Genomic DNA, 72089 nt, shown 5'->3' on the forward strand with positions numbered 1-72089 from the left:
CAAGAAGTAATAATCAAGTGTTTTTAATACATGTATTCAGTTACTCCCCAACCCTGGCAACCAATCAACACCACATTAAACTATCTGTAATGTCATGAATCAAATCAATTCTCTTCAGTTGCCACTTTGTGAACTTTCAGCGTTTCAAATGGAGGCAGAGGCGGCTCAATCCATCATAATGGATCCTGTCCCACATTCCCAATGAATCAAGTCCTTGCTTGTGTCCCAAATAACACCCTATTCCCTACATAGTGCACTACTTTTGACCAGAGCCCTATGGGCTGTGGTCAAAAGACACAGACCCTCTTGGCATAGACCATGACTGAAGCCCATATGTCATTGGACTGTCAACACTCCTATAAATAGATAGATAGATAAGAGAGAGCGAAGCTCCTTTCTTCAGTGATTTCATCAGCTGCAGATGATCCATCACGTGGATCAGACCTGTTCTGGAAACGCTGGTGGTGCCTGGATGATGATGAGTGATGAGTCATGTTTTGGTATTTTTGAGGGAATAATAACAGCAAAAATCTTAGTTGCGTTGTTTTGTTTTTGGATGCTGTAAAATCATTGTATTGTGCACAAGGCATTTTCTATCCACAACAAGACCTTTCACTATCCTTTGGACCTTTTGATGATTTAATCCGATCCTAATGATCTTTCTTCTACTCACTGGAGTATCTGTGATAAAGATAAATACGGACGCCATTATAAAAGACCAGCAGGAGAAAGTTGAACGATCCTCTTGGATCATGTTTGTAAACAAGTGCTGCCACCTTCTGACATAATGAGCTTATGCCTCTGCCTCAAATAGCAGCCCATTCCCTATATAGTGCACTCCTTCAAAAGTAGTGCACTAACAAGGGAATAGGGTGCCATATGGGATGAAGATAATGACTTATCCTATTAAACTAATAACCAACAAACCTACTCACAATTACCATTGTCCACTGAAGCACTGGTGTGTTTCTCTCTTGAGAAAATAATAAGTAATTATTGTCTGTAATGGAGGTTTGAACCTGACTCAATGATTTGCATCACCAGCTGCTACTCTGGGTAAACAGGCTGGCAATCCTACCCCAGTGACTTCTAGTGAAGTGTGTTGTGATCAGAGAGAGCAGCTGTAATGCTGCACTTAACAGATCTATCCATCTCTCTCCTTCCATCCCTCCATTTTTCACTCTTGGTCCCTTGATCTGACAAAATCCATCTCTCGCCCTGTCTCTCTGTCTCTCTGCCAGATCAAGGGACAGAGTCTCTTAACCTCGGTCCATCTCCCTCCTCTCATTCACCACTTTAACATTTGGAGAGTTTGGGACTGACGGTCTATCTGCATTTTTGTCAAAATGTAGTTATTGATGTAGCCTTGTTCTGTTCAATGTTCTCTACCTATATAGTACTCTAAATACCAAAATTAATGTTGTTAAGTTCAAAAGAATACTAGATAAAAATTGCTGACACCATTCAAGCCAACGATGGTTCGGAATTCGAAAGAAAATTCTCAGAATCATCTTTTTGCAGATAGAGCCTTTATAAAACCAGCAGTGACATCGAACAGCGGACAGATACTGTACTGTGTCCTGATAGAACCTTATAGAACCAGCAGCGACATGGAACAGCAGACAGATACTGTACTGTGTCCTGATAGAACCTTATAGAACCAGCAGCGACATGGAACAGCAGACAGATACTGTACTGTGTCCTGATAGAACCAGCAGCGACATGGGACAGCAGACAGATACTGTGTCCTGATTCTCCTCTCTGTATTCATGTGATTCAAATGCGACATGGAAAAACACTGAAGAAACCAACCATAACAGATTATGTTTAACAACCGCTGATCAAACTCCTGGCAAATGTAAGACTCTGTGACAATGTTAGACTCACGTCCCATACATTCATGTTTCACTTATCAGACATTGAGCCAACAGAAATGTACTACTTAGTCTGTATCATACCATACTTAAACAATAGACGAGAGTGACACACACAGGCGCACGCACAGACAGACAGACAGACAGACAGACAGAAAGAGAAAGAAAGACAAGGACTCTCCATTTCATGAAGCTTTATCCCACAGCTCCCCCATGACAGGAGGCCTAGGCAGCCAGGCTCATATACATTTACACACTGCTCTGCTACCTCCCCTAGTTCAATAACTCAATTATTCAAGACAAAAAGAACCAACACACACTTTGTTCAACTTAAGATAACAATAGCAATAGAATAACAACGATGATGATGATGATAATAATAATTACAACCATAGTCAAATATTGTATATTTCCAGGTCTTACAATTCTCAAAAATTCCTAATATTACACTGTCAGTCGTTTTAAGGTGCACCATAACCTCTGCATGTGACATTTTCAATAAAGCTCAACACATGTTGCACTATAACACACCGTGAAGAAGACAGACATCATTCTTTGCTTTTTTTGTTGTTCATTTTTCAACTAGTATTTCTTCGCAGAGTTTTCTTCCTCCTTCTCAACCTCTGCGGCATTAGATATATGTTTTTTGTGATTTAAAAGCAGTCCATAGTTTTTTTGTTTGGCACACTTTTTATTTATAAGCTGTTGTGTCGTGTGGCACCAATGGATTGGATCGACCGGTGGTGTAAGGCCTGGTGTCTCAGAGGACTTCTGGAGGGAGACGAAAGGGGGGGAGAGCGAGAGAGAGCGAATCATTCATTTGTGCTTCAATTGGGATTATGAGCTATATTCTACAGTACATAATGGCCTACTGTGTATGAATCCTTGAGGACATAATATAAGATGTAATTGGTCCTATTGCTTTCTTTGTTTGTTTTGCTTGGTTTAGGCTGTCTTCCATACTGGCTGTGGGTTCTTGACATGATGATTGGGGACTCGCTTCCCAACCCAAGGGGCCTGCCCAAACAGGACTGGGACCCTATCCCATATATGGCATGTTGCCCAAGCTCACTGAGGCTGAGACCCAGGCTTGGGGATAGTGGTAGAGGTTTGGAGCCCCCTCTCTGCATACTGTAGTAATAGTTCTAGTCTAATTATGCTGTAATTAGCCTGCCTTTCATTCTGCCTTTAAGTTCTAGTTAATTACAGCATAATTAGACCTGCCTTTCAGGCTGCCTTTAAATTATAGCTAATTACAGGATAATTAGACCTACATTGTAGTCATTTAGCAGACACTCTTATCCAGAGCGACTTAGTTAGTGCATTCATCTTAAGATAGCTAGGTGGGACAACCACATATCACAGGCATATAAAGTACATTTTTCCTCAAGTCAGTGCTAGAAGGGGGGGGTTGAGGCCTGCCTTTAAGGTTGCCTTTATGTTCTAGCTATTTACAGCTAGAACTGTGCTGAGCTATACACATGCTGGTATTTTGGTTATAGAGCAATGGATTGCTTACAGTGATAAAACACTTTATTTGTAATGTTGAAATAAGCATTTTGATCATAAGGCATGTATGTAGGAATTAATCCTGACCTGCATAGCTACCTGCAGCATGCTGAGGCTTCATTGGACCTGTTTTCATGAGGAAGGGCTCCAGGATTGGGTCACTGACTATGTCACTCCCCAGTTGCCCCGGCCCACCTTTGGTGCTCCCGCTGTGATTGGGCATCTGAATGATCTGCTCAAAGTCAGCAGCCTCGCCATTGGCTGAGAGACCGTTCTGGTGCTTGGCTGGCTGGACACCGTTCAGCACAGGGGCAGACTCTGCTGCACTCTGCTGGCTCTCAGGAGCTGCAGAAAAAAAGTTACAAGTTGACTGGCTTCTTTTTTTTCACATGTTGGATAGTCAGCACAGTGACACTCTACAAATGTAATGGATATAATTTACTCATGAACAAATACTGTACATAGCCCTTCACAGGCTGCGTTTTCAAGGATGGAGGGAGAACAAAGTGATGTTGCAAGTTACATTGCAGCCAACTTACCTTTACTTCTGTCCGTAGTGTCCTTGCCATTGGCCTGTGCTGGGGAATTGGAATCCTTCGTCAGTGTAGGCTAGAAGAACATAAAATGGCACATGGTTGCCATGCATCAACCAAGGGTGCTACACATTGGTGGTGCTTTGAGCATCTGGAAGAACACTATATAAATGCAATCAAATCAACGTAGGTCTATAAGAAAATGTATACACTCTACTGTAAGTGGCTCTGGTTAAGAGCGTCTGCTAAATGATTAAAATGTAAATGTATTAAGGTCTATAAAGCACTATATAAACGTAATGTATTATTATTATTATAAGGGTTTTAATATGAAGCATAGGCCTTGCACTACTCACCTTTTCTCCAGCATCACGACTCACCCTACTCCAGCATCACGACTTACCTTTTTCTCCACCATCACGACTCACCTTTTTCTCCAGCATCACGACTCACCTTTTTATCCAGCATCACGACTCACCTTTTCTCCAGCATCACTACTCTTACGTGTCCTCTTCATGATCTCCTCAAGGCGCTGTGAAATTCAACCGCAGAGGCAGATTAAGTCATCATAATTTCATTTCTTACAACTAATGTATTGTATTTCAACAGATTCTATATAGACCAAGATATTTTCCTTGTAAGGATACATGATAGTTATTTTGATACACACTAAAAACTACAGACACGTTTGACTTCTCCACTTTGCTTCCCCCTCCATCCCTCTGTCTCATCCCTCCATCCTTCTCTACCTTCTTTCTCTCCAGGCGCGCCTGTTCCTCCTTCTGGAAGTGCTTCTCTCTCTCCAAGCGCTGACGCTCCGCCTCCTCACGAGCTCTGACATCAGCCTCTTCCCTCTGACACAGACAGGGGAAAACAACATGATCAATAGATTATCAATAGTATGATTGAATAGGCCTACTATATGTGCTGTTATTATGATAACAAGGAAATTTCTTGACAAAGAAATGGAACCATGTCCATCTTGATTAACGAAAAATAGAATTAGGATACATTCTCTCAAGGTTATTTGTTCGAATTGGCAAAATGATACATTTTACATCTTGGGAATTGATTAATAAATAAATTCCCTAACCACTAGGTGGCAGTATAAGTCTACACTGCAACAGGCGCTGTACGGCAGGGCTTGATGTCTCAAATAATAATAACCTTACATGGCTCACAGGGTAGTTAGATTTTTTTAAACATTTATTTAACTAAGCAAGTCAGTTAAGAACAAATTCTTATTTACAATGACAGCCTAGGAACAGTGGGTTAACTACCTTGTTCAGGGGCAGAACGACAGATTTTTACCTTGTCAGGTCGGAGATTTGATCTAGCAACCTTTTGCTTACTGGCCCAACGCTCTAACTACTAGGCTACCTGCCGCCCCTTTATTACTGAGTAATCAGTAATAAACAGATTTTGTGAATGGAGGGATGAAAACCAAGCTATGATATGTCAGAATCACATCTGTCATTAATTAGACCAACCGAGGGGATTTTTAAAAATGTATTTATTTTTATTATTTTACCTCTTATTTAACTAGGCAAGTCAGTTAAGAACAAATTATTATTTTCAATGACGGCCTAGGAACAGTGGGTTAACTGCCTTGTTCAGGGGCAGAACGACATATTTTTACTTTGTCAGCTCTGGGATAAGATCTTGCAACCTTTCGGTTACAAGTCCAACGCTCTAACCTTGGTCGGATATACCGCAGGCAGCAAGGAAGTAAATGACAACATCAATAACATGTTATGCTTCACAAATAGTGGAAAAAACTAAACTACCTACTGTTGAAGTCGGAAGTTTACATGCACTTAGGTTGGAGTCATTAACTTGTTTTTCAACCACTCCACAAATGTATTGTTAACAAACTATAGTTTTGGCAAGTCGGTTAGGACATCTACTTTGTGCATGACAAGTAATTTTTTCAACAATTGTTTGCAGACAGATTATTTCACTTATAATACACTATCACAATTCCAGTGGGTCAGAAGTTTACATACACTAAGTTGACTGTGCCTTTTTAAACAGCTTGGAAAATTCCAGAACATGATGTCATGGCTTTAGAAGCTTCTGGGAGGCTAATTGATATCTTTTGAGTCTGTCGGAGGTTTACCTGTGGATGTATTTCAAGGCCTACCTTTAAACTCAGTGCCTCTTTGCTTGACATCATGGGAAAATCAAAAGAAATCAGACAACAATTCTATACTTCCACAAGTCTGCTTCATCCTTGGGAGCAATTTCCAAACGCCTGAATGTACCACGTGCATCTGTACAAACAATAGTACGCAAGTATAAACACCATGGGACCACGCAGCCATCATACCGCTCAGGAAGGAGACGCGTTCTGTCTCCTAGAAATGAACGTACTTTGGTACGAAAAGTGCAAATAAATCCCAGAACAACAGCAAAGGACCTTGTGAAGATGCTGGAGGAAACGGGTACAAAAGTCTCTATATCCACAGTAAAACGAGTCCTATATCGACATAACCTGAAAGGCCGCTCAGCAAGGAAGAAGCCACTGCTCCAAAACTGCCATTAAAAAAATCCAGACTACGGTTTGCAACTGCACATGGGGACAAAGATTGTACTTTTTGGAGAAATATCCTCTGGTCTGATGAAACAAAAATAGAACTGTTTGGCCATAATGACCATTGTTATGTTTGGAGGGAAAAGGGTGAGGCTTGCAAGCCAAAGAACACCATCCCAACCGTGAATAACGGGAGTGGCAGCATCATGTTGTGGGGGTGATTTTCTGCAGGAGTGACTGGTGCACTTCACAAAATAGATGGCATCCTGAGGCAGGAAAATTATGTGGATATATTGAAACATCTCAAGACATCAGTCAGGAAGTTAAAGCTTGGTCGCAAATGGGTCTTCCAAATGGACAATGACCCCAAGCATACTTCCAAAGTTGTGGCAAAATGGCTTAAGGACAACAAAGTCAGGGTATTGGAGTGACCATCACAAAGCCCTGACCTCAATCCTATAGAAAATTTGTTTGCAGAACTGAAAAAGAGTGTGCGAGCAAGGAGGCCTACAAACCTGACTCAGTTACACCAGCTCTGTCAGGAGGAATGGGCCAAAATGCACCCACCTTATTGTGGGAAGCTTGTGGAAGGCTACCTGAAATGTTTGACCCAAGTTAAACAATTTAAAGGCAATGCTACCAAATACTAATTGAGTGTATGTAAACTTCTGACCCACTGCGAATGTGATGAAAGAAATAAAAACTGAAATAAATAATTCTCTACTATTATTCTGACATTTCACATTCTTAAAATAAAGTGGTGATCCTAACTGACCTAAGACAGGGAATTTTTACTAGGATTAAATGTCAGGAATTGTGAAAAACTGAGTTTAAATGTGTTTGGCTAAGGTGTATGTAAACTTCCGACTTCAACTGTATGTTTGCTATGGCATTTCAATGTTCAAAGTTGCCTGGAATATAAAACCTGCTTAGTCATGGTTCATGAGAGAGCTTAAACTACTGTCTGATGCCTGACTATCTTGACACACTGCTGTCAGCTCACTGCAGATGGCTGGCAGTGTTAGACAAATGGCAAACTGGGCTTCCCTAGGGGGAGAAGGGACTCGAGTGTGTGTGAATGCTACAAGCATGGGTAATGGGTAAACTGTCGCTCCCTATCCCGTCAGCTCACTGCAGTGCGCAGACAGAGGGAGGACAGAGCTGTCACTATCTCACAGTCACTACGGCCCTCTCAGCTCCACTAAATGCTGGGCCAACACTATTATGAAGGTCAACAGCTGGCATCTGCCTAGACTGGGCATGGAGGCTGTTACATGCTGATGGTACACCTCACAGTAACACACATTCCCTCCCATACCTAGACGTGCTTAGATGATAGGGCTTCAGAGGATAGGTTTCAGAGTTGGAAATTGGACGATTCAGTTTATGTATTTTAATAAGCTGAGAATCCTTTTATTTGTGGTTATCAGGTGGCTGGCCTGATAAGATGTGGACTATGCAGAAACCAACGTTGAAGGCTGCCTGTGTCACATCTTCTATGTCAAGACTCCGTTACCCATAATGCTGCTCTCACCTGTTTCTGCAGGCGTTCATTCTGCTCCTGTTCAGCCCTGGCTCTCTCCCGCACCACCTCCTCCTCCTCCAGACGCTGCGCCTCGTCTCTCAGACGCTGGTCCTCTGCCATGAGGTGCGCCTCTTCCTCCCTGCGCCTCCTCTCCTCCGCCTCCCGAGCCATGCCCTCCTCACGAGCAATCCTGCATGGGGAGCACGCTCCGTTAGGTCTGCACATGCTAAGATACGCTCATACTGGACAGTATTCTCATATCAACACACACAATGGTTCATGCCAATGCTACACACTTATATTCGTCGCCAGACCCACTTGCTCCAGGTCATCTATAAGTCTATGCTAGGTAAAGCTCCGCCTACTCTCAGCTCATTGGTCACGATAACAACACCCACCCGTAGCACGCGCTCCAGCAGGTATATCTCACTGGTCATCCCCAAAGCCAACACGCGCTTTGGCCGCCTTTCCTTCCAGTTCTCTGCTGCCAATGACTGGAACGAATTGCAAAAATCGCTGAAGCTGGAGACTTATTTCCCTCACTAACTTTAAACAGCAGCTATCTGAGCAGCTAACCGATCGCTGCAGCTGTACATAGCCCATCTGTAAATAGCCCACCCAATCTACCTACCTCATCCCCATATGGTTTTTATTAACTTTTCTGCTCTTTTGCACACCAGTATTTCTACTTGCACATCATCATCTGCTCATCAATCACTCCAGTGTCAGTTTTCTAAACTGTAATTACTTCGCTGCCATGGCCTATTTATTGCCTTACCTCCTCACGCCATTTGCACACACTGTATATAGACTTTATTTTTTTCTATTGTGTTATTGACTGTACGCTTGTTTATTCTATGTATAACTGTGTTGTTGTTTGTGTCGCACTGCTTTGCTTTATCTTGGCCAGGTCGCAGAACTTGTTCTCAACTAGCTTACCTGGTTAAATAAAGGTGAAAGATTTTTTTTTTTTTTTACTTGTCTTGTACATTCAGTAAACCCTTCACGTCTATAGACAGACATATAAATACACTCCAGTCTATAATACTTAATCATTAAACAGTGCTATAATATTAACACAATGACATGTTTAATCAACTCCAGACAGTTTTAGACTGACCTTAACCTCTGCTCCTGCTCAAGGCGCTCCTGCTCCTCTCTCTCCCGTTGCTCTCTGGCCTGTCTGCGTTTCTCAGCCAGCACTCGTGCTGCTTCCTCTGGGTCGTTGGTGCCGGCTGAGTGCCTAGAAGCTGGAGTAGATGATGTAGCCGGGGAAGCTGAGGCAGCCATGGCAATTGGGGCAGTTGGGGTAGCCAGCTCAAGGGTTGAGGCAGGAGTGGAGGTGACCACTGTGACTGGTGCACTCAGAGATGGGGGTGTCACCGGCGCCGAAGACACCATAATGGCAGGAACATTACTGGCGCCTGTAAGAGCAAGAGGGACAGGAGAGGCCTCTGTTTCAGATAAGAAGCCACATGATAGACCATGACCCTGGAAAATGCTTCAGGGCTCATCTGAAGTAAACATCATAAAGTCTAAACAATCTGCGTGTTTTCTCCAGGCAGAGAAGAAAGACTAAGTAGCAGCTGAAGAGAAACATGAGACCCACCTGATCTTGGACAGTGGGACCGCAGTAATAATGTATGGCCTTTACGGTAGAGTAACTCTGGATAATAAAAGATACATGAACTCCAGAGAAACAAATAGATCATGGAATGTCAGAATATACAGTATGTGCTTGTGCTGAAGGCCACACTCAGCCACAGGAGGTTGGTGGCACCTTAATTGTGGAGAACGGGCTCTTTGTAATGACGAACAGAATAAGTGGAATGGTATCAAATACATCAAACATGGTTTCCAGGTGTCCGTTACAGTCATTTATTATGAGCAGTCCTTCCCTCAGCAGCCTCCACTCAAGGTGTGCGCTCCAGTAACACTACTGGTGTGGCTGTAGGCCAAAACATTTAAAAGACACCCTGGCGCTTGGATACAGTAACTATGGTGAACACACTTACTCTTTGTCTCAGGAGTGTCTGGCTGATGGGGCTCGCTGGTTGTTTCCACGGTGACAGCGGCGACCGGCTGGGGCTGTACCCTGGCAGGTGTCTGGGCTCGTTTGGGGCGGGTTTTGGTGCCCGAGGGGGTCTTCTTGTCTGTGGAGGGGTTCTTGGGGGCCATTGGAGGGCAGGGGGACAACGGTCTGCTTTTGGGCGCCGCAGGCGACGGAGGTCTGTTTTTCAGTTTGGGGGTACTGCTGCAGGAAGGGAGAAAGGAGAGGCAAAGATGGAAAAAGGAATGGAAAAGAGAGGGGAGTGTAAAAAAAAAACAGCAGTAGAAATCATAATATCTGTAGTTTTCCTTTGACAGGTTGCAGGTTATTTCATTGAATATTTCAACATCACTCATCAACTCTGTAGTCTAGAACGAGGTCAGAAAAAGTATTATTGAGAATGACTGAATCTCTATGTAAACGTTCAACGCTCAATAACGCTGCCATGGTCCCATGGCCCTGTTGTAGTCAGACGTGAGATGAGACCATGGCTAATTCCCAAATAGCACCCTATTCCCTATGTATTGCACTACACGGGCTTTGGACAAAAGTAGTGCACTATATAGAGAATAGGGTGCCACTTGGGACGTAACCCATGGTTCTTCTCGGTTTCCCAGCGCTGAGCAGCACCAGCATCACTCAGGGAAACCCCATTCTGTCTGAGTGCTGCTGCCTCCCTCCTGCTCCTGGTCTTGGCAGACAGAACCCTCAGCTGAATGGTGTCCAGCAGCTCTTTGGGCCCAGTTAAAACAGTCTGGACCATCTGTCAGTGAGACAGACCATTTAATCTGGCCCGGGGCTGAACCTCGATCCCTCTGCTCAGCACTAAGCTAACCCGATGCGGATCTCTCCTCACAAACACTCTATTAGCATCTAATACATAAAGGTCAAATACAAGATGGCTGTCTTGTCTTGGTCAATGATTATAGAGAGAGATAATGTAACAGAGAGGAAAATAAAACAGTTTGACAGTATATATAAACCGTAGATCAATACCTTTTTTTAACAAACAAATAGGATTTCTAACTTGAAAGGCTGACACTATAAGGAAGACAGAGTATTCTACTATATGGACATGTGGTATAGGACAGTTTAGAGTAGTTGTACTGTTAAGTCTAAGACAGATTCTGGGCTCTGATCTGGGTCTGATCTGTATCTAACAACACCTTGACGCTGGCCTGGATCTGGTGGTGGTCGAGGTCGTTGTTGGGGTCTTCTTCTTCTTCAGCACGATCTCTTTGGAAAGAGCATTCTTCTCTTTTTCGTTCTCCCTCTCCTTGTCTTTCTTCTCTTTCTTTTTCTTATCCAACTTTGAGAAACAGAGAGAAAGGGGTGACCAGTTAGTGCTAATGACATGGTGTTGGGAGACCGGAGGAGGGTAGAATACATTTAACTACACATCAGTGTGTGTGTGTGAGGATGTAAGCTAACCGGCGTTGAGCTCCGTCGGCGTTGGCGCTGTGTGATATCAGGCGTGCTGGCGGACACTCCTCCCCTCCAGCGCTCGGAGGGGTTCCGGTGAGGGTGGTGGTGGGAGCAGGCGTCCAGGGGGCTGGCTGAGGCTGAACGGGAGCAGTGGTGAGAGTCTGAGTACAACACAGAGATGAAGAGAAACAGGCTGGATGGACTAGGTCAGGTCGAGACTCCTATTACAGTTATGATAATGATAGGCCACTTAGGCCAGCTACTGAGAACGTAATGGTGGCAGATACAACCATTCAGGGTGGCTGTCTGGCAATATTAGGTTCTGCAGGATTTAACCACTGTTTGTGGCTGAGGTGAGTTTACTTCCTATGGCTGAAATAAGGCATGAAATCATGATACTGTAACTAGTGGGAGTATGGTGCATATCATACATGCTGTATGTTTTTCTCTGAAAGAGAAGGAAAACACTAGAATGCCCAAGCTTCAACCCTGTAATTGTAAGTTAGCAACAAACAAAAGGAAAGAAGGTACATTTCCTGTAATGTTAAGTTCTATAATGAAAGTAGAGTAAAGGGTCCTAGAGAGGGGTGACTCACGGAGGTCCCGGGAGTCGCTGGGGTTGAGCAGGGTCACAGCGCTGCGGCTGCGGGCCAAAAAGGACAGGGTGGGAGTCATGAGCCTCTCCACGATGCGGCTCTCCCACGGGCTTAGACGCAGACTGCGAGCTGGGAGACACAAGAGGGTGCTGTTAGTACCTGGGTGCTCTTAACCCCCCCCCCCCACACACACACACACACACACACACACTGCAGACTCCCCTAAACCAGACACTGCACCACCACCAGGTTCAGCCACTGTTCCTCAGTCACTCACTGCCGACACTGCAGCACAGCTTTTCATTCCCCAACACAAACAGGCCTCTGTCTGACCACACTCTCTCTAACTGCACCAACCTCACTCTGACCACACAGAGACAGTCACAGACTTCTCTCCAGTTGTACATTATATGATGGGAAGAAATCCGGAGTTGTTTCACCTACAGTTACATGTCATTAATACAACTTTACCAATCATACATATTAACAAACCGACTCAACTGCTTCATTTTGAAAATGTTACTTCTTTCTAGATGACTTACCATTACAAAACACACCACCCAAAAGCCATGGCTATTTAGTAGGCCATGCAAAGGCAGGTTAAAGTTTCTGATCAATTCAGCATTGTAAACTGGGTGTTTCGAGACCTGAATGCTGATTTGGCTGACAGCCATGGTATATCAGACCGTATACTACGGGTATGGCAAAACATTTATTTTTACTGCTCTAATTACGTTGGTAACCAGTTTATAATAGCAATAAGGCACCTCGGGGGTTTGTGATATATGGTCAATATACCATGGCTTTGCGTCGTGTCCCCCCCCCCCCCTCCCCCCCCCGGGCCTTATTGCTTAATTATAGCCTACACTACCCGGATGCTACGAGTAAGGCTCACTCTTATGTCATTAGGTCAGTATCATATGTTTGTCTGTCATATGATGTTAAGTGTTACATTAGTGTCAGAAGATGAAGACTGATCCATATGAAGTTCAACAACAGGAGGATGTGTTTGATGCATTGTGATGGGCTGTTACACAGACATTGGTTGGCACCCAATTCCCTATATAGGGCATTCGTTTTGACCAGGGCCCATAGGGCTCTGGATAAAAATTGTGCACTACATGGGGAATAGGGTGGCATTTGGGATGCAGAATTTTGACAAACACTCTCAAGAACAATCATAACTGGAACAAATGTAATGTCAGAGCAAATGTGTTTTGAACATTGTAAGAGCATGAAATCATTTGTCCCTAAAACTACACCAATATAAGAAATGAAGAACATTTCAAACACAGCATATAAGACAAAAAAACACAGAACTGGCGTTGTAGTGAAAGAACCAGACTGGTGGATTTGTTAGAGGCCTCTGAGAGTTCTGTGTGGAGGGGAATTTGGAGGAGAAATGAAACTTTTTGAAGATGAGTTGAAATAGGGACACTGTGCAATGCAGCGTTGCGTAATACTGTAACATACATAATACAGTACCTCCCGTTCCTCTCAAACTGGGGTAACCAGTCTGACCCTCCCCCTGAGTCTACTGGTGTCTCGTAAACTTCTTTCTAAGTAATTGGCAATTATCTGACTACAGAGTTTCAGCATCTTCAATGGGCCATTCATAGTATCTCACAATAGAATATTTACATGGGCTTCTCAAGTTCAACCCCATCACAAGGACAATTTGACAGTGGAATGTCCACAATGAGATGACCAAAACGGTAAATAGCTGTTAATATCTGTTATTAAGAGACTTCCTGTACATTGCTTCGCTGCTGTACATTTTAGCAGACATTATTATCCAAAACGACTTACAGGAGCAATTAGGGTTAAGTGACTTGCTAAAGGGCACATCGACAGATTTTTCCCCTAGTCGGCTCAAGGATTTGAACCAGCAACCTTTCAGATACTGGCCCAACACTCCTAACCGCTACGTTACCTGCCGCCTACTGGTTTATTGCGTGGCCCCGAGTCTTTAGATCAAGTCGGCTATGCTAATGAGCATCTCAAATGGCACCCTATCCCCTATTTGTATTTTTTTATTTAACCTTTATTTAACTAGGTAAGTCAGTTATTAAAAACAAATTCTTATTTACAATGACTGCCTACACCGGCTAAACCCAGACAACGCTGGGCCAATTGTGCTCCACCCTATGGGACTCCCAATCACGTCCGGTTGTGATACAGCCTGTGCACTACTTTTGACCAGGGCCCATAGGGTGCCATTTGGGATGCGACCTTGATACGTCTCCTTAGGTCAAGTCAGCTATGCTTGTGTAGATCACTCAGCTCTCTCTGCATGCTTTAACTAATCACATACGTACATAGGTACATACATACAGTCACACACACATTCACCCATGTAAGGTAAGCTCATAAGAGCAACACATAGAAGCTGATGATAAGCGTGATGTGTCATTTCTGTAGATGCATGTAAAGCACATTTAGGATGTCACCTGTCAGTGAATGGAAAATCCTGAAAAGCATAAACAGATATACTAAGTTGCTAATATAATTGATTGGTTCATATTATCTAATGGACCTGGGGTTACCTTGGCTATATTTTTGGACAGATCATTTTCACAAAGTATTTTATGGTTGATAACCCAACTAGGCCCTGGCCTTGTTGCTAAGCAACAGTCAGGAGGATTTTTTTTCTCCTTCAATGCGGCAAGACATTTGCTTGGCTGCTGTTTGATCAAATGTACACCTGGTAGTTGGGATCCTGGGTCTATAAACGCATCTGGCTGTTATAGGCATACTTACTGTATATCCTGAAGCCAGAACATTTGTAGCTGCTAAATCGACTGCATTTTATATGGAAGCTTCTGGAAAATATAAGTCTGCTGAGGGAGGACATTCTGTGATCCTCATGCAAGAATTAACTATTGACGTCTGAATATTGCATTTTAACAACCATTACAGTGGTGTGGTATTGGAGATCAATAAAAGTTGGTTATGAGAAACATGTCAACATCTAAAAGTGTGGATGACAATAAAGCTGAATATTAATATTGTAGCAACTTTTAAACATGATGACCTCTCTATCTGAGATCTCCTATCCACATAATGTAATAAGTCAATAAAGAGTTCAGCCATGACTATCTGACCATGCACTTGTACATTTGTACCACCTCACCACCACTGACACCACACCACCATCACTGACATACCACACCACTGACACCACACCACCATCACTGACATACCACCACCACTACTGACACCACACCACCACTACTGACATACCACCACCACTACTGACACCACACCACCACTACTGACATACCACCACCACTACTGACACCACACCACCATCACTGACATACCACCACCACCACTACTGACACCACACCACCATCACTGACATACCACCACCACTACTGACACCACACCACCATCACTGACACCACACCACCATCACTGACATACCACCACCACTACTGACACCACACCACCGTCACTGACATACCACCACCACTACTGACACCACACCACCACTACTGACACCACACCACCATCACTGACATACCACCACCACTACTGACACCACACCACCATCACTGGCATACCACCACCACTACTGACACCACACCACCATCACTGGCATACCACCACCACTACTGACACCACACCAACACTACTGACACCACACCACCATCACTGACACCACACCACCATCACTGACATACCACCACCACTACTGACACCACACCAACACTACTGACACCACACCACCATCACTGACACCACACCACCATCACTGACATACCACCACCACTACTGACACCACACCACCATCACTGACATACCGCCACCACTACTGACACCACACCACCATCACTGACATACCACCACCACTACCGACACCACACCACCATCACTGACATACCACCACCACTACCGACACCACACCACCATCACTGACATACCACCACCACTACTGACACCACACCACCATCACTGACATACCACCACCACTACCGACACCACACCACCATCACTGACATACCACCACCACTACTGACACCACACCACCATCACTGACATACCGCCACCACTACTGACACCACACCACCATCACTGACATACCACCACCACTACCGACACCACACCACCATCACTGACATACCACCACCACTACTGACACCACACCACCACTACTGACACCACACCACCATCACTGACATACCACCACCACTACTGACACCACACCACCATTACTGACACCACACCACCACTACTGACATACCACCACCACTACTAACACCACACCACCATCACTGACATACCACCACCACTACTGACACCACACCACCACTACTGACACCACACCACCATCACTGACACCACACCACCATCACTGACATACCACCACCACTACTGACACCACACCACCATCACTGACATACCACCACCACTACTGACACCACACCACCATCACTGACACCACACCACCATCACTGACATACCACCACCACTACTGACACCACACCACCGTCACTGACATACCACCACCACTACTGACACCACACCACCATCACTGACATACCACCACCACTACTGACATACCACCACCACTACTGGCACCACACCACCATCACTGACATACCACCACCACTACTGACACCACACCACCATCACTGACACCACACCACCATCACTGACATACCACCACCACTACTGACACCACACCACCATCACTGACATACCACCACCACTACTGACATACCACCACCACTACTGGCACCACACCACCATCACTGACACCACACCACCACTACTGACACCACACCACCATCACTGACATACCACCACCATCACTGACACTACACCACCACCACTACTGACACCAACACCACACCACCATCGCTGACACCACACCAACACTACTGACACCACACAACCACTACTGACGACACCACTACTGACACCACACAACCACTACTTACATCACACCACCACTACTGACGACACCATCACTACTGACACCACAATACCACACCATCATCACTGACATCACACCACCACAACACCACACCACCATCACTAACACCACACAACCACTACTGACGAAACGACCACAACACCACCACTACTGACACCACAACACCATTACTGACACCACACAACCACTACTGACGATACCACCACTACTGACACCACAATACCACAACACCACCACTACTGACACCACAATACCACAACACCACCACTACTGACACCGCCATTACTGACACCACACCACTGCTGACATCACTACACCACAACACCATACCATTGACACCACACCACCACCCCTGACACCGCACCACCACCAACACAGCATATCACCACAGCAGAGTGGAGGACAACCAAAGAGTGTGGAAGAGGAGGGTGTTGTGACAGAAACCTATATGCACCATTATAAAAAATTATCACAAAATATGGAATAGAAATGTCAGGGCTGATCAAAAATGCAAAGAGAAGGTAAATCAATCAACAACAACATCAACAAAACCACGATGCACACGAGACTGGGGGTGTGAGGGAGGTGATGTAGTGTTTTAGGGATAGGAAATGACCGGTCACCAAGCAACAGGCAGGCAGGCAGGCAGGCCACCAGCAACAACAGTTAAAAGAAAAACCAAACACCAGATCGGGGTAAGGTAAGGAGATCTGAGAGGGAGGGGGTGGGCAGAGGGGAGGAGGGGGGTTTATATAGAGGCCTGGTGGACATTGACGCGGGTCGGTCGTCCTTACTTCTGTTGGGGGAGTTCCAGAGGGTGGCAGAGGACTTGGACAGCCTGTTGTTAATGACAGGGTCCACCTGTCTCGGCAAGTTGACGGTGGAGGCCGAGCATCTGCCTGCACCGGAGAGAACGCAACAGACAACAACTGTTCACAAGGTTGGCGGGGTGGGGACCCGACGAAGCTGTGCTGGAGTCGTCGGGGGTAGGAGGGTCCGAGATCGCTGAGCTCAGATATATTAGACCCCTCTTCAAATGAAATCCCAAGTTCATGTCATTGTGATACCTAAATGCTATTTATCAAGTTTAATCTGCTGATCTGTTTATTTGTATATGTATGTGTATATAGTAACAATTGTTGGTTCACTAATGTTTTTATTACCATCCTCACACAGGTGTGGGCAATTGTAATTATCTGCTAGGCAACTGCACATTAAAAAAAACTATGGCTTTGGCACATCTCTTGATGATCTGATAAAGGCGTAACTGCCGAAACGCGTTAGCCTGCCCAGGCCGAAAATAAAAAGGTGAAATAAGGTCTTTTTTGTCCCTTTGTCCCTTAAAATTTTGGGGGGAGTGCCACCATTTCTCAATGTTCTTGAACTTGGGATTTAATTTGAAGTCATTGTCATATATGGCAGAGCACCCAGGTATTAAAGCGAGATAGCGCACCTGTTACCCACTCCCCAATGCAAGACCCTTCTGTCTGTCTCTCTCCCTGAACCATGCAGCTGATAGAGCTAGACCTACAGGAGAGTAGGACCACTTCACCATGTTTCATTTTAGGCTGTCGGCTCAGACAGACCTGATCCACTCTATTTAGACAGGGCTAACTCTTTGATTCACCTCATTCATTATTAAGCAGTCCACTCGGACAGGACAGATTCAGAGTGCTTTTAATCCTGGGAAGGGGTTAGGGTACTGGAAAAAGGTTGGGGTAAAATTGGGAAAGTTAAATGACTGGGTTTATGAATAGCATCTAGAACCCAGAAACAAATCTTTGTATATAAAGCAACAACCGGAAAAGTGGAAAAATAGATTGTCTTTGTTGCTCAAACCAAAACACATCCACACACACTCATTTTCATTTACACTTCAGAGAGGAGAAAAGGTTCTTGACCTCAAGGTCACAATCAAGGTCAAGGTCACAATAGCCTTTCACAAGCTTGCGTCATTGTTGGACTGAGCAGCATAGGAGAGAGTTGGCACACTGACCACTGAGTCAATTCCTCACAGCTCTGATCAACTCAACACCTTGCAGTTCACGCAGCAAGTCTAATGAAACGTATACATGACACCTTTTCCCTTCGAACCTCCTATTTCTGGACTCTACTGAACAGTGAGAATCTGGAGTGAGAGAAACGGTACGTTAAGAAGGATCAATACAAATCCAGTCTAAATCTTAATGGTACTCAGTGATTCAGTGAAACATGAAGTCAAGTAGAAATAGTGAGCCAATGTTAGGCAAAATAATGTTAGTAAACATGAATTATACTGTAGAATGACTAATCTAGCTATTCTAATGGTACTCAGAACATTACCACCCCAACCAAATTACAGTGGCTAACAATGGCCTAACACCAAAACCTTAGGACACTGTAAATAATTAACATCAGTTAGACTAGAAAGTTAAGTTTCTGTCCTGTACTATGAAGGTACTCTGTACAAGCAATTCATTGAAGTTCTGGGTGGTTCATGTCTATACGGTTCTATGAGGTTCTACGTGGTTCCAGTGCGACTCACTTTGTCTGCGGGAGGTCTGGTTGAGGCCGCCGGCCCAGGACCATCTCTGCTGACGGATCTCAGCCCAGGTCTTTTTGGTTGACTTCTTGATGGCCGCCTCGTAGCGCTCCTGTGGTGGGGACATTGGGAGACAAAAAAAAAAAAGTGTGACTCTCTCAAGAAGCTACACTTAGCTGAGAACAGTGATATGTAATATTTATAAAATTACCGAACCACCGTGTATGTGCCCTCTCCACCCAAAGCAATCGTATAGAATTGAATATTATTCCTAAAATAATAATTAATGAAAGCTTAGATCATTGGCTGTATGTGTACCCTAGACTAACCAAGCTGATAACAAAACTGCACATAACACTTGAGCAAGAGAGAGATATTGAACGTGACCCTCCTCCAGGCCTCTACTCCCCACCTTGTTCTTTTCAAGTTTCTGCCTCTGTTTCTCCTCCAGGAGGGCTCTTCGTTTCTCAAGCTTCAGTCTCTGGTCCTCCAGCCTCTTCCTGCGCTCCTCCAGCTGGCTCTCCCTCAGACGCCTCGCCTTCTCCTCCTTCTCCAGCCACTGGGCCTTCTTAGCCGCTATGTAACGGGAGACAACGGGTACAGGTTTAGTTTAGTTTTATATACTCATGGTTTAATTGATTCATTTCAATATACAGAACCAGTCAAAAGTTTGGACACCTACTCATTCAAGGGTTTTTCTTTATTTTTACTATTTTCTATATTATATAAAAATATAAAATATATCAAAACTATGAAATAACACATATGGAATCATGTAGTTACCAAGAAAGTGTTAAACAAATCAAAGTATATTTTATATTTGAGATTCTTCAAAGTAGCCAAACTTTGCCTTGATGATAGCTTTGCACTCTCTTGGCATTCTCTCAACCAGCTTCATGAAGGAGTCCCCTGGAATGCATTTCAATTAACAGGTGTGCCTTGTTAAAAGTTAATTTGTGGAATTTCTTTCCTTCTTAATGCATTTCAGACAATCAGTTGTGTTGTGACAAGGTAGGTGTGTTATACAGAAGATAGCCCTATTTGGTAAAATACCAAGTTCATATTATGGCAAGAACAGCTCAAATAAGCAAAGAGAAACAACAGGCCATCATTACTTTAAGACATGAAGGTCAGTTAATCCGGAAGTTTCTTCAAGTGCAGTCGCAAAAACCATCAAGCGCTATGATGGACCGTCACAGAAAAGGAAGAACCAGAGTTGCCTCTGCTGCAGAGGATAAGTTCATTAGATTTACCAGCTTCAACAATTGCAGTCCAAATAAATGCTTCACAGAGTTCAAGTAACAGACACATCTCACTATCAACTGTTCAGAGGAGACTGCGTGAATCAGGCCTTCATGGTCAAATTGCTGCAAAGAAACCACTACTAAAGGACACCAATAATAAGAAGAGACTTGTTTGGGCCAAGAAACACAAGCAATGGACATTAGACCGGTGAAATCTGTCCTTTGGTCTGATGAGTCCAAATTTGAGATTTTTGGTTCAACCACCGTGTCTTTGTGAGACGTAGAGTAGGTGAACGGATGATCTCCGCATTTGTGGTTTCCACCGTGAAGCATGGAGGAGGAGGTGTTATGGTGTGGGGGTACTTTGCTGGTTACACTTTCAGTGATTTATGTAGAATTCAATGCACTCTTAACCAGCATGGCTATCACAGCATTCTGCAGCGATATGCCATCCCGTCTGGTTTGTGCTTAGAGGGACTATCATTTGTTTTTCAACAGGACAATGACCTAAGACACCTCCAGGCTGTGTAAGGGCTATTTCACCAAGAAGGAGAGTGATGGAGTGCTGCATCAGATGACCTGGCCTCCACAATCACACGACCTCAACCCAATTGAGATGGTTTGGGATGAGTTGGACCGAAGGAAAAGCAGCCAACAAGTGCTCAGCATATGTGGGAACTCCTTCAAGACTGTTGGAAAAGTGTTCCAGGTGAAGCTGGTTGAGAGAATGCCAAGAGTGTGCAAAGTTGTTATCAAGGCAAAGGGTGGCTACTTTGAAGAATTTAAAACTTGTTTGCTTACTACATGATTCCACATGTGTTATTTCATAGTTTCGATGTCTTCACTATTATTCTACAATGTAGAAAATAGTAAATATAAAGAAAAACCCTTGAATGAGTAGGTGTGTCCAAACTTTTGACTGGTACATGGCAGCTATACAACAAAAAAACATAAATAATGTGGTACAGTTAGCTAATCAAGAAAGTTCAGAAGTCATGGATGGGATCATGCACCATTCAGGGTTGTGGAAGCACTTGGGGATAGTGAGCAGAGGAAACATCAGGGTTACATAGCTAATAGCTTAGACCTGTTCTCTGTTACCAGCCTATTACCTAACTGGGATATAATCTCTCCATCTCTTTCTATTTATCTCTGCCCTACCTGGTCATAAACAACTCTGAATGACTGAGCAGTACATCATTTGCTGTTTGTTCACTGAGGGGAATTCTGGCCTGGTGATCTGTTAAAGACTTTTTAGATGCACAAAAGTCTCATGGCTTCCTGGAACCAGATTGGTAAAGGAAGAAAAATAGAATGGGAAGATGAAGACATATTGTTGTTTACATCCTGCAAGAGTTGTAATCCTATTAGAATAATTCTAATAACAGTAAACAAGTAGTTGTTGTAGTAGCATCCTACTGTGTTTTACTAGTGCTTTCTAGCAGATACTGAGTTTCACGCCACAGATTCTGTGGCTCATTCCTGACAGACACGATTAAAATGCAATCATTCGGCGTTGTTTAAAATCCAAGCATGCTGTGCACCAGCTGTGTCCTCTCAGCTCATTAAGCCTTCTCTGAGGTAGACGCCACATGTGTACTGTGTCTCAGAGTGGCATTTCCTGTTCTGCAGTCCCTTGCATGTGGGCCCACTTCCACAACACACATGTTGTTTAGCATGGTGGGGGCAAGCTACTTTTGAAGAGTTTTTGGGGGGCTCATAGTTTTTTGGTGCCCAATTCCACTGCACACGTTTTGTTTAGACCTAAAATGGTGGGGTCTGGATACTCTTGAAGAGATTATTTTTTTCAAGATAATGTCTCAGTGCTGAATGTGAGATGTCCTCACTCCAGGCTGTGTAAGGGCTATTTCACCAAGAAGGAGAGTGATGGAGTGGTGCAATCCTCACTCTGACATATTTAAAACATTAAAACGATTTGGTCCAAATCTGAAATGCATGAGTGTTTGATGTTCTAAGTTAAGTACCTGATTTGTATTCTGTTAACATTCCCCAGCCCTTCTCTATAAATAAGTAAAAGGCTAGAATACTCTAGTCCAGGGGTTCTCAAACATTTTCGGTCCGGGGACCCCTTTTGTGATACAAAATAATCATGGACCTCCTCATAATCAGAACACAACTTGCATATAAGGAGATTTACTATGACTTCGGCAGTGCATGGCCGGACGAACCAAGTCTCCGGCCCTGGGAAGGAACATTTTCAAGTCCCACCTCTTGGCATCGGAGAGAAAATCTTCCAGTCCTCAAGCTAATTTCCTGCAATTCTAATTATTTTATCATGGGGAAGAGAGAGAACTTTGCAGTTTTAAAGGTTAAATTACAGTGCATTTATGTTTTAAAAAGATCTATTGTTTTTGGGGAATACAAGAAGTATTGACTGGGAAAATGTCCAATTGCTGGAGTACTGTGAATACCAATATTCCTGTGAGCCTCCCAGGCCCATGTTGTTCAGGGTTAAGAACATAAACTGTAGCTTAAACGTATTCCACCAATCCCTTGGCCAAAATGTATCTGTTGTTGTTAGTAATATTCATAAAAAAATATTTAAAAATCAGATCTGGCCGCAGACCCCTGCTCTAGTCTGCACCCACAAAGAAAACACTAGCTCGTTTCTCCATCATGAATCAAAATTAATTATAGCAATTTTCAGCATCTGAGGGGCAGAAATACAATTAGCTAAATACGTTGAGTGCATGCACCTTAACATTGTAATGCCATTACTGTGGCTTTATATACAATGTCCCTTACATAACAACCCTGCACTTTAATATATGTTGTAAATAAACATGTTTGATTGTCACATACACCAGATATGTGCAGTGAAATGTGTTGTTTTACAGGGTCAGCCATAGTAGTATGGTGCCCCTTGAGCAAATTAGGGTTCAGGGTATTGCACAAGGGCACATCAACAGATTTTTCATCTTGTCAGCTCAGGTATTTGAACCAGCTACCATTTGGTTACTGGTCCACCGCTCTAACCACTAGGCTACCTGCCACCCTAAAGTGATAAGTACAAAAGATAATCACATTTAACTTTTTTTGTATGTCATCACCAGTATAGTATATATATGGACATAAACTTTAGAACATCTAACAATAAAAGCTTGATTCATATCTTACATCTGGACCGACAGAGGTCAGCCAAAGGTTTGCTATTATCAGTCAAATAAAAGGCTCTGTCCGCTGGCTGGCTGGTTGCCTGGCTGGCTGGTTGGCTGGCTGGCTGCTGAAACGATTCCTTGGCATGGCGATTATAATGAAATAAGTAATTACATCTAATCTGTCTGAGAGGCACGTCACGGTCGATTCACGGTAATGACTACACATTTTTCACGCCGCGCCCCAGGGGGATTATGGGACGGCTCAGTGGGATACACCCGCCACGTCCTTCTCTGATTGGTTGCTCAGGATTTGGCCTCAGTGCAGAGAAAGAGGGGCTTAGGCCAATGTTGTGGGAGAATAGGGTTGGGGAAAATACTAGTCTACTGCATGTCTCTGAGTTGATAATAAGATCAGAATACAATATCATGAAAAATAGACCCTGAAAACATCTGTAGAGAAAAATCGATGTTGGAAAGATATTACTAATGCCCCATCAAATTAATGCAAAGTATACATGCAAAAATTGATGGGGGATTTGAACAAATATGGTGAAAGGAAAATATCTGCAAAATGAGAACTTGAAAGAAAAAACATCATGATGGGGTCATATAACTGAACTATCTAATCGTTTCGACCTTCAGAGAAAAACAAGACATTCTAAGGTTCCCAGTGAAAAACGAGGACAACAAACAGAAGACAAAACAACTGATTCATGGAGGAGGTAGAAAAAGGAAAGAACTGTTGAGAAGCATACAGATGGAAATAAAAAGACATTGCATCACCATCACAAGGTGGAGATGTGGAGAATAATAGCATGACTGTTGCTGCTAACAAGTGATGTTACCAGTGCTGTTCTTATAGCCTTACCTTGCAGCTGAGTTTGCTGTTCTGAAGCAGCAATACGAGAGGGAAGACAACAGCAAGTGTCAACAAGCATCAATCATGCAAAAGCAGAACCCATGGCAGAGTATTTCAAATGTAAGACAGGAGATCAGTTAAGGGTTGCGTAATTCAACATATTGAAGGCTACAGTGTCTAATGGGTTAATAATCCCTACATTCTGTATCACTGTCTAGAGTCAGAAACGTTGTTTATCCCAAATGATACCCTATTCCCTTTATAGTGCACTACCTTTGACCAGGGCCCATATGACTATGTAGGGAATAGGGTGCCATTTGGTACGCATCCCTAGACAAGACTAGATACGTCTCTTTGCCCTCCACAACAGGCAAACCCAACATGTCACATAGGATACAATGATATAATTTCTCTATAGCATCTTTTCCTTTAGGGCTTACCAATGTATTTGGCCCTCTCCTCCCTCCGCTCCTTGGCCTGCTTCTGTCGTTGCTCTGTGCTCAACCCATCTAGGCAGAGAAAAATACACTAAGCATACCAAACATTAGGAACACCTTCCTAATATTGAGTTGCACCCCACCCTCAGAGCAGCCTCAATTCGTTGGGGGATGGACTCTACAAGGTGTTGAAAACGTTCCGCAGGGATGCTGGCACATGTTGACTCCAACACTTCCTACAGTTGTGTCAAGTTGGCTGGATGTCCTTTGGATGGTAGACCATTCTTGATACACACGGGAAACTATTGAGCATGAAAAACTCAGCAGCGTTGCAGTTGACACAAAAGCCTGTCACCTACTACCATACCCTGTTCAAAGGCACTTACATGTTTTGTCTTGCTCATTCACCCTCTGAATGGTACACATACACAATCCATGTCTCAATTGTCTCAATGTTTAAAAATCCTTCTTTAACCTGTCTCCTCCCCTTCATCTACACTGATTGAAGTGGATTTAACAAGTGACATCAATAAGGGATCATAGCTTTCACCTGGATTCACCTGGTCACTCTATTTCAAGGAAAGAGCAGGTGTTCCTAATGATTTGTATACACATTGTACATTTATTTTGACCTAAAATATCAATGCACTGCAGAGTCCCAGTGCACAGAACAGCTGATCGCACATGTCATGTAGAGTACAATAACATAGCAGAGGTCATGTACTTGAAACAATTATTGTACAAATTCTAAACTACAGTGTGTATTCATATATTCAAGATGAAGGTCTACGTGTGCGTTCCAAATGGCACCCTATTGCCTATATAGAGCATTAATTTTGACCAGAGCCCTATTGACCATAGTGGAAAGCAGTGCACTGTACATAGGGAATAGGGTGTAATTTGGGACGCATCCTACATCTCCCGCTGCGATGCTATAATGTTATTCACTCTACAGTTAAACAGTTTGTGTGAACCCGAATGGAACTCATGTGATCATATATTTTGCACCCTTTCCTGTCTGCAGCAATTATCAATGTTAACTCTGACCCACTTTGATAAATGCAAACAGCATCAGAGGAAGGATTTTTGTATGCATTTCAAATCCTGTTTCAGCCTAGGCACAGATGTTCTGTATTTTTGTGGCTGTGGACCGGGCTCTGTTTTGATAAAGCTGTATGTATTGGAAACGGGGCCTTAGGGTAACCCCAATCTCTTTCTGAGGAGCTCAAACTTCATGCTATGTAATATGTATGACCCGGCCGTAACTATAGCAACCACTCTTTCCTCCCACCACCATCAAAGGGTGAATTTCTGTACTGGAGTCTTATAAGGCTGGAGTCTGAAGAGACAGGCTGGAGAGTGTTCAGGAAAACTCCCTGAGCCTGAGGTCCTCCTGTCCCAACACAGGGCTTCAGTACTCCCCCCTCTTCCTCAAACCCCACCTCCTTATTCCTGCATACCGTACCATCCACAACAAACGATTTGGGGTTCAGCCATTGCCATCTGTCTGATTGGGTATGTAATGACTAAAGATCAATTCGATCACCAGAATCATTGGATGGTTCTGCCCTCTGTGGACAGGTAGACCAGCTTCAATAGCTCCCTTACTCTACACAATACACTGTATATCTAACCCCAGGCTATTTCCTTATCCTCCTGGTTCTCTCTCTCTCTGGTGCTCAGAGGTGAGACGTTGTATACCGTACCTCCTTTTTTAGGCTGGGGGCTGGTACTAGACCCAGGGGTGCCAGGTCTGGCATCTGTCTTGGTGGAGGACTCTGTCTTTGAGGTGGGCTCTGTTTTGGGACAAATCTCTGTGTTTGGGGAGAGGTCTGTTTTGGGACAGGACTCTGTGTTTGGTGAGAGGTCTGAAATGTCTGAGTCATCTGGTGTCAGTAGGTCCTTGATTATCTCCTTGTCTTCATTCTGGATGGGCCGAGGATCTGGTGTGGAGGGGAGACCTGGAACACAGAGATAACGTTCATCAATGAACGGAAATAAAACACTATACATAAAGGGTAGGTTTGAAGACGAGATTATATATATATATATATATATACTACTGTTCAAAAATTTGGTGTCACTTAAAAATGTCCTTGTTTTTTGAAAGAAAAGCAAATTTTTTGTCCATTAAAATAACATAAAATTGATCAGAAATACAGTGTAGACATTGTTAATGTTGTAAATGACTATTGTAGCTGGAAATGGCAGATTTTTAATGGAATATCTACATAGGCATATAGAGGCCCATTATCAGCAACCATTATTCCTGTGTTTCAATGGCACGTTGTGTGAGTTAATCCAAGTTTATCATTTTAAAAGGCTAATTGATCATTAGAAAACCCTTTTGTAATTATGTTAGCAAAGCTGAAAACTGTTGTCCTGATAAAAGAAGCAATAAAACTGGCTTTCTTTAGACTAGTTGAGTATCTGGAGCATCAGCATTTGTGGGTTCAATTACAGGCTCAAAATGGCCAGAAACAAAGAACTTTCTTCTGAAACTCGTCAGTCTATTCGTTTTCTGAAAAATGAAGGCTATTCCATTCGAGAAATTGCCAAGAAACTGAAGACCTCGTACAACACTGTGTACTACTCCCTTCACAGAACAGCGAACACTGGCTCTAACCAGAATAGAAAGAGGAGTGGGAGGCCCCGGTGCACAACTGAGCAAGAGGACAAGTATTTTAGAGTGTCTAGTTTGAGAAACAGACGCCTCACAAGTCCTCAACTGCCAGCTTCATTAAATAGTACCCGCAAAACCCCAGTCTCAACGTCAACAGTGAAGAGGCGACCCCGGGATGCTGGCCTTCAAGGCAGAGTAGCAAAGAAAAAGCCATATCTCAGACTGGCCAATAAAAATGTTGATGTTGAGACTGGTGTTTTGCAGGTACTATTCAATGAAGCTGCCAGTTGAGGACTTGTGAGGCGTCTGTTTCTCAAACGTTTTGGCCCACAGTGAGAAGTAGACAAGACTCAGCCTAGCTTTAGCAAAAATACTAAGCAAGACACAGTCAAAGGCAAGGAAAGTTAGGGAATACATAGATTTTTACAATAGATTGAGAGAGGGGGGGAGAGGGAGTAGACTGATAAAAAGAAAGAGACAGAGATGTCAAATTAGCTTTTTACCTTTGTTGATTTCAAAAAAGGCTTCGACTCAATTTGGCATGAGGGTCTGCTATACAAATTGATGGAAAGTGGTGTTGTGGGAAAAACGTACAACATTATAAAATCTATGTACACAAACAATAAGTGTGCAGATAAAATTGGTAAAAAACATAAATTTCTTCCCACAGGGCCTAAGGGTGAGACAGGGATGCAGCTTAAGCCCCACCCTCTTCAACATATATATCAACAAATTGGCGAGGGCACTAGAACAGTCTGCAGCACCCGGCCTCATCCTACTAGAATCTGAAGTGAAATGTCTACTGTTTGCTGATGATCTAGTGCTTCTGTCACCAACCAAGGAGGGCCTAGAGCAGCACCTAGATCTTCTGCATAGATTCTGCCAGACCTGGGCCCTGACAGTAAATCTCAGTAAGACCAAAATAATGGTGTTCCAAAAAATGTCCAGTCGCCAGGACCACAAATACCCTCATGGCTAAAAGTTTTGAGAATGACACAAATATTAATTTTCACAAAGTTTGCTGCTTCAGTGTCTTTAGATATTTTTTCAGATGTTACTATGGAATACTGAAGTATAATTACAAGCATTTCATAGGTGTCAAAGGCTTTTATTGACAATTACATGAAGTTGATGCAAAGAGTCATTATTTGCAGTGTTGACCATTCTTTTTCAAGACCTCTGCAATCCACCCTGGCATGCTGTCAATTAACTTCTGGGCCTCATCCTGACTGATGGCAGCCCATTCTTGCATAATCAATGCATGGAGTTTGTCAGAATTTGTGGGTTTTTGTTTGTCCACCCGCCTCTTGAGGATTGACCACAAGTTCTCAATGGGATTAAGGTCTGGGGAGTTTCCTGGCCATGGACCCAAAATATCAATGTTTTGTTCCTCAAGCCACTTAGTTATCACGTTTGCCTTATGGCAAGGTACTCCATCGTGCTGGAAAAGGCATTGTTCGTCACCCAACTGTTCCTGGATGGTTGGGAGAAGTTGCTCTCGGAGGATGTGTTGGTACCATTCTTTATTCATGGCTGTGTTCTTCGGCAAAATTGTGAGTGAGCCCACTCCCTTGGCTGCAACCCCACACGTGAATGGTCTACGGATGCTTTACTGTTGGCATGCCACAGGACTGATGGTAGCGCTTCCCTTGTCTTCTCCAGACAAGCTTTTTTCCGGATGCCCCAAACAATCGGAAAGGGGATTCATCAGAGAAAATGACTTTACCCCAGTCCTCAGCAGTCCAATCCCTGTACCTTTTGCAGAATATCAGTTATCCCTGATGTTTTTCCTGGAGAGAAGTGGCTTCTTTGCTGGCCTTCTTGACACCAGGCCATTCTCTAAAAGTCTTTGCCTCACTGTGCGTGCAGATGCACTCACACCTGCCTGCTGCCATTCCTGAGCAAGCTCTGTACTGGTGGTGCCCCGATCCCGCAGCTGAATCAACTTTAGGAGACGGTCCTGGCGCTTGCTGGACTTTCTTGGGCGCCCTGAAGCCTTCTTCACAACTATTCAACCGCTCTCCTTGAAGTTCTTGATCATCCGATAAATGGTTGATTTAGGTGCAATCTTACTGGCAGCAATATCCTTGCCTGTGAAGCCCTTTTTGTGCAAAGCAATGATGATGGCACGTGTTTCCTTGCAGGTAACCATGGTTGACAGAGGAAGAACAATGATTCCAAGCACCACGCTCATTTTGAAGCTTCCAGTCTGTTATTCGAACTCAATCAGTATGACAGAGTGATCTCCAGCCTTGTCCTCGTCAACACTCACACCTGTGTTATTAACGAGAGAATCACTGACATGATGTCAGCTGGTCCTTTTGTGGCAGGGCTGAAATTTAGTGGAAATGTTTTTTGGGGGGGATTCAGTTCATTTGCATGGCAAAGAGGGACTTGTAAATAATTGCAATTCATCTGATCACTCTTCATAACATTCTGGAGTATATGAAAATTGCCATCATACTAACCGAGGCAGCAGACTTTGTGAAAATTAATATTTGTGTAATTCTCAAAACTTTTGGCCACGACTGTACAAATTCCATCTAGACACAGTTGCCCTAGAGCACATAAAAAACTATACATACCTTGGCCTAAACATCAGAGCCACAGGTAACTTCCACAAAGCTGTGAACGATCTGAGAGACAAGGCATTCTATGCCATCAAAAGGAACATAAAATCCGACATACCAATTAGGATCTGGCTAAAAATACTTGAATCAGTTATAGAACCCATTGCCCTTTATGGTTGTGAGGTCTGGGGTCTGCTCACCAACCAAGAATTCACGAAATGGGACAAACACCAAATTAATACCCGCTAATTATCAAAATCCAGAAAAGAGACGTTAAATTCTACTTCCACCTAAAAGGAAGCGATTCCCAAACATTCCATAACAAAGCCATCACCTACAGAGAGATGTATCTGGATTAGAGTCCCCTAAGCAAGCTGGTCCTGGGGCTCTGTTCACAAACACAAACACACCCCACAGAGCCCCAGGACAGCAACACAATTGGACCCAACCAAATCATGAGAAAACAAAAAGATAATTACTTGACACATTGGAAAGAATTAACAAAAAAACAGAGCAAACTAGAATGCTATTTGGCCCTAAACAGAGAGTACACAGTGGCAGAATACCTGACCACTGTGACTGACCCAAACTTAAGGAAAGCTTTGACCGTGTACAGACTCAGTGAGCATAGCCTTGCTATTGAGAAAGGCCGCCATAGCCTGTCTTCTCTTGAGAGCCAGATCTGCCTATGTGCACACTGCCCACAAAATGAGGTGGAAACTGAGCTGCACTTCCTAATCTCCTACCCAATGTATGACCATGTTAGAGACACATATTTCCCTCAGATTACACAGAGCCACAAAGAATTCGAAAACAAACCCAATTTTGATAAACTCCCATATCTACTGGGTGAAATACCACAGTGTGCCATCACAGCAGCAAGATTTGTGACCTGTTGCCACAAGAAAAGGTCAACCAGTGAAGAACAAACACCATTGTAAATACAAACCATATTTTTGCTTATTTATTTTACCTTTTGTACTTTAACCATTTGTACATCGTTACAACACTGTATATAGACATAATATGACATTTGTAATGTCTTTATTCTTTTGGAATTTCTGTGAGTGTAATGTTTACTGTTCATTTTATTGTTTATTTCACTTTTGTATATTATCTACTTCACTTGCTTTGGCAATGTTAACATGCCAATAAAGCACCTTGAATTGAATTGAGAGAGAGGGAGAGAGTACAGAGAAAAAGAAATAGAGAGATGGATTCAGAAAAATAAGAGTGTGAGAGAGAAAGGGGGGGAGGGAGTAGATTAAGAAAAAGAATGGGAGAGAGTAGATTGAGAGGGAGGGAGGGAGGGAGACTAAAAATATAGGCTATATTTCCATCAAGCACTATCAACAAATGCAGAGAAAAGGCTCAGCCGTAGAGAGCCATTTTGAGGGGCAAACAGGCCAATTTCAATACAGGGCTTTTCTGAAAAGGAAAGTGCTGACCTAACATTTAGAATGGCTAATTAATGATGTGCCAACCTCTGCAAAAGCTCTTAAAATGCTAAATATGCTGCTGGATACTCAAGCTCTGTTCTGGAACTGCAACATGATCCCTCTGAGTGGGGGATGCAGTGTTTCCCCTTGGATGTTTTTCAGCAGTGGTAGCAAAAGTTTGCGTGGGAGGGGGGATTTCCTTTTGCTGGGGGTGGTCCGGGGTCATGCACCCCCATTTTAACATTTCCAAGATTTCTAAAAACATGTTTTTACTTAGTCATAATGGGTTATTGTGTGTACATGGGTGATAAAATAAAATAAAAGATTTAATCCATTTTGAATTGAGGCTGTAACACAACAAAATGTGGAATAAATCACAGGGTATGAATACTTTCTGAAGGCACTGTACCTCATTTAAAACCACCTAAAGACTCAAAGCATCAAATGCTACAAATATACATTGCAACTTGTCATTCCAGGGTTTTTTTCTGGAACAAAAGGGGGCTTAGGAGGTGGGTGTGGCGGGGGCATGGTAGTGGACATGGCCTGCTGCTGCTAAATTAATATAGGGTAAACACTGGGATGTATGAGTCGACAGAATGTGACGTGTGCACATCGACCATTGGAATGAAATACCATACCATCAGACAGATACTTCTCAGTAACACATAATCAGTAGCATTCAAAGTCAAGTTACAGTACATATCATATTCTCTATAGGATTCACTAACAAAAGCATGATAAAGCATAATCAGTCTTTGCTCTGATCTTCAGTCCTTGGACCAAGCTTCTTAACATCTGACCTTTGGACAGGTGACAGACAGGTCACAGGAAGCCGAAACATATCCTGTATTAATACCTCATCAGACGTTGTTTTTACACTTGGCTCTCCTGCTGACTGTGTCTGCGTCCCAGATGGAACCCTATTCCCTATATAATGCACTACTTTTGACCAGATTCCTATGAGCAGGCCCATCCTCAGACCCTTTGATGGGTCTGAGGAGAGGGATACGCTCCATCTGCCCACTGTGAGCTTAATGTGAGTCAGAGAGCAGGCTGGATGCCTTCACACCTATATCACACAACAATATCCTTCTCTTTCTTTGTCTCGCTCTTTCTTTTCCTCTCTCTCTCTCTCCCTCTCCCCTTCTGTTCCTTTTTTTGGCTCTCTTTCTTTCTTTTGTTGCCCTTTGAATCATTGTAGAGATGCACAATTTATCTTGTCCCTTGTTCTACTGAAACTCCCCCTCTCTCTATCAATCTCTCTCTCTCTCTCTCTCTTCTCCTCCCTCGCTGTTCTCCATCGGTCTTTGTAGAGGTGTGCAATTGTTCTTCACCCTCCCCCCAACGCTCTCTCCCTCTTTCTCTCCTTTTCTCTCTCCCCCACCATGCGTCATTATGTCGTAGTGCAGTTTGTCACTGTGAGCACCAGTGTTGCTGTTACAGCTAGGCCCAGACAGCAGCTGAATAGCACAGTCTACAGACAGACACAGAGCCCTAGGTCCTGGTTAAAAGTAGTGCACTATATAGGGAATAGGGTGCCATTTGGGACAGAGAACAAACACTCACCGAACCCCATAAATCACATATTAACACTGGGCCTCTCTCCAGCTGCCTCTATTTACAGTACACACATCCAGCCAGGGATGGCAACACAGAGGCGAAATCATAGCAGGTTAATGGGAGGATAATTAAGAAATAAGAATTGAGGGGGTGTGGTATATGGCCAATATACCACGGCTAAGGGCTGTTCTTACCACGACGCAACGGAGGGTGCCTGGATACAGCCCTTAGCCGTGGTATATTGGCCATATACCACAAACCCCCGAGGTGCCTTAGTGCTATTATAAACTGGTTACCAACGTAATTAGAAGAGTAAAAATAAATGTTTTGTCATACACGTGGTATATGGCTTTCAGCTTATCAGCATTCATGGCTCGAACCACCCAGTTTATAATGTGCATTGAATCATCTGTCAAGATGACAGAACAACTGCAGCTTTCTGCAAAGAGAATCACTCCACTTGTAACTGCCAGAAAATACAATGTGATTTGGCAAGAATAGTACGATAGACCTGCCCAGAGAGTAAACTTGGAATATTTGAACATTACATCACAAGAACCGCAAAATATGACCTAAATAAGAGTGCCATACATTGAGAGGGAAAAGGTGAAGAAACACCCCACAGTACTACATTGACAGTGTGAAGGACTATCATGAGTTCAAGAAGCATATCCAGGTCTGTTGGATAACTGGGAGGAAAAGGTGAAGAAACACCCCACAGTACTACATCGACAGTGTGAAGGACTATCATGAGTTCAAGAAGCATATCCAGGTCTGTTGGATAACTGGGAGGAAAAGGTTGAAGACACCCTTCAGCTATTATAGTGTCATGAGAGAAAGGTGAGAGAGCCCACCTCTGTCACTGAACTATAAACCCTCACACAACTGGGAAAGACATGAAAAGGTCAAATGTCCAACTTTCCAAAAGCTAAAATAGAAGCTATTGTGAAGTCTCTGCATAGAAACGGGAACTTAGCTAAAACCACACAACAGAGGGAGAGAGGATGACAGAGTCTGACTTCATCCCAAGTCAAATTTGGGGGTGGTTTTGAAACTGTGCTATGGGGTTATTACAGTAATAAGTATGTGTGTGTGGGTGTGGCCCTGTGTTTTCATCTCTGGGCTTTAATGATGTTGAGGGAAGGAACCAAAAGTGGAAGGAGGGGCAGGACAAGAGGGAAGGAGAGAACAGAAACAAACTCCAAAAGGAACAGACTGTGTGGAAGGAACATTGTGGAACGTTCTGTTAGAAAAACACTAAAGTTGTTTTCATTCGTGAGTCAATCTGTGAGTCTCGTATGGTTGGGTTGTTTATAGGAAGAGTATAAGCAAGTCCAAAATAGTTTCAGTTCATATTTGATCACTCTGATTATTTTGTAACAAAATACTGTACATTATAATTTCATAGGGACGTAGTCAAGCACAATTCATCTTAGTAACTATAAGGAGCTCCGGCTCCATGTCTTAAAGGCCCTTCAGATATGTTCCTAGTCCACTCAACATGTGTAGGTCTCATCAACTAGGCCTATTCATGTGACAGGCCCCCAATGAACACACAAACACAGATCCAGCAGATTCACCCTCCTCCGCCCTCCTCCGCTCCGTCCCTTCTTCCGCTCTGCTCCCCTCTACCGCAGCCGGCCATCTCAGGTTTCTGTGCCACTCTGACAGACACAGGAGTTAAAAATAGTGACAAGCAGCTCGGAGCACGGTGCACCCTACGCAGAATGTCAACCATACATGGGACTGGGCTTCTGCTGTGGCACTTTTGGAAAATCACAGAGGCTGGAAGCATGCTCCGACGGTGAGTATAAGACAGTAAAAATCCCAAAGAAAGATAAAGTAATAAGTAAGTAGGTGGAAATTATAAGCAAATTAGAGTATTAACAAATCTATGTGAGAACTGCTTTACACAGGCCAGGACAAGATCATTGTTGTTACATAAGAATTGTGATCAAGTCAAGAGAAGTCCATTCTGGGTATGTTACACACTGCATTAGCCTAAGTACTGTAAGTGGAGCCTGCAATGGGGGCTGCGTTTGACAGAGGCAGTGTGTGTGCAGTTTAGAGTCTGTCTGCTGAGGGAGGGAGGGAGGGAGGGAGGGAGGGAGGGAGGGAGGGAGGGAGGGAGGGAGGGAGGGAGGGGCACCAGCATACTGGATCTGGGTCAGGCTGACCTCAGGAATCCCTGGTATGTGCACTTCCCCTGTGTCTCAGTGTTTGTGTCTCAGTGATTGTGTCTCAGTGTGTGTGTCTCAGTGAGTATGTCACAGTGTGTGTGTACAGTGTTTGTGGCTGGATGGCAACATGGTAAGAGTGACAGTGACCCCCAGTGAGGAGAGAGAGAGACAAAGGTAGACAGTCATAATAAACAATATATCAACAACAACTCAACCGGGACAAGAGACAACATGGCTCCAATGAGGCCTACATTCAACAGTCTTTCTTCTACAATCACTTTCCCAGCTCCATCAGTGGCAGACAACACAGTCTCTGACCACTATAAAACCAAGTAAACCAGAAGGTCAGGGAGTCCAGTCATTCACGCAGCAACCTGTGCCATAACCATCCTCTCTGGGCCCATCCATGACTCCCAGACATCAATAACACCTTAAGCATCTTAGAACTCCCTCACAAGCATCTACAATGGGAACGGAGCAATAAAACAAACATTGGCTGAACCTTTGAACTTTTATAATTATCACCCAGCCACCTCAGTAGCTATTTAAAGATGCCACCAGATGGTCAGTCCTTGCATCCATTGCTCTGTCTATGAATTTGAGAGAGGTTACCTTTCTCCAACCCTATCCCTCAGCTGTTTAACCAAAAACAGTGGAGGGGTATCCACTTGGTTGTTGTTTGAACTGCAGACTGCCCCTGTAGAGAGGCCACCAGATGAACACAAACATAGCAGTCCTAGAGAGCCCAGAAAGACCAACAACTGTAACGAATCACTGTCTCTCTTGGAAAAACACTACTTTAAGTTTAGTTCAATGAAAGGGCGCTTTCAGAAAATATTTTATATTCTAAAGCAGCCTTTCAATTACAGGGCGCTTGCGCTCAAAGATATGCTCACTATATGCAGCACTCCACAATCTTTCATACATTTCTGTCTTCACTAAGTTTCAACTAACTTCCATGGTGCTGGTGCAGCATTTAGGCTAACTCAGACATCTGGATTATGTTAAAACAGTAACGAGAAGAAATTAAAATATTGTTTTTCACAGAGTTAATTCTGCTGTATAGTTTCTTTCAACAGCCATATGTTGTTGTATTGGCGCCGAAAAACATGGCTGACGTTTACATTCTCCCAACCAATTGTGCTATTTTGTAAGATTTTGGGGGTTTTGTGTAAGATGCAGGAAAAGGGGCCGCAGATCGGGCAGCCTTCTGAGAAGCCGGATGAGAGCGAGTAAACTCCCACTACCTGTCATGTTCTGACCATAGTTCTTATGTGTTTTGCTTGTTTTAGTGTTGGTCAGGACGTGAGCTGGGTGTTGTGTGTCTTGTTTGTCCGTTTCTATGTTTGGCCTAATATGGTTCTCAATCAGAGGCAGATGTTTTGTATTGTCTCTGATTGGGAATCATATATAGGTGGCTTGTTTTGTGTTGGGGATTGTGGGTGGTTGTTTCCTGTCTTTGTGTTTTCTCTGCACCAGCTAGGACTGTATCGGTTTGTGTCACGTTCCTGACCTGTTTTCTGTTATTTTTGTATGTGTTTAGTTGGTCAGGGCGTGAGTTGGAGTGGGCATTCTATGTTTTGTGTTTCTATGTTTAGGTCATTTGTAATTAGCCTTATATGGTTCTCAATCAGGGACAGTTGTTTGACGTTTCCTCTGATTGAGAACCATATAAAGGTAGGCTGTTCACACTGTTTGTTTGTGGGTGATTGTCTTCTGTGTCTGTGTAGGTTGCACCACACGGGACTGTTTCGGTTTGTTCGTTCGTTTGATGTAGTCTGTTCCTGTTCGAGAGTTCTTTGTGTATTTATGTAAGTTCCATGTTCAGGTCTGTCTACGTCGTTTTGTTATTTTGTAGTTTGTTGAAGTGTTTTCGTTTTTTCGTCTTTACTTTAATAAACTTAATTATGGCAAATTATCACGCTGCGCTTTGGTCCAATCCCTACTCCTCTTCTTCCGAAGAGGAGGAGGACACCCGTTACAGAATCACCCACCAACCAAGGATTAAGCAGCGTGAGAGGAACCAACAGCAGCGGCCAAAAAAACAGGACTCGTGGACTTGGGAGGAAATATTGAACGGAGAAGGACCCTGGGCTAAGGTGGGGGAGAATCGCCGCTCTCGGGAGGCGATGGAGTCAGCGAAAGCCCAGGATCGGTGGTATGAGGAGGCAGCAAGGAGACGTGGCTGGAAAACCGAAAGTAAACCCCAAAAATTTATTGGGGGGGGCTAGAAGGGAGAGTGGCGAAGTCAGGTAGGAGACCTGCGCCTACTCCCTGTACTTACCGTGGAGAGCGAGAGTACGGGCAGACACCGTGTTACGCAGTAGAGCGCATGGTGTCTCCTGTACGTGTGCACAGCCCGGTGCGGTACATACCAGCTCCTCGTATCGGCAGGGCCAGATTGAGCATTGAGCCAAGTGCCATGAAGCCGGCTCTAACATCTGGCCACCAGTGCGTCTCCTCGGGCCGGTTTACATAGCACCAGCCTTACGCATGGTGTCCCCGGTTCGCCTACATAGCCCGGTGCGGGTTATTCCACCTCCCCGCACTGGGCGGGCGACGGGGAGCATACAACCAGGTAAGGTTGGGCAGGCTCAGTGCTCAAGGGAGCCAGTACGCCTGCACGGTCCGGTATTTCCGGCGCCACCTCCTCGCTCCAGCCCAGTACCACCAGTGCCTACACCACACACCAGGCTTCCAGTGCGTCTCCAGAGCCCTGTTCCTCCTCCACGCACTCTCCCTGTGGTGCGTGTCTCCAGCCCAGTGCCTCCAGTCCCGGCACCACGCATCAAGCCTCCTGTGCGTCTCCAGAGCCCTGTACGCACTGTTCCTTCTCCCTGTACTCGCCCTGATGTGCGTGCCCTCAGCCTGGTACCACCAGTGCCGGTACCACGCACCAGGCCTATAGTACGCCTTGAGAGTCCAGTGTGCCCTGTTGTTGTTCCCCGCACTAGCCTGAAGGTGCGTGTCCTTAGCCCGGTACCTCCAGTTCCGGCACCACGCACCAGGCCTACAGTGCGTCTCAGCCGACCAGAGTCTGCCGTCTGCCCAGCGGCGCCTGAACTGCCCGTCTGCCCAACGCCGTCTGAACTGTCCGTCTGCCAAGCGTCGCATGAACTGCCCGTCGGTACTGAGCCTTCAAAGCCGCCCGTCTGCCATGAGCCTGCAAAGCCGCCCGTCTGGTATCATCACATTAACTATATCAGCGCTGGAGATGCTGCTGTGGGACCAACACTTTACATCAATATGGAATATGGAAGCCCAATATGGAATACCCCCATCCGTCCCATCCATCCCCTGCCATTAAAAGAGTTAGAGAGCCAGAGCAGTTATAGGGACTCATGTGAGGGAATCAGCTGAATGCTAAGGTTAGACTGCCTGCCAAGGATCTCTACTGATGGTAGGAAACTCCTCATCCCTATCCCCTGCCATTAAGAACCAGAGAGGTTACAGAGATTCATGTGAGTGCTAAGGTTAGAATAGACTGCCTGCCATGGATCTCTATCTAGAGGGAATGGATCCGAAGGCAACTATAAGAGGAAACTGTAGACGACAGCTGGCTGAGGAACGTGACTCGTCAGTCCTCCTGTGGAACGAACAAGGGCAATCTGACTCCAACTCTGCTGAGGCTTTCAGTCAGCATGAACTGGGTTACACACTCACACAGATAGACAATATAGAGAAAAGCATGAATCATAAATGGAATCATCAATGATTCAACATGTTCCTGCTCTGCATTCACGAGATGAAGTATGGTTAGAATAGAAGTTATGGAAGTGTTGGCAAACATTAACAGACAGAGATAGAGAAAAGAGGTGAGGCGTTAAGATGGACAGAGCTTTTACAGGAGGGTTCATCCCAAATGGCACCCTATTCCCTTTATAGTGCACTACTTTTGACCAGGGCCGGTGCAATATGTAGGGAATATGGGGCCATTTGGGAGGAAGACAGGGAGAACATAGACTGGGTGTGGTGACTGTAGAGGAGCCATGGAGGCTGACAGACCATGACCTCATCGTTATGTCACACATCCTCTATAGATGGGATGTCATTAGTGCAGTGCATGATGGGAATGAAAACAAGGGTTGCTGCATGATCTTATTACTGGAGAGAGATGTGATTTAAATAGAGAAATATGGGATTTCAAGTGTGTTTGGTGTTAGAGAGACAGAAAGAGAGAGACAGAGAGAGACAGAGAGAGACAGAGAGAGAGAGATACTGAAGTGTATATTTTCATCAAAACGAAAGCACTATTAACAGAGGAAGAGTTGAGTCAGTTCCTGCTGACATGCTATCAGGTCATGGGATGCATTCCAGAGCAGTTGCTCCAGCTAGCTCCTATTTGTTTTCATATGAACAACATTAGCCTTATTACAAATAAAATTTGCCTCAGCATGGCTTCTCCCTACTGACACAAACCCACACATTCAAACACATATACACACACACACACACACACACACACACACACACACACACACAACACAAAGACCAAACTGCAGCAGGGGAGGGGAGGGGGCCATAGACAGTTTAAGGAGGGAACATCTGGAGTGGTGGGGTTCAGTCCTGCAGAATCAGCAACATACATACAGTAAAGCCTCCACACATACTCATACCACCACTTCCTAGCTCCGCCTGGGAGCCCTCACTCACCGCAGGTGTACAAATCTGTGATATATGTGTATTCTGTAAATATGCTATGCAAGCACATATGACATAGCTTATCACAGCCCACTTCACATAGCTTATCACAGCCCACTTCACAGTCATGACTAATAGAACATGCCATGTGAGAAAAACAACCCTGGACAATGAGAAACCTTGAGAAACTGTCTTAGGTCTCATAAACACAGTCAATATACAGTAGACAACCTGCTTCATAGAGACTAGCTACAGCTGATACTCCCTAGAGTAATGCAATCAACGCTGTTGTGTTTTTGGACTTATGAAGTCGGTCATCCTGTAGAGAACAGAGAGAAGAGCTAGCTAGCTTTTTTTAAATTTCACCTTTATTTAACCAGGTAGGCCAGCTGAGAACAAGTTCTTATGTATAACTGCGACCTGGCCAAGATAAAGAGAAGCAGTGTGACACAAACAACACAGAGTTACACTTGGAATGAACAAACGTATAGTCAATAACACAATAGAAAAGTATATATACAGTGTGTGCAAATTAAGTAAGATTAGAGAGGTAAGGCAATAAATAGGCCATAGTGGCGAAATAATTACAATTTAGCAATTAAACACTGGAGTGATAGATGTGCAGAAGATGAATGTGCAAGTACAGATACTGGGGTGCAAAGGAGCAAAAAAAATATTTAATAATATGGGGATGAGGTAGTTGCCTGGGCTATTTACAGATGGGCTATGTACAGATGCAATGATCTGTAAGCTTCTCTGACAGTTGATGCTTAAAGTTAGTGAGGGAGATATGAGTCGCCAGCTTCAGTGATTTTTGAAATTCGTTCAGGTCATTGGCAGCAAAGAACTGGAAGGAAAGGCAGCCAAAGGAGGAGTTCGCTTTGGGGATGACCAGTGAAATATACCTGCTGGACCGAGTGCTACGGGTGGGTGCTGCTATGGTGACCAGTGAGCTGAGATAAGGCGGGGCTTTACCTAGCAAAGACTTGTAGATAACCTGTAGCCAGTGGGTTTGGCAACGAATATGAAGCGAGGGCCAGCCAACAAAAGCATACAGGTCGCAGTGGTGGGTAGTATATGGGGCTTTGGTGACAAAATAGATGGTACTGTGATAGACTGCATCCAATTTGCTGAGTAGAGTGTTGGAGGCTCTTTTGTAAATGACATCGCGAAGTCAAGGATCGATAGGATAGTCAGTTTCACGAGGGTATGTTTGGCAGCATGAGTGAAGGATGCTTTGTTGCGAAATAGGAAGCTGATTCTAGATTTAATTTTGGATTGGAGATGCTTAATGTGAGTCTGGAAGGAGAGTTTACAGTCTAACCAGACGCCTAGGTATTTGTAGTTGTAGTGATGCAAGACGGGCGGGCAGGTGCGGGCAGCGATCGGTTCAAGAGCATGCATTTAGTTTTACTTGCATTTAAGAGCAGTTGGAAGCCACGGAAGGAGAGTTGTATGGCAATGAAGCTCATCTGGAGGTTTGTTAACACAGTGTCCAAAGAAGGGCCAGAAGTATACAGCTAGCAGAGTGACTGTGAATTGGCAGAGTGTGGACGGTGAAAGGTGATGGGACATTTTTCATGGTATCAAGTGAGGCCATATTGGGCCAGGCCAGCAGGGCATGCCAGTCTCACTGCTTAACATGGCTGTATGTCTGATCACACAGTGTTGTCTCAACCTAACTAGGGAGCTAAGTATGATTCAATCAGCACTTTATCAAGGTTTCCATCTTTTATGCCAAAAAGAGGTGATATTCAACATAATAAAAACGGCCAAGGTAAGCCTTTTAATATTAAAACAGACCACCGATATGTAATTTTAAACATCAGACAGATACTAAATACTAATTATTTAAATAAGATGAGAGGCCCCTAGTTGAGAATTGACATTCAATCAATTCAAATGGGAAATTCAACTCAACCTCCGTTTACCTGTGTGTGTGTGTGTGTGTGTGTGTGTGTGTGTGTGTGTGTGTGTGTGTGTGTGTGTGTGTGTGTGTGTGTGTGTGTGTGTGTGTGTGTGTGTGTGTGTGTGTGTGTGTGTGTGTGTGTGTGTGTTTGTGTGTGATCAGTGGTGTGAAGTACTTAAGTACAAAAACTTTAAAGTATTACTTAAGTCGTTTTTTGGGGTATCTGTACATTTTTACTTTTATGTACACCCAAAAGTACTCATTACATTTGGCACGCTTAGCAGGACAGAAATGGTCCAATTCACACACTTCTCAAGAGAACATCCCTGGTCATCCCCACTGCCTCTGATCTGGCGGACTCACTAAACACAAATGCTTTGTTTGTAAATGATGTCGGAGCGTTGGAGAGTGACCCTGGCTATCTGTCTGGTTTGCTTAATATAAGAATTTTTTTATTATTCGTAGTTTTACTTTTATTTTTGATACTTAAGTATAGTTTAGCAACTACATTTACTTTTGATACTTAAGTCAATTTAAAAACAAATACTTTAAGACTTTTACTCAAGTAGTATTTTACCGGGTGACTCACTTTAACCTGAGTCATTTTCTATTAAGGTATATTTCTTTTTACTCAAGTATGATAATTTAGTACTTTTTCCACCACTGTGTGTGACTGTGTGTGTGACAGTGTGAGTGTGTGTATGTGTGTGCTTGCGAAACGTGCAAGTGTGTTTAAAACGATAACATTGACAAGACTGTTAGGCACATGAAGATCAGCACACACCTGAGGGGAAGGTGTCAGGAGTCAACACAACACAACACAGCAGAGCCCATATGATTCACTGCAGAGATGATCAGATCTAACAGATACTGTATCTCTTCAAAGGAGGCCACATAAGGCGTCCAGCGAGTGTTTTACTGTTTTCCTGGAACACAGACAGGATGTAACCTTGTTCCTGAGACTGCCAGGGAAAATAAGTACCAGGAAGGAAAGAGACAAAGGCTGTGCATCCCAAATGGCACGCTATTCCCTATGTAGTGCACTATATTGACCAGGGCCCATTGGGCTCTGATCAAAAGTAGTGCACTATATAGGGAATGGAATAGGGTGCCATTTGGGACGCATAAACCACAGAGACACAGGAGGCTAACCTAGCAGTCCCAGTTCAATCATTGTAATGGGGGACGCATCGTGGCATCATTAAGAGACTGAGGAATCGATCGAACTTATGGAACGGAACGGAAGGATGTTTCAGTAGCTCTCTGTATCCGTGGTGAAGCCTGCCTGCTATTCGGTTGTGATTGAGGAGAGAAGAACATGTTATCTATAGTAAGTGGGGTTTCTTTCAATATCAGGAAGGATCTAAATAAATGTGGGGGAAGAAAAGTCAATTCAAACGTCAGTGACATGAATTATAAACAATACAATAGTAAACATGTCGTCCCCCACGAATGATGCAGCGCCCCCCTTTGGGCCAATTGAGATAACACATTTAAGTTAATTACTATAGCTCCCACCTTGGGCCAATCAGTGTAATTGTGTAAATGCCGTATATCTATGGCAAGACGCATCATTCAACCAAGTTTCGTAACAATCAGGCCAGTACTGTCTGAGATATCACGTGTGACTAACGTATTAACGGACTGTGACAGATCCTGGCACTACACAGTCACAGGTCAAGATAACTATCAAGACAAACGATCCTCTCCCTGTGCTGTCTAGTCCTGGTGGGAATAGAGATGTAGACGTAAAGTCTGTTAGGCCAAAGCCTAACCCTTCAGCTGTACGCTAATATTAGTGCCCTGAGTCCTGTGACCAAGAGCGGTGTGTGTGTGTGTGTGTGTGTGTGTGTGTGTGTGTGTGTGTGTGTGTGTGTGTGTGTGTGTGTGTGTGTGTGTGTGTGTGTGTGTGTGTGTGTGTGTGTGTGTGTGTGTGTGTGTGTGTGTGTGTGTGTGTGTGTGTGTGTGTGTGTGTGTGTGTGCTTTAATTCAGACAGAGATAATGGTCTGCGGGGTGGATAGCCTAAATCTGGAGTTCATGTGCACACTTCCAAAACACACACATGCCTTCCTTCAAAGATAAAAGAGGCTGCAGCTACTGGTGACTCCACTGGGGCTGAGGCAACAATACTTCAACAATAACCACCACAGAGAAATGCAACATGGCTACAGAGGAGCGGGACAACAGGAAGTAGTGCTCTGCTTCACAGCTGGATAGCACTTACACAGAGCAACACTACAAAGCTCTAATAAGACTGTGTCGACCATATATGGAATGGGGTTAAAAAGACAATTGACTTGCGTAGAACTGAAAAAATATGTGTCATATTTCTGTATTTCACTGTTATTTATGCATATATCAGTAGCTGTGTTAAACATGATAGAAAACGGCCTGCTTGTTGTAACAAAGACTATTCACGTTTAATGCGAGGTCACTAGACACCATCCTACCAGTGTGCACGGCAAGAAATTAAGTACTTAACACATAAGATGGAATAAATTGCATTAAAATTACCTAATTAAAGTGTACTGTAAAACTGTGTGTGCTGCGGAAAAGCAGCAGAAGGATAGAAAGTCCTCTGGTTGATGTATAAAAGTTAGTCATGAGGGACTTCAGTAAATAATAGTGTCAACAGGTTCTATATAGCCTTATTTCCTGGATTCTATATCGCCTTACTTCCTGGATCTACATCTAAAATACAGAATCCAGGTAGAAGAGGATTGGTTATTTCACCAATAGAGTGCCTTTTGGGTAGTGTAATTTGGTAAAACAAAAAAGACTCAATTATTTCACTAAAGTTTTACATTCTGTAATAAAGAGCACATGTTCAACTTCAGAAAATATATATTTTCTAGATAATGATAAGATTAAATAAAACTGGGTCAGATTGAACACTGTTGTATCAAAAGTAAAACAGAGGGCCAGAAACACAAGGACAAAATTGGGAATTATTATTATTATTTTTTTTTTTTATTTAACCTTTATTTAACCAGGTAGGCTAGTTGAGAACAAGTTCTCATTTGCAACTGCGACCTGGCCAAGATAAAGCATAGCAGTGTGAACAGACAACAACACAGAGTTACACATGGAGTAAACAATAAACAAGTCAATAACATGGTAGAAAAAAAAGAGAATCTATATACAATGTGTGCAAAAGGCATGAGGTAGGCAATAAATCGAGTAATTACAATTTAGCAGATTAACACTGGAGTGATAAATCATCAGATGATCATGTGCAAGAAGAGATACTGGTGTGCAAAAGAGCAGAAAAGTAAATAAATAAAAGCAGTATGGGGGGTGAGGTAGGTAAATTGGGTGGGTAGTTTACAGATGGACTATGTACAGCTGCAGCGATCGGTTAGCTGCTCGGATAGCAGATTTTTAAAGTTGTTGAGGGAGATAAAAGTCTCTAACTTCAGAGATTTTTGCAATTCGTTCCAGTCGCAGGCAGCAGAGAACTGGAAGGAAAGGCGTCCAAATGAGGTTTTGGCTTTAGGGATGATCAGTGAGATACACCTGCTGGAGCGCGTACTACGGGTGGGTGTAGCCATCGTGACCAGTGAACTGAGAATTATTATGATTTATTATTATGAATTATGACGAAAATAACGAAAATATTAAATAACTAGGCCTGCAGTATGCTTGTACAGTAGCTAAAGTTAAATCCTGCAAATGAAACGCTGTACTGTGTATTTAACAGCACTAATTAGTGAGTAATCTGTATAGATAAGCAAGGAACCACAGTTTAAAAGAAAATTAACATGATAAGCATGGAGTAGATCAAATGCATTTCTTGTTAAGCATTGTCTTTCCATCATAGTTATCCAAATTGTGACCCCCTTTCTCCTGCTACCTCGGATTACACACACCCTGTTATTAACTCGAAATAAATTAACTTTAAATCAAAATCTATTACAGTTTTCTGTTTAAAAATGTAATTGAACACACACACCCTTATCTGTTAAAATCCACCACATGTATGTATTTTGTAACTTAGATACATAACCAATCAAAAAAGTGTGATCAGGGTAATGACATATAAACTCAGCAAAAAAAAGAAACGTTCCTTTTTCAGGACCCTGTCTTTCAAACACCAAAAGAAAGATGCCCAGGGTCCCTGCTCATCTGTGTGAACGTGCCTTAGGCATGCTGCAAGAAGGCATGAGGACTGCAGATGTGGCCAGGGCAATAAATTGTAATGCCCATACTGTGAGACGCCTAAGACAGCGCTACAGGGAGACAGGACGGACAGCTGATCGTCCTCGCAGTGGCAGACCACGTGTAACAACACCTGCACAGGATCGGTACATCCGAACATCACACCTGTGGGACAGGTACAGGATGGCAACAACAACTGCCTGAGTTACACCAGGAAAGCACAATCCCTCCATCAGTGCTCAGACTGTCCGCAATAGGCTGAGAGAGGCTGGACTGAGGGCTTGTAGGCCTGTTGTAAGGCAGGTCCTAACCAGACATCACCGGCAACAACGTCGTCTATGGGCACAAACCCACTGCCGCTGGACCAGACAGGACTGGCAAAAACTGCTCTTCACTGACGAGTCGCAGTTTTGTCTCACCAGGGGTGATGGTTGGATTCGCCTTTATCGTCGATGGAATGAGCGTTACACCAAGGCCTGTACTTTGGCGCGGGATCGATATGGAGGTGGAGGGTCCGTCATGGTGTGAGGTGGTGTGTCACAGTATTATCTGACTGAGCTTGTTATCATTGCAGGCCATCTCAACGCTGTGCGTTACAGGGAAGACATCATTCTCCCTCATGTGGTACCCTTCCTGCAGGCTCATCCTGACATGACCCTCCAGCATGACAATGCCACCAGCCATACTGCTCGTTCTGTGTGTGATTTCCTGCAAGACAGGAATGTCAGTGTTCTGCCATGGCCAGCGAAGAGCCCGGATCTCATTGAGCACGTCTGGGACCTGTTGGATCGGAGGGTGAGGGCTAGGCCCATTCCTCCCAGAAATGTCTGGGAACTTGCAGGTGCCTTGGTGGAAGAGTGGGGTAACATCTCACAGCAAGAACTGGCAAATCTGGTGCAGTCCATGAGGAGGAGATGCACTGCAGCACTTAATACAGCTTGTGACCACACCATATACTGACTGTTACTTTTGATTTTGACCCCCCCTTTGTTCAGAGACACATTATTCCATTTCTGTTAGTCACATGTCTGTGGAACTTGTTCAGTTTATGTCTCAGTTGTTGAATCTTGTTATGTTCATACAAATATTTACACATGTTACTGAAAATAAACGCAGTTGACAGTGAGAGGACATTTCTTTTTTTGCTGAGTTTATATTGTTTCTCCCTTCCTGTACAGTGGAAACACGTGAGCAATTTTTGAATTTCTTTCCACAGTAAAATTAATCTGATTAGAAAATGTGAGAGGACTACAGACATGAGTTAGATTCTCAGTCACACATTCGTCAATAAGGCCATAATAATTGAAAAAGGTCTTAGATTAGTCATCAATGACTTCAGTGTTTTACTATCACAACGAAGTGGAATGGGAATAGAAACTGAGCCAGTCTCTGGATCTAGGATCTACTATACTAATTTGCATCCCAAAAGGCACCATATTCCCTACATAGTGCACTACTTTGGCCTACGGTGGTCTAGAACCAGGGCCCATAGGCCATTTGGGACGTATCCTAAGGCGATGACCTTGTCCATCTCTATACGCTACAGGATGGAGCACTTCCTCTAGTTCCGGTGTGAGTGGTCAGTGGCCCTGATTTATACCAGCTGGATCTGCACGCAGTGAGGTAAGGCTCTGGGTGTGTGTGTGTGTGTGTGTGTGTGTGTGTGTGTGTGTGTGTGTGTGTGTGTGTGTGTGTGTGTGTGTGTGTGTGTGTGTGTGTGTGTGTGTGTGTGTGTGTGTGTGTGTGTGTGTGTGTGTGTGTGTGTGTGTGTGTGTGTGTCTGAGGCTGCTCCTGCTTGCTGACGTGGAGCGCTCTGGTTGGTCTGCCTAAGAATCACTGCAGACACCGCCCTCCCTTCCTCCCTTCCTCCCTCCATCCCTCACTCCCTTCCTCCGACACCCATGGCCCAGCTCAAACCCCAATAACACCCCTCGATACCCTCCTAACCCCTCACCCCCCCTGCTCGCACGCTGCAGATACGGGCCTTTGGAAAAGAATGCCTCACATTCTAACCCATCCCAACCCCTACTCTCCTCTCTCCACCCGCATGTACAAACTGAACACACAGTCCAGCTGGCCATAAGGGAGAGACATTAGGAAAAGCTGTCAGAACTTCAACATGTCTGACTAAGGAGAAATGGGAGACGGTGCTTTCTTCTTATCTATTCTCACTCAGTCCCCCTTCTACTACTTCTGACCCTCTTTTTAGCAGTAAATCTTATGAAGTCCAAGGAATAAGTACAGAGTAATCACAGCAGGTTTTCCAGGATGTGAGCCTCATTATGTGTGGATTAGTAGTGCATATTAATTAACCACACATGATGACGAAGAAGTAACCTGTTTTTCAACTGTTTTCATGAGAGAGAATGGGGAAACTTCTGTGGAAATGGATCGTTCTGGGGCCAAAATCTACATCACCTGCGTCCCAAATGGCACTCTATTCCCTATAGTGCACTACTTTTGACCGGGGCACATAGGGCTCTGATCAAAAGTAGTGCACAATATAGGGGATAGGGTGCCATTTGGGGTGTAACCTACACTTCCAAGCTTACTGTAATCTTGAATGTGGGCCAGGAACATTACATTAGGAAAACTTTGGGGGAGTGGAAGAGAGTCCACGTCAGTCCACGTCCAATGATTACTTCCACAGAAGAAGAAGACTTTTAGCAAAATCTCCAGTTTAAAGCTGATTTGCAACCAAGAAGTTAAACCTAGGGCTGGATTCAATCCGTATTACCGAAGATCAGCGTTGTAGCGTGGGGGGAATTTAAAGGCGTTTTCCGAGTGAGCCAACATATGCAGCGTTTACTGTGAATACAGTCTCCACGAACGCAGAAACATTGCCTTTAAATTTCAATCATGCTACAACGTTGATCTTCAGCACTACGGATTGAATCCAGACTCTAGTTCTTCTGAAGTTTAACTTCAAGGATTTATGTTTTTACATTTGAGTAGGTCCCTATATGGCATGACACACACTTACAAACATTTGCAGTGTACTACCAGCCCTCAGGATGTCAAAGATAATATAAAGAATCACACAAGTTCAAACAATTTCTGTCTGCATTAAACAAAAATAAATGGTTGCCTCACTTCCTTTTGTAAGCTGCAAACAGAGCTCCTTTGAACATGTTATATCTTGGAGAGGGGCTTGGCTGCCTCGTCAACTACAAAGCCACTAATGTTGCTCTACAACAGGACTCTGGGGCTTGTATCTCTGTCTTTGTACCATGGTGACCCGCTAGCCCCAGCTCCTTCACACTTCAAGCCAGAGGAGCACTATCCCTGAAGTGTCCAGTCTACACGGCATCATGGTTACATCCCAAATGCCAACCTATTCCCAAAATAGTGCACTGCTTTTAACCAGAGCCCTATGCGCCCAGGTCAAAAAGTAGTGCACTATGTAGGGAATAGGGTACAATGTGGGATGCATACCATGTCACTGGTTTCAAGGGGTATGAGAGGTGACAGAGGGTCAATGGGGTAGTCTAACTGCATTAGGCCTCAGCCAGCACTCTGCTAGCCGTTATACCAGCCTCACCTCTGTCTGAATGCATCACATTACAACACAAAGATCTGGGATTAAAATCTCTTCTCATAGAACCATGTCAGACCAGGCCAGGCATGTGAGTCTGTAGGAGCAAAACAAACCTTTACAAGGCAGAGTCTGTCTTCAGAAGAGTCAGAGACAAGGAATGTGTCTGTTTATTTAACATCTCTGCTTGTCCGACACGGACATTCCTGATAACGTCATACCGACCAATCATCACTGTGTATTAGCTGACGGTCCCGAGCTCACTTCAGTATCGTTGGAAAAAGCTTCAGAACCACCTCACAGTAATGTGCTGGTTGAGGAAAATGGTGGCCACACCAGATACTGACTGGTTTTCTGATTCATGCCCCTACCTTTTTTTAAAGGTATCTGTAACCAAAAGATACATATTTGCATTCCCAGTCATGTGAAATCCATAGATTTGGGCCTAAGGAAATTATTTAAATTGACAGATTTCCATATATGAACTGTAACACTGTAAAATCTTTTATATTTTTGTTCAGTATAATATTACTAGGGTGGCAGGTAGCCTAGCAGGTAAGAGCGTTGGGTCAGTAATCGAATCCCCGAGCCGACTAGGTGAAAAATCTGTTGATATGCCTTTGAGCAAGGCTCTTAACCATATGATATAGTAACTCTTGCCACTGTAATGTACAGGCCCAAGGTCAAGACAATAAGAAGACACAGTGGCTGAATAAATTCAACAACACCTTCGTTCATCACAAAACCTTAGAGCAACATCTGTCCGGTGAAGTCCACAAAGCATATTGCATGTAACAAACAGTTACATAACCTACAGCATAGTCAGTCAAGTTAATATTTCCGACATATTCGAACTACTAAACAACTATTGATTTAGAACCACAGAGTTACCGCAAGTCAGGAGCTGCCTCCACTATTCCAGCACAATTTCAACTTTAACATTTCCACATCATCAAATCACCTCTGCTTAGTCTAACTTCCTTTCATGGGCAATGATGCGCCAGCTAGTTCATGTTAGCCTACTACATATATCTATCTACATGTTGAACCATCCTTTCAGGCCAGAGGCACAATGTATGAATTTATGGTTGGATCAGAATCGCCATTGTAATCATTAGCCAGTACAGAGAATTAAGTAAAACCACAAGTCCAAATCCTTATCTCTATCCATGGCTAATTTAGGAAAGGGACGATTTTAACAAGCTAGCTAGCCACTGGATGACAACGACAACACAACGTGATGCAACAACGCAAGTTTTTGTCTGTCAAATAATTTGGCTTCTGATGTGATGTGATACAGTAGGTGTGACTGGCTTCCCTTTACACTTTTTTTTTATGTGCAAGGACCATTCACAGTTGAGCTCAGTCATTTTAGCTTGACGCTGATTGGCTATTATTATTAATTTTTTTATCAAGGGAGGCCAAATGCTCACTGGCTTCCCTTGCATTCAATGCTACAGGCGGCAACAATGTCATACTCTTTTTGACCACTGACCAGAAAGCATCAGATAGATATCCTACACATATTAAGACAGAGGGGCGCTGTTTCGTTCGCCTGGCTTTCTCTGGTGAGTTACATTCAGCCTCTTGCGAATTTAAGTGACATTTATGAAACACAGAGTCGAAAGATACATTGTTTTGTTTATTTTTTTCTTGGTACATTTTTGGGGAAGTGTGGCTTCGCTTGGCATCCATGAATACGTGCCTCTGCATTAGATAGAGAGAAAAACATGGATACGTAGAGACACATCACACATGCACACAAGGCGAGGGCTATGACAGTCAGATTGTGTGCTTCTGGAATGATAAAGAGCTGCAGTGGTTCTCTTCTCCCTCCATCAAGTGCCTTGTTCCCCAAAAGGAGGGGGAGGGTTACCAGCCTCAGCCTCCAGTGACCAAACCATGTCAACATGGCTGGAGGAGAGGTAGACTAGAGAAATACCGCAGTGGATTACTGTACATCCCAATATGATAGCCTATTGTTTACACCATCAAATCAGATTCGTACACAAGTGTTATTATTACAAAGCAGTATGATGACCCAGATAACATCAGTCACTGCTATAAGCTGGTTTATAACTAGATGGTGTAGTCAGACCAGACTAAACCACAGCATGTGCCAGGTTTGCTGATGGAATATTATTGTGGTTGTTACCATGCTGGTTCGCAATGCAATGGTCATCTATTTTGAGGTATAGGGTTTGACACTGACAGCAGCTGGACACTGTAGAGTCAACGCCAGCAGATTTCCAATGTCAGGATAAATGTGATTACTGCCATGTTTGTTGTGCCTGGTGCGGTGGGCCATTTAACCCTTCCTGTGCAGGATTGGTTGGTAATGGAGAAAATAGGACAGGCTGCAGTATTTTCCAGCTCTCTGGTCAAGGAAAACTGTCAGAGCCTTTTAAAATATTATGAACATGCATATTTCTGGTCATTTAATTGGAATAGCAGTTTGCCAAAAGGCAGCAAAAACCCTCATAGGCTCTTTGGGGTAAAGAATGTGATGCGCCAGTCTGGTGATTCCGTTAAGAACAGTAGGCTATCAATGACGTTTTTTGCAGTCATGTTCTTGTGAATGGATTTTCAAATAGAACATAAAACAGAACGCTTTGGCACGCGCACACTGCACAGCCACCCTTACTTCATTAACACGTCGATGAATACCGACACATTCACTCCAAGCCTTCGATCCCCCACTGTTAAAATGTTGAATGTGCATTTGATCATTTAGCAACAAGAACATGATTAATCCTCTATCTGTTGCTTATTTCTTGTCTTATGTAGGCTATAATAAAATAACTTACATTTCTCTGTTAATGTCAGTTTCTCATCAAAGTCGTTCTCAAGATCGTTGTATTCCATTTTTTCCATTCAAGCGATTCGCAGTCCTTTTCCAGTTGCAGTCATTCCTCAAATATATCGAAGAACAGGATAACAAACTCCCGGTACAGTCTGACCACCAATACGCCCTTCGTAAATCCAAAAGGGAACGGTAGGGATAAAAAGATAATAGAATAACTGGACAGAAACCCAGTGAAAAACGGGTGTGAAAAATTACAATGACAAGTAGTCGATAAAAGTCTCTGTTATTTCCTCTTGGGGTAGAGAACCTGTCAGATGCTATTCTATTGCAAATTCTAATAGATCAACTACGAAATCGAGAAGTCGGGGCTGGGCACAGGGACTTGCCCGTAGCAATAGAACTGCTTGACGAATATTTATGAGCTACAGCCGCTGCCTGCCTCTCTGATAGACTCTACCATCTGGGCTACCGGGGGTAACCAAAACGCGGTGCGCCTACTCATATCAAATATTTTATGGATAACATGCTATCACATCTAGAAATGTTAAACACGTCTAGATCACTTGTTCAACATTTGCATTTGTGTACTATAATGTGTGTGTGTTTTTTACGGGGAAAATAGGAGAATATATTGAGTTTTGCGAAAGGTTGACCCCCATGTTAGAAATGGTTATATCCATCAATAATCTATCCTGAACACTCCAAGCAAGGTGGACTATCTATCCAAGGAGCCCACAGAAATCTGTGCTATGACCATAATAACACTTAGTCTATTACAACCTTATAAACAGGTCATTCATCAAAGGGGGGAACACGGTCACTTGAACTCATATAAAATGTGTCATTGCATTTTGTCTGTCTTTTTTGTATTGCTCTTTATTCCCTAACTAAGAGGCAAACAGTGAAACAGCCTGCAACATAGGCTACAGGGGAATTCATGTTCTAATTAAAACAGTCTGTAGTGTGACACAGTGAGAGAATAGTGGTGATGATTAGGTAATTAATAATTAATACGACCTTCCTTTCACTGTAGGGGACACATTTATCTTGCAGAGGATGGAGTCTGGTGTCTATTCCAATTAGATGAGGCAGAGCGAGCATTAAGCCTGCTGGACCGGGCCTGTTACACAAAGCCAATGCGAGTGTATATTCTATTAGGTTCACTAACTTTTGTGAATAGTTATATACCTACAATTTAGTGAAATTATATTTTCAGGATATTGTTTTAAAAAACAATGTCCCCATGTGGTTTGGTCAGTCTGTGTGTGGATAATTCATTTAAAAATAGCTTTAACCTGATTCTCACCTCCACCCCTTGGCCTTGGGACATTTTTTATTTAAAATCAGATAAATAATACGTGTCAAGATAATCTGCTTCATACAGTATAGTAAGTAACTCTCTGAGAAAGTTGAAGAAACCAAACACAGATAGGATAGCAAATGCCTATATGACATATTTTAATATTCTTAGGCTAATGTAAATAATAAACCAGTACAAATTAATGCTATAAACTGCATTTCAAAACCAAATAGAATGATTTACCTTCGCTTCACTTTTCTAAAACATTCAGTATTTCACATCAACATCATGCCTGGTATTTTTTTAACACATTTTAATTTAACTTAGGAAGTCAGTTATGAACAAATTCTTATTTACAATGACGGCCTACCCCGGCTAAACCCAGACGACGCTGGGCCAATTGTGCGCCGCCCTATGGGACTCTCAATCACGGCCAGATGTGATACAGCCTGGATTTGAACCAGGAAGTGTAGCCTCTTGCACTGAGATGCAGTGCCTTAGACCGCTGCACCACTCGGTAGCCTGGTATACTGGGTCTACTGGAGATCAGGGAATCAGGACATTCATGTAACATGATGTCAGGATGCTTTGAAAACGAAAGGCAAAATGCATTTCTAGGTGTTGAGACAAATTTAAAAAATGCATGAGCCACTTAGGACAGTAGAAGCAACAATGCAAATATTCCAGAAAGTTTTATCGCAACAGAAGGGCTCATCTCCAGTTTGAACGCTAGAATCTCTTTCTTTTTCAAGTTCTTCTGACACTCTTTTAAACCATTGCACTCTGTTGAATCAAGACAGTTCAAAATCATACTGCAGAATGACAGAAAATACTGACAAATCCTGCGGGAGATATAAATATAAATATTTTTCAACAGTGTCAGCACTGACGAGTGTCAGCGCTGACGAGCATGGGAGCCTATGACATGGATCAAAATACACCAACAAGATGAGTTATGATGTCAGTGAGGTACTGTTGCTTGTCGATGTACTGTAGTGCACTGTACTGCCTCTCGAACACATCAACAGCCTCTCTTAAACCCAAGACTAGCAGCAACAGCATCCCTAATGGAATTGTTTTTTATTAGTTTGAATTGCACTACAGTGCCTGTGAAGGAGAAATTACTCTGGGTAGTAGTAATCTACAGTGATGTGGAGTCTGGAGGATCTCCTGTTAAGTAATGAGATTTTGAGAAGCAAGGACAGGAAGTAGGGGGTGGGGGAATGGTAGAGGACATTCAATCACCCACACCCATCCAAGATGAGGTAGGGCTTGATTGGAAAAAGGTCTCTCTCTATGATGCACACACAATGAAATGTTATCTGCAAAGCTCATAAAAACTTTCCCATACACTAAAAGGCACTCATACATACTGTATGTATAGCCAGTTAAACCCAAACATTATGCAACAGTTATTCAGGTTAATCAAAACACTGTTTAATATCCTTCACTCTACTCGTATTTCTTGCTCGCTGAAAGTTCCTGGTTTGAGAATACTGAATACACAACAATGCAGTGCAATCAACCAGGCTCCAACTCATGTTTGTACTATTTTCAATATGAAAATAGAATGGATAAGTCATGATTCCCGGGGGCTTGTGTCCCCTGCTGATACAAACAGCCATTACTAAGCCTATTCTTCCACAAATCATTCAAGTTATGTTTTACAGCTATACAGAAGGAAGCAGGATCAGTAAAGAGGTTTTGTTGAGCTGATGATGATTTTTGGTCACAGTCAGTCTGTCTGTCATCTATTCTATCCATCCACTCTTCTATCCCTCCAGTCATCTACCTATCCATCATTCATCTCATCCATCAATCCATACATCCACAGTTATTGCTTGAGGTTATTTTTCACAGAGCATTTTAATTTCTGTGGTATTGTCTGTAGGCTATTACATATTCATAATTAAAAGCACAGCTTCCTAATTCAACCGATCAAAGGCTCTCACAATCCCACCAAGAGGCAACAAAACAGAGGTTCTAATATTTTTCTATTTTTGAACTATCTTTTGTCACATGGTCCCTTGAAGCAATCTGAGATTGTCTCCACACTCCTGTAAATATCTCTGGCAGTTTTTAAACAACTTATGCAATCTTTATGAAACAATAGCACCATATTCTGCCCCTAATCCCCTGATGTACTGCCAACTCAGAGAAATAAGCTTAGGTCGACACGATTAGCTCTACCATAAATTTGAGTTAAGATGCCCTTAGCCACCCCAACACTTTAGCAGCGTTCTGTGGATACTCCAAATGATAAATCCCAAAATTCAATTGGATCTCTTATTCCTTTATTTTCCAGATTATCAGTAACTTCAGAGAAAAATATAATTAATGGAGTTATTGCTCTTTTATTTGATAAATAAAATGTTTTATTCAAGAAAGAGTGATAAATGGCTTATGTTGAATATGTAGCATGCCTGTCGGTGCACCAATGATTATTTAGATTGGCTAAGAAGTGTGACAATAAAGAGATTACAGATATCAGTGTTAAATCATAAATATTTTAAGGGTCAGGCAGGTTTCTCACTACACAGCTAATCACTATACAGTACATGGGGAAAGGGGAAAATAAACATTTTGATCTCACAATACACACAAATGCAAAACGTTGCACAAACATATCTTCTCTCACAACAAAAGGCTGTATCAAGGGAGGGCTCTTTTGAATGAACACGCTTAAACTTGCTCAAATTTGAGTACAAACTGTAATAAACCTCAGACAGCTCCCATAAAACCACAGAGGTATGTGTTTCAGTGTCTCTGCCCCCTGTAGAACTACAATTACAACACCCGTGGCCTCAGACAAGAGCAGTTAGTTGAGCCAATAGTTTAAATGTCAGGAAATTCTGTCACCGGGAGCTAGCTCCATAACACAAAGCTTCCTAAAGGCTTAAAGCAGGGGTGTCAAACTAATCTAGCCCCCCGGGCTGCATTCGGCCTTCAATGAGGTCTGGCTGTATTTCCTCGCCGTCAAAATTGACGTAGTTGTTGTATGAATGTAGGTCCATTATGATTTCTACACAGTTTCGATTTGGTTTTAGTCATTTAAAACTATAGAGTATGTTTCCCCCACAACCAATTATATTATTTTAATATTTTTTAAATACAATGATTTTAACTCAAATCGGGCCAAATTGGACCACCTCCGCGAGAGCCGGATCTGGCCTGCGGGCAGCATGTTTGACACCCCTGGTCTAAAGCCTACTCTAAAAGATTTTTATTTTACAGGATGTAACAGTCTTCCTAGCAGTTTCCCATACCAGTGGAAGACCAGAGGAATAAAAAAAACACGTTCATTTCTCAAAACTAAAGGGAGCTCAGACAGAAGCTTTGTTTGGGAGTGAAAGCCTTATAAACTGTTGTTTGGTTTTACAAGGAGTGCTTCTGCAGACAGAATATTGAAGTCAGGGTCTGAATATATATGCAGCTGTTAAAGCGTGGGAGTCAACCAAGTCTACAGTTGCCGTGGTATCAGTAGAGGAGAATGCAGAGTGGCCAGGAAAAATCGTCAACTGATAACTCACTAGCAGATGGTCCGCTGGAAGCCATATTAAAGTGCTTGCTTTCATCAATATGTATATACAGTACCAGTCAAAAGTTTGGATACACCCACCTTTTCAAGGGTTTATAGAATAATAGTGAAGACATCAAAACTATGAAATAACACATATGGAATCATGTAGTAACAGAAAAAGTGTTAAACAAATCAAAATATATTTTATATTTGAGATTATTCAAAGTAGCCCAACTTTGCCCTGATGACAGCTTTGCACACTCTTGGCATACACTCAACCAGCTTCATGAGGTAGTAACCTGGAATGTATTTCAATTAACAGGTGTGCCTTGTTAAAAGTACATTTGTGGAATTTCTTTCCTTCTTAATGCATTTGAGCATATCAGTTGTGTTGTGACAAGGTAGGGATGGTATACAGAAGATAGCCCTATTTGGTAAAAGACCAAGTCTATTTTATGGGAAAAACAGCTCAAATAAGCAAAGACAAACGACAGTCCATCATTACTTTAAGACATGAAGGTCAGTCAATGCGTAAAATTTCTACAATTGCAGTCGCAAAAAACATCAGGTGCTATCATGAGGACCCTGTATATAGCCTCGTTATTGTTATTTTATTGTGTTACATTTAATAATTTTTTACTTTAGTTTATTTGGTAAATATTTTCTTAACTCTTTCTTGAACTGCACTGTTGATTAAGGGCTTGTAAGTAAGCATTTCACGGTAAAGTCTACACATGTTGTATTCGGCGCATGTGACAAATAAAGTTTGATTTGATTTTAACTCTTCAGAGGGGACTCCGTGAATCAGGCCTTCATGGTCGAATTGCTGCAAAGAAGCCACTATTTAAGGACACCAACAAGATGAAGACGCTTGCCTGGGCCAAGAAACACAAGCAATGGACATTAGACGAGTGGAAATCTGTCCTTTGGTCTGATAAATCCAAATGAGAGATTTTTGGTTCCAACCGCAGTGTCTTTGCGAGATGCAGAGAAGGTGAATGGATGATGTCCACATGTGTGGTTCCCACTGTGAAGCATGGAGGAGGAGGTGTGATGGTGTGGGGGTGCTTTGCTGGTGATACTATCAGTGATTTATTTAGAATTTGGGGCACATTTAGCCAGCATGGCTACCACAGCATTCTGCAGCGATACACCATCCCATCTGGTTTGTGCTTAGTGGGACTATCATTTGTTTTTCAACAGGACAATGACCAAACACACCTCCAGGCTGTGTAAGGGCTATTTCGCCAAGAAGGAGAGTGATGGAGTGCTGCATCAGATGACCTGGCCTCCACAATCACCTGACCTCAACCCAATTGAGATGTTTTGGAATGAGTTGGACCACAGAGTGAAGGAAAAGCAGCCAACAAGTGCTCAGCATATGCGGGAACTCCTTCAAGACTGTTGGAAAAGCATTCCAGGTGAAGCTGGTTGAGAGAATGCAGAGAGTGTAAAAAGCTGTCATCAAGGCAAAGGGTGGCTACCTTTCCAGAATCTAAAATATATTTTGATTTGCTTAACACTTTTTTGGGTACTACATGATTCCATGTGTTATTTCATAGTTTTGATGTCTTCACTATTATTCTACAATGTAGAAAATAGTAAAATAAAGAAAAACCCTGGAATGAGTCGGTGTGTCCAAACTTTGACTGGTACTGTATATGTAACCACAATTTTAAAGTTCTGTTGCAGTATGACCCACTGGACACAGACGTCAATTCAGCGTCTATTCCGCGTTGGTTCAACGTAATTTCATTGAAATTATGTGAAAACAATGTTGATTCACTAGTGTGTGCCCAGTGGGGACTGTGTAATAGAGTTTGACATATTTGTTCAGTGGTCAAGTGTCCCAAGTGTAACTCAATCTGGCAGACAAAACAGGCTGAGATGTAACTCATTATGATGGTCGAAACTGCTTTGGCAGGCAGAACCTGATCTGGGCCACTGATGATGTAAATGCCCTGAAATATGCACCAGAGGCATAACCACACAGAGGTTCCAGACATAATACTGAGAACATGAGACTACTTGTCAAAGGGACTGGCACATGCTAATTTCTCATGTAAACCAACCACTAATGGGGACTACTAACTGATATACAGGAGACAAGGGATAATGGGGGTATGGGTTGTCGTGCCACTGTGTACTAACATTTCAATGAAGTGAGAGAGGGGATAAGGGAGTGACTGACTGACACAGCCATTTGTCTTTTGGTTTAAAAGTTATCTCTGTGTCATGCTCAGGCACATTGTTCACATACAGACCCCCTCCTCAGTGTCCCATCCCTCATACAGACCCACTCCCAAGTGTCCCACCCCACAGCACGTCCCCAACAGTTGCTTTGACTATGTTGTCTCGTGTGCCCAGCTGTTATTGGGGTGTACCGCTGACAATGATAGCACTAGCAGTTGTCACGGACTACCATTACTGTCCATCATCTCTACATTACTGGACACAAAACATGCTTACACATGTTTCTTCTTAAGGATACAATGCCTTCAGAAAGTATTCATGTCCCTTGATTTTTTCAAAATGTTGTTCTGTTACAGCCTGAATTCAAAATCAATTAATTAAAATAAAAAAATGTAAAAGATATTCAATGGAGATGTTTCGTCACTGGCCTTCACACAAAACCCCATAATGCCAAAGTGGAATTATGTTTTTAGAACTGTTTACGAAAATGAAAAGCTGAAATGCCTTGAGTCAATAAGTATTCAACCGTTTTGTTATGGCAAGCCTAAATATGTCCCAGAGTAAAAATGAACTTAACAAGTCACATAAGTTGCATGGACTCATTCTGTGCAATAATAGTGTTTAACATGATTTTTGACTGACTACCTCATTTCTGTTCCCCACACATACAATTATCTGCAAGGTCCCGCAGTCAAGCAGTGAATTTCAAACACAGATTCAACCACAAAGACCAGGGAGATTTTCCAACGCCTCACAAAAAGGGCACCTATTGGTAGATGGGTTTAAAAAAGCAGACATTGAATATCCCTTTGAGCATGGTGAAGTTACTAATTACACGTTGGGTGGTGTATCAATACACCCAGTCACTACAAAGATACAGGCATCTTTCCTAATTTAGTTGCCAGAGAGGAAGGAAACCACTCAGGGATTTCACCAATGGTGACTTTGAAACAGTTACAGAGTTTAATGGCTGTGATAGGAGAAAACTGAGGATGGATCAACAACATTGTAGTTACTCAACAATACTAACCGAATTTACAAAGTGAAGAAAAAAAGAATACAAATATTCCAAAATATGCATCCTGTTTGCAACAAGGCCCTAATGTAATAGTACAAAACATGAATACAAAAGTGTTATGTTTGGGGCAAATCCAATACAACACATTACTGAGTACCACTTTCCATATTGTCAAGCATAGTGGTGGCTGCATCATGTATGGGTATGCTTGTAATCGTTAGGGACTGGGGAGTTTTTCAGGGGGGAAGAGAAATGTAATGGAGAAGCACAGACAAAATCGTAGAGAAAAATCTGGTTCAGTCGGTTGTTTCAGTCTTGCAGCAGGTAGTCTAGCAGTAAAGAAAGTTGGGTCAATAACTGAAAGATTGCTGGTTTGAATCCCTGAGCCAACTTGGTGACAAATCTGCCGATGTGCCTTTGAGCAAGGCATTTAACCCTAATTTCTCTGGATAAGAGAGTCCGCTAAATGACTGAAATGTAAAACACTGGGAGATGAATTCACCTTTCAGCAGGACAATAAATTACACTTGAGTTCTTTACTAAGAAGACAGTGAATGTTCCTTAGTGGCCGAGTTAAAGTTTTGATTTAAATCTACTTTAAAATCTATGGCAAGACCTGAAAATGGTTGTTTAGCTATGTTCAAGAACCAATTTGACAGAGTTTGCAAAATTTTGAAAATAATTATGGGAAAATGCTGCACAATCCAGGTGTGGAAAGCTCTTAAGAGACTTACCCAGAAAGACTAACATTGTTGCCAAAGGTCCTTCTACAATGTATTGACTCAGGGGTGTGAATATTGAGATATTTCTGTATTTCATTTTCAATACATTTGGTAAAATTTCTAAAAACATGGTTTCAATTTGTCATTATGGGGTATTGTGTGTAGATGGGAGTGGGAAAAAATGTATGTAATCCATTTTGAATTGAGGCTGTAACACAACAAAATGTGGAATAAGTCAAGGGGTATGAATGCTTTCTGAAGACACTGTATTGGAAATACAATTACTGAATAGATGGGAATATGAAGTGATTTGTATCCTTCTCTTTAGTCACAGTGAAACACATGCGTACAGTACATGGAATGCACATGAAAACATTGTACAAAACCTTCCTCACATGCAGAAACAAACTCCCACACCAAGCCACTCAACCACAATACAATTTCACATAAAGTACACTAGTAAATATATGCACAGTGTGGTGTGAACACATGCAAAAACACCGACACAAAAGCAATGTGAGTTGCCTCAAGTGCTTCATGCTGGAATCCAGTTGTTGGAGTAATTGTATAAGAAAGACCGCTTTGATGATGTGTCTGGTTCATAGTAACCTATAAGTAACAAAAAGTGACATTAAGTTCCATCAATATCCTCTGCAGTGAAATGAAAGTTAAACATACATTTATTTTTTTAAGAATACCAATAACAATAGTAAAAAATAATATAGTGTAACAGAAAACGAAAAATGGCCACTGTAACCGTTAGTGTGATAAGAAGGGTCATTAATACAGCACCTGGCCCTGGAACTCCTTGGCCGCGCACATCCTGGGTCCAACGGCTTGTCCCAGAAACAAACACGGCACTGGACATGAAGTGCTTGGTTGGGTCTCCATAGTTCACTAAATCATACTGCCCAGGGCCAGGCAGGGGAGGGTTCTTCAGAAGAATCAGAGGGGGAGCTGATATTCCCAGGTAATGTCTCCTCCTTGGACAAGGGTTAAAGGGCATGGGAGAGCAGTTTAAGACCAGAGAGACGTTATCAGAGAAACAATTAACCTTCTAGTCCTGGATCCGTACTCATAAAGCGTCTCCCAGTAGGAGTGCTGATCTAGAATCAGGTCCCCCCCGCGTCCATGCAATCTTAAACATTCTGATCAAAAAGGCAAAACGTCATCTAAATCAGCACTCCTACTCTAAGATGGTTCATGAATATGGACCCTGTGCTTTTACTCACGGTAGGATGGTTCTCCTGACTGGCTCTGGGGCCAGGTAGGCACTATAGGTGCCTGGGCCTGGGACATGGTTATTCACAGGGGACTGGATCCTCACAGAGTTGGACTTGAAGCAGGAGAGGGGAACCTTGGGGCATTTCTGAGTTATGGCATCATTGACTTTGTAGTGACCTTGAACAAGCAAAGATAAACAGTATCATATATAAAATCCTGTAGAGGAGTCAATGTAATGCAGTATCGATTAAAATGATATTCCCAATTAGCAAAAATTGACTGCTTTAATAAAAAGTGTAATACTTACATGGCGATGGTCCTTTTAGAGTGTTTGAGCACATAGAACTCCGTCCAGTTTTTGACAGAAATACTGATTGAGCGGACACTAACGTGTTTGGCTTTACCCCATCTAAAGACACCTAAAGCAATAAGAATAAAGGCAAGTCTTTAAACAAAAACACTACAGTCATGGCCAAAGGTTTTGAGAACGACACGAATATTCATTTTCACAAAGTCTGCTGCCTCAGTTTGTATGATGGCAATTTGCATATACTCCAGAATGTTATGAAAAGTGATTAGATGAATTGCAATTAATTGCAACGTCCCTCTTTGCCATGCAAATGAACTGAATCCCCAAAAAACATTTCCACTGCAATTCAGCCCTGCCACAAAAGGACCAGCTGACATCATGTCAGTGATTCTCTCGTTAATAACACAGGTGTGAGTGTTGACGAGGACAAGGCTGGAGATCACTCTGTCATGCTGATTGAGTTTGAATAACAGACTGGAAGCTTCAAAAGGAGGGTGGTGCTTGGAATCATTGTTCTTCCTCTGTCAACCATGGTTACCTGCAAGGAAACACGTGCCGTCATCATTGCTTTGAACAAAAAGGGCTTCACAGGCAAGGATATTGCTGCCAGTAAGATTGCACCTAAATCAACCATTTATTGGATCATCAAGAACTTCAAGGAGAGCGGTTCAATTGTTGCGGAGAAGGCTTCAGGGCGCCCAAGAAAGTCCAGCAAGCGCCAGGACCGTCTCCTAAAGTTGATTCAGCTGCGGGATCGGGGCACCACCAGTACAGAACTTGCTCAGGAATTGTAGTAGGCAGGTGTGATGCACCTGCACGCACAGTGAGGCGAAGACTTTTGGAGGATGGCCTGGTGTCAAGAAGGCCAGCAAAGAAGCCACTTCTCTACAGGAAAAACATCAAGGACATACTGATATTCTGCAAAAGGTACAGGGATTGGAATGCTGAGGACTGGGGTAAAGTAATTTTCTCTGATGAATCCCCTTTCCGATTGTTTGGGGCATCCGGAAAAAAGCTTGTCCGGAGAAGACAAGGGGAGCGCTACCATCAGTCCTGTGTCATGCCAACGGTAAAGCATCCTGAGACCATTCATGTGTGGGGTTGCTTCTCAGCCAAGGAAGTGGGCTCACTCACAATTTTGCCTAAGAACACAGCCATGAATAAAGAATGGTACCAACACATCCTCCGAGAGCAACTTCTCCCAACCATCCAGGAACAGTTGGGTGATGAACAATGCCTTTTCCAGCACGATGGAGCACCTTGCCATAAGGCAAAAGTGATAACTAAGTGGCTCGGGGAACAAAACATCGATATTTTGGGTCCATGGCCAGGAAACTCCCCAGACCTTAATCCCATTGAGAACTTGTGGTCAATCCTCAAGAGGCGGGTGGACAAACAAAAACCCACAAATTCTGACAAGCTCCAAGCATTGATTATGCAAGAATGGGCTGCCATCAGTCAGGATGTGGCCCAGAGGTTAATTGAAAGCATGCCAGGGCGGATTGCAGAGGTCTTGAAAAAGAATGGTCAACACTGCAAATATTGACTCTTTGCATCAACTTCATGTAATTGTCAATAAAAGCCTTTGACACTTATGAAATGCTTGTAATTATTCTTCAGTATTCCATAGTAACATCTGACTAAAATATCTAAAGGCACTGAAGCAGCAAACTTTGTGAAAATGTATATTTGTGTCATTCTCAAAACTTTTGGCCACGACTGTACTTTCATAGCAACATCTTTTGAGTAAAATGTTCAGTACACAAATATGTAAGCCTATTGTATACAGGAAATAAACGTACAGTATTTCATATTTCACTTTCCAATATGGATCTAAAACATGGCTTCCCTCTTCTTATCAAATCAAATTCAATGTTATTTGTCACATGTGCCGAATACAGTAGACCTTACCGTGAAATGCTTACAAGCCCTTAACCAACAATGCAGTTCAATAAATAGAGTTAAGAAAATATTTACTAAATGAACTAAAGTAAAACATAAAATAAAAGTAACACAATAAAATAACAATAACGAGGCTATTTACAGGGGGTACCGGTACCGAGTCAATGTGCAGGGGTACAGGTTAGTCGAGGTCATTTGTACATGTAGGTAGGGGTAAAGTGACTATGCATAGATAATAAACAGCAAGTAGCAGCAGTGAAAAAACAAAGGGGGGGTCAATGTAAATAGTCTGGGTGGCCAGTTGATTAATTGTTCAGCAGTCTTATGGCTTGGGGGTAGAAGCTGTTAAGGAGCCTTTGGACCTAGACTTGGTGCTCCGGTACCGCTTGCCGTGTGGTAGCAGAGAGAACAGTCTATGACTTGGGTGACAGGAGTCTTTGACAATTTTTGGGGCCTTCCTCTGACACTGCCTAGTATATAGGTCCTGGATGGCAGGAAGCTTGGCACCTGTGGTGTACTGAGCCGTAGGCACTACGTTCGGATGCCAGGCAGTTGCCATACCAGGCGGTGATGCAAACAATCAGGATGCTCTCAATGGTGCAGCTGTAGAACTCTTTGAAGATCTGGGGACCAATACCAAATCTTTTCAGTCTCCTGAGGGGGAAAAGGTGTTGTCATGCCCTTTTCATGACTGTCTTGGTGTGATAGTTTGGACCATGATAGTTTGTTGATGATGTGGACACCAAGGAACTGGAAATTCTCGACCCGCTCCACTACAGTCCCGTCGATGTTAATGGGGGCCTGTTCGTCCCTCCTTTTCCTGTAGTCCACAATCAGCTCCTTTGTCTTGCTCACGTTGAGGGAGAAGTTGTTGTCCAGGGTCTAGGGTTTCCGGGATGATGGTGTTGATGTGAGCCATGACAAGCCTTTCAAAGGACTTCATGGCTACCGATGTGAGTTTTACAGGGCGGTAGTCATTTATGCAGGTTACCTTTACTTTCTTGGGCACAGGGACTATGGTGGTCTGCTTGAAACATGTAGATATTACAGACTCGGTCAGAGAGAGGGTAAAAATGTCAGTGAAGACACTTGCCAGTTGGTCCACGCATGCTCTGAGTATACGTCCTGGCAATCCGTCAGGCCCAATGGCTTTGTGAATGTTGACCTGTTTAAAGGTATTCTCATATAACCTAGGTTGTGAATAACCTTGAATACTGCACTTACATGATATTGATTAGGGGCTGGTGTCTTGTTCTTAGGGCCATCATGTTGTACAGCCACTGGCAGTCGGAAAGTTCTGGAGCCTCCCCTGCCGAAGCTGTGTTTGTGGATCAGAGAGGACTGCAGGTTATAGGCATTTGGTCCTGGGATACCTCTCTGAGGGTTACGGGGAACTCTGACAGCCTAGTGGAGAAGAGAAGATGCCCTAGGTAAGCATTGTAAGTATGGCAGCGGACCGGGTTTTAAGAGAGTATAGACCTACCGAATAATCTATAACATAAGCTTCATTGGGTTTCTGAGATCCTAAGGACACTTGATTTGATCCCTACTATCGGTAAAGTTTGAGAATACATTTAATTAAAATCTCATGATGATTCTACTGATGAGAACAAAGAGATTGAGGTTGTAAGTAGGGTACCATTAACATGTCTGACCTGGGATGCAAAGCCTCCTGTACCTTTCTTTGAAAAGGAGGGGCTGCTGATTTCAGCAGGCCTGTGAGACATATATGTGCCTGGCCCTGGATTTTCATTCTGAAACCACATTTTAAAATCATATCATAATTGGACAATTAATGTGTTGGTTGATTTATTGATTAGCTGGAGGACTGATTGATTAACTGGTTGACATATCTACCTGACTGTCTTCTGAAAGGAACCTCTTAGCTTGTGACAAGAACCCTTTCTTATCCTCATTGCTTATCACCACTGTTTGGTATTTGGTGGGTATTGATGATATGTATCCTGGAAGTTTGCAGCCTAGATGAATATAAAAAGAGATATCTGAAGTCTGAGCAGATCGTTATTTAGGTCTACAAAGGATGAAAGGCAAAAAAATGACACTTACTGTCATTCAATCCTTTGTGTATTTTGCCCATCATTAGCTAAGAGACATTCAACACAACTGGAGGGACAGGTGCCCGATGCATTTGCACCGCCTGACAATCTGTTTAGAAGGGAAGAGAGTTTGTAATGGCACTGACACTGCAACATCTAACGTTAGCATGTTAACTTTTAGCTGACGACTAGTAGCCACAAGCTAGCGATTTGCACGGTAAATGTAGCTCGATGATCATGATAAAACAAAAGCAAAAAAAATAATTTAAATAATTTCAGAAGGATTTAGACTTTTGTTATGATCATCGAGCTACATTTACTAAGTGATCATAGTATGCGACAATTTATCTCTTACCAAACTGCTGTCACAGTAGCCAGAAACACATTTCTGAGTGAGGATACAATGTTTCCGCATATGATATGTTGCCATGACAGCGAGTAAACGTTCTTGGCGGAAAGCAAAGAGGGCGAGGCAAGAGAATTAAACGTATTTGTCTCTTTGCACGCAACCTTACCTGTCATCTAGCGCCTACACGTGGCGAATGTTTTTACTGCTTATTTTGATTCATCATTGAAGACGCGCCACTGTTTTGTTTTTCGAAGATTCAACATGGCAATGCATGCAAAAGCGACACCACCACAGATTCCCGACACACGTCGGGAACTCTCGGAGCTGGTCAAGAGGAAACAAGAACTTGCGGTAAGTGAATTAGTTAGCTACGTTTCCATTTCGCTAAATATCTTGCTATATGCGTATCTTGCTGCATCTTATGCTTTATTTGGAAGTTAGCTTGCTAGCTAGCTAACTAACGTTAGGCCGCGCTAGTTACTACGACTAGGCCTCGGCTTTCTACCAACATATTTGTGGCTTTCTCGTTAGCTAGCTACCATACTAATTGAGTTATCGAACATTAGATCAAATGTAACATGCCTTTATTGAGCATGGTGGGTATAGATTATTTTACTCCTGACTCGATGTTTATGTACAATGTGTCGCTGGCGCTAGTTACTATGTAGTAACTTATTTTGCCCACAAGGAGCAGCCAAAACCTACTATGCGCATACCCTCATACATCATGGCTCTGGTACCAAAAGTTTCCCTTTTTATCTGTGCTGGTACAGTATCTGGCTATATTGTAATAACACATTCTGTCCGTTTCATAAACCACAAATGCAAAGTCTAATGCCTTTTGCACACAGGAGACGTTGGTGAACTTGGAGAGACAGATCTATGCATTTGAGGGCAGCTACTTGGAAGATACCCAGATGTATGGGAACATCATCAGAGGATGGGACAGATATCTCACCAACCAAAAGTAAGCAGGACATGGTACAGCACACTTAGACATGAAAAGTGAACAGTTGATATTGAATCATCAAGCCTGTGTTTGCAGTCTATAGTTGAAGTCGGAGGTTTACGTACACTTAGGTTGGAGTCATTATAACTCGTTTTTCAGTCACTCCACACATTTCTTGTTAACAAACTATAGTTTTGGCAAGTCGGTTAGGACATCTACTTTGTGCATGACACAAGTAATTTTCCCAACAATTGTTTACAGGTTACTTCACTTATAATTCACTGTATCACAATTCCAGTGGGTCAGAAGTTTACATACACTAAGTTGACTGTGCCTTTAAACAGCTTAGAAAATTCCAGAAAATTATGTCGTAGGCTAATTGACATTATATGAGTCAATTGGAGGTGTACCTGTGGATGTATTTCAAGGCCTACCTTCAAACTCAGTGCCTCTTTGCTTGACATCATGGGAAAATCAAAAGAAATCAGACAACAATTCTATACTTCCACAAGTCTGCTTCATCCTTGGGAGCAATTACCAAATGATTGAAGGTACCACGTTCATCTGTACAAACAAAAGTACGCAAGTATAAACACCATGGGACCATGCAACCGTCATACCGCTCAGGAAGGAGACACGTTCTGTCTCCTAGAGATGAGCGTACTTTGGTGCGAAAAGTGCAAATCAATCCCAGAACAACAGCAAAGGACCTTGTGAAGATGCTGGAGAAAACCGGTACAAAAGTATCTATATCCACAGTAAAACAAGTCCTATATCCACATAACCTGAAAGGCCGCTCAGCAAGGAAGAAGCCACTGCTCCAAAACCGCCATAAAAAAAGCCAGACTGGTTTGCAACTGCACATGTGGGCAAAGATTGTACTTTTTGGAGAAATGTCCTCCGTTCTGATGGAACAAAAATAGAACTGTTTCGCCATAATGACCATCGTTATGTTTGGAGGAAAAGGCTTGCAAGCAATGTTTTGCTTCTGGAGGGACTGGTGCACTTTACAAAATAGATGGCATCATGAGGAGGGGAAATTATGTGGATATATTGAAGCAACATCTCAAGACATCAGTCAGGAAGTTAAAGCTTGGTCGCAAATGGGTCTTCCAAATGGACAATGACCCAAAGCATACTTCCAAAGTTGTGGCAAAATGGCTTAAGGACAACAAAGTCAGGGTATTGGAGTGGCCATCACAAAGCCCTGACCTCAATCCTATAGAAAAGTTGTGGGCAGAACTGAAAAAGCGTGTGTGAGCAAGGAGGCCTACAAACCTGACTCAGTTACACCAGCTCTGTCAGGATGAATGGGCCAAAATTCACCCACCTTATTGTAGGAAGCTTGTGGAAGGGTAGCCGAAAACGTTTGACCTAAGTTAAACAATTTAAAGGCAATGCTACCAAATACTAATTGAGTGTATGTAAACTTCTGACCCAATGGGAATGCGATGAAAGAAATAAAAGCTGAAATCTATTATTCTGACATTTCACCTTCTTAAAATAAAGTGTTGGTCCTATCTGACCTCAGACAGGGAATGTTTACTTGGATTAAATGTCAGGAATTCTGAAACACCTTAGCCAAGTACATTTAAACTCAGTTTATGTAAACTTTCGACTTCAACTGTATTTACCCTGTTCTGTATTGTTCCGTTATAGAAATTCCAACAGCAAGACGGACAGAAGAAACCGAAAGTTCAAGGAGGCAGAGCGTCTGTTCAGCAAGTCCTCCGTCACTTCTGTAGCAGTGAGTGCTTCACCTCACTCTATCCTCTGCCTGTCCTCTCAATATGTTCATGCTAGATCGTGTATGATTGCAAAAATGTGTAAATGCTGAGTCTGACCAACTTTTCGCCTTTGTTGAACAGGCTGTCTGTGCACTAGGTGGGATACCAGATCACATGAATGAAAAGCGTAGGTATTTGGTTCAGAACAACTGCATGGCAACTTGTTTTATTTTTTATTTTTTTACCACAGTGCATATGTCTGTGTGAGATACTGATAGATGTGAGTGTGACATACTGCTTCATTGTGTGGGACAGAGAGCGACACGTCCCCAGACCTCCAGAACCAGGAGAATGAGCCCAGTCAGGAGGACACCGAGGATGCAGACGGGGCCCTGCAGGACCTCAAACCTCAGAAGGCTGTATCCTCTTCCTCAGGTAGTCACCATGGAAGCCACAAGAAGAGGAAGAACAAAAACAGACACAGGTACTTGACCCTAAACACAGCCCCCTGGTCTAGGCTAACTCATAAACACAGCCCCCTGGTCTAGGCTAACTCCTAAATACATCCCCCCTAGTCCAGGCTAACAGTAGGCTTTCAGTAGGACACATTGTTGTGGAACGTTCAGGTGGACGGTAGCCTAGCGGTTAATGCTAAATGAGTGAAATGTAAGATTAACTGAACATGGCCTTACTGTCGAGTCTGAAATCTGTGCTGTGCTCTCACTCTTTTTGATTGCTATGGATAATGCATGTTGTCTCTGACTCTGAAGTTTCTTTGGCCAAGCTGCCAAGCTTGTACTGCTTTTGTTTTTCTTGGGTCAGCAACACACCATTTTAAAGTTGTCCGGGTCAGTTTGATTGGGTGTACTAGTGTATAAACATCTGGTTTATAGCGAGTGGATAGTCTTTGTTTGTGTTGGAGCTGGAATGTGAGGAATAGTAAGCTTATCACACCTGTTCCTGGCCACATTATTATATGTTGTATGTAGCTTAATATATTTAGCGGCAGATCTGCTCAATAAGATATGCTTCATTTTGTGAAAAGACAAAATATTGTTATAGGTTAATTTTACAGATATGTAGGCATCCCTTTAGAGTGAGTCAGGCCTTTGTACTAACTACTGCTGCTCTTTCCTCCCCTAACGCTGCCCCAGCCCTTCTGCCATGTTTGATTATGACTTTGAGTAAGTCTCCAATTTTACTTCCTGCTTCCTGTAGTGATGCATCCTGGCTACGTACCAAATGTCACCCTATTCCCTACATAGCGCACTGCTCTTGGGCTCTGGTCAAAGGTAGTGCACTATGTAGGGAATATAGTTCCATTTGGGACACAACCCCTGCCTTCTCTGACCCCATCCTGACTTTCCCACTCTCTCCATCCCTCAGCTCTCTGTTTCGCTTTTGTCGCTCTAGCTTTGTCGATTCATGCATCCTCATAGTGAATCTATCATTATTGCATGTCCAAATCTTCACCGATGTCCCAAATGATACCCAATTCCCTATTTAGTGCACTACTTTTGACCAGGCCCCATACAAGGAATAGGGTGCTATTTGGGGATGCACCCTTCATTCCTCAAATCATGTGTTGTTTATAATAAGGTATTAGCACCTTGCTTCTGTAGACTCAACACTAGATTATTAAGTGTTAATGAATCATAGGGGCTTAAACACTTCTTCTATAGAAGTTCAGTGTATTTCTTGACCCTTCATGGTTTCATTCCAAAAGGTCAAGTTCCCCTAATCCAGTTATGAAAAAAGCTGCTCTTCCTGCCAAAATGAGATGGGGAGGTCAAAGGTTGAGTACAAACAAACATATTTCGCTGCACCCCAGGTGTTCATATGGTGCTCTGGTAGTCTTGTTGTGGTTTGGTCTCTTAGCTTGAGTAACTGTAGTGGTGCTTGTTGTCCCCCCTAGTTACCGTTGTATTTAGTCAAACCTGAAATAGGCCTACCTAACACAACTCTTGCATTGTTTTGTTTTTAGATTTGACATGAAAGTGAACAAAAAACCCAGAGTGGTAAGCTATTCATTTGTAGGACAACATAACATTTAAATGTCTGCTCATTGCTTGCATTGAGCTATCAATAAAGACATTTGTTATTAGAAAGATTTAGGTTCTGCTTTTAATTCTGTTGTCTATGTTGTCCTTGTTCCACAGGATTATTCGACTTGATCAGGTGGCCAGACAGAAAAGGTCTACTGTGAAGCAGAGAGCCCCTCTGAAC

General features: G+C 43.1%; 3 protein-coding genes across 13 annotated transcripts in view; 1 reads left to right on the plus strand and 2 right to left on the minus strand.

The window, feature by feature from the left end:
- Positions 1-2053: 2053 nt before the first annotated feature.
- On the minus strand, positions 2054-53033 carry map7d1b (MAP7 domain containing 1b). 9 transcript variants are annotated; one of them, XM_055893832.1, is made up of 18 exons: positions 52594-53033; positions 26874-27128; positions 25171-25239; positions 24740-24760; positions 19921-20084; positions 19512-19620; positions 17782-17886; positions 12046-12174; positions 11456-11586; positions 11191-11333; positions 9990-10228; positions 9095-9398; positions 7984-8164; positions 4666-4770; positions 4395-4448; positions 3923-3992; positions 3471-3728; positions 2054-2645 (listed from the first exon to the last, which is right to left on the minus strand). In XM_055893832.1, exons 1-18 carry the CDS (start codon positions 52658-52660, stop codon positions 2635-2637), a joined length of 2415 nt encoding a protein of 804 aa, XP_055749807.1. In that variant the 5' UTR covers positions 52661-53033; the 3' UTR covers positions 2054-2634. The 9 variants fall into 9 exon arrangements, with proteins under 9 accessions (XP_055749807.1, XP_055749801.1, XP_055749804.1 ...); XM_055893826.1 differs by having other exon boundaries at positions 9990-10225; positions 11456-11610; XM_055893829.1 differs by having other exon boundaries at positions 2054-2642; positions 3483-3728; positions 11456-11610.
- A 3346-nt stretch (positions 53034-56379) lies between these two features.
- Positions 56380-67302, minus strand: stpg1 (sperm-tail PG-rich repeat containing 1). Of its 2 annotated transcripts, XM_055893835.1 has the most exons (9): positions 67194-67302; positions 66849-66947; positions 66639-66760; positions 66437-66535; positions 66006-66185; positions 62877-62988; positions 62578-62746; positions 62138-62328; positions 56380-61954 (listed from the first exon to the last, which is right to left on the minus strand). In XM_055893835.1, exons 2-9 carry the CDS (start codon positions 66880-66882, stop codon positions 61881-61883), a joined length of 981 nt encoding a protein of 326 aa, XP_055749810.1. In that variant the 5' UTR covers positions 66883-66947; positions 67194-67302; the 3' UTR covers positions 56380-61880. The 2 variants fall into 2 exon arrangements, with proteins under 2 accessions (XP_055749810.1, XP_055749811.1); XM_055893836.1 differs by lacking the exon at positions 67194-67302 and having other exon boundaries at positions 66460-66535; positions 66849-66937.
- The window catches only part of LOC129830954 (chromatin modification-related protein MEAF6-like), a 5140-nt gene continuing 344 nt past the window's right edge, over positions 67294-72089 (plus strand). Inside the window, exons 1-8 of one of the 2 annotated variants that reach the window (XM_055893837.1) lie at positions 67296-67538; positions 68039-68154; positions 69796-69883; positions 70005-70050; positions 70179-70347; positions 71018-71047; positions 71848-71881; positions 72023-72089. The exon at positions 72023-72089 is cut by the window's right edge and continues 344 nt beyond it. In XM_055893837.1, coding sequence (XP_055749812.1) covers positions 67449-67538; positions 68039-68154; positions 69796-69883; positions 70005-70050; positions 70179-70347; positions 71018-71047; positions 71848-71881; positions 72023-72037 — 588 coding nt within the window. In that variant the 5' untranslated portion in view covers positions 67296-67448 and the 3' untranslated portion in view covers positions 72038-72089. Of the gene's footprint in view, positions 67539-68038; positions 68155-69795; positions 69884-70004; positions 70051-70178; positions 70348-71017; positions 71048-71847; positions 71882-72022 lie in introns of both variants that reach the window. The other variant, XM_055893838.1, reaches the window with a different exon arrangement.

The sequence above is a fragment of the Salvelinus fontinalis genome, chromosome 32 (assembly GCF_029448725.1).
Source record: "Salvelinus fontinalis isolate EN_2023a chromosome 32, ASM2944872v1, whole genome shotgun sequence".
Taxonomy (NCBI): domain Eukaryota; kingdom Metazoa; phylum Chordata; class Actinopteri; order Salmoniformes; family Salmonidae; genus Salvelinus; species Salvelinus fontinalis.

What these genes read in the sequence shown, in the direction of transcription:
- map7d1b (XM_055893825.1), bottom strand. Translation starts at nt 52,660, where the DNA reads ATGGAAAAAATGGAATACAACGATCTTGAGAACGACTTTGATGAGAAA. An exon ending in GTAGTGATGCTGGAGAAAAG is followed by an intron (nt 3,993 to 4,394) that starts GTGAGTCGTGAT and finishes ATGTTCTTCTAG; the next exon opens with CCTACACTGACGAAGGATTC. An exon ending in CACTACGGACAGAAGTAAAG is followed by an intron (nt 3,729 to 3,922) that starts GTAAGTTGGCTG and finishes TTTTTTCTGCAG; the next exon opens with CTCCTGAGAGCCAGCAGAGT.
- stpg1 (XM_055893835.1), bottom strand. Translation starts at nt 66,882, where the DNA reads ATGATGGGCAAAATACACAAAGGATTGAATGACA. An exon ending in ACACAAAGGATTGAATGACA is followed by an intron (nt 66,761 to 66,848) that starts GTAAGTGTCATT and finishes ATATTCATCTAG; the next exon opens with GCTGCAAACTTCCAGGATAC. An exon ending in CAGGAGGCTTTGCATCCCAG is followed by an intron (nt 66,186 to 66,436) that starts GTCAGACATGTT and finishes CTTCTCCACTAG; the next exon opens with GCTGTCAGAGTTCCCCGTAA.